General features: G+C 39.5%; 1 protein-coding gene across 1 annotated transcript; it reads right to left on the bottom strand.

Annotated features, from left to right (window-relative positions):
- Positions 1-31,136: 31,136 nt before the first annotated feature.
- On the bottom strand, positions 31,137-46,587 carry TNMD (tenomodulin). The gene is made up of 7 exons (XM_010379073.2): positions 46,354-46,587; positions 46,058-46,189; positions 37,125-37,265; positions 36,797-36,898; positions 33,363-33,516; positions 31,835-32,001; positions 31,137-31,514 (listed from the first exon to the last, which is right to left on the bottom strand). Exons 1-7 carry the CDS (start codon positions 46,399-46,401, stop codon positions 31,305-31,307), a joined length of 954 nt encoding a protein of 317 aa, XP_010377375.1. The 5' UTR covers positions 46,402-46,587; the 3' UTR covers positions 31,137-31,304.
- Positions 46,588-72,089: the final 25,502 nt, after the last annotated feature.

The raw sequence follows: 72,089 nt of genomic DNA, 5'->3' as shown, positions 1-72,089 counted from the left end.
TTGGGTTTATGTTGTAAGCATCAAACTTTTGTGGAAATAAATACCTAATACAAGGTATAAATACCATTTCTGGTTTTCCTCAGAGCTCACAAAAGAATCTTTGAGACTTGATGTTTTCAACCTCCTGTCAGAATCCAAGTTGGTGATGCACCCAAGCAAACCTGTTAAAATATGAGATACAGGGCCAGGCGCGGTGGCTCACGCCTGTAATCCCAGCACGTTGGGAGGCCAAGGCGGGTGGATCACGAGGTCAGGAGATCGAGACCATCCTGGTTAATACGGTGAAACGCCGTCTCTACTAAAAGTACAAAAAATTAGCCAGACATGGTGGCAAGTGCCTGTAGTCCCAGCTACTCGGGAGGCTGAGGCAGGAGGATGGCGTGAACCCGGGAGTCGGAGTTTGCAGTGAGCAGAGATCGCGTGTCTTTAATAGTTTGCTAATTAGACTAGCTGGTTAGAAAAGGGAATCACGGCGGAGCAAGATGGCCGAATAGGAACAGCTCCAGTCTCCAACTCCCAGTGCAAGCGACACAGAAGACCGGTGATTTCTGCATTTTCAACTGAGGTACTGGGGTCATCTCACTAGGGAGTGCTGGACAATCGGTGCTGGTCAGCTGCTGCAGCCTGACCAGCGAGAGCTGAAGCAGGGCAAGGCATCACCTCACCTGGGAAGTGCAAGGGGGAAGGGAATCCCTTTTCCTAGCCAGGGGAACTGAGACACACAACACCTGGAAAATCAGGTAACTCCCACCCCAATACTGCGCTTTAAGCAAATGGGCACACCAGGAGAATATATCCCTCACCTGGCCGGGAGGGTCCCACGCCCACGGAGCCTCCCTCATTGCTAACACAGCAGTCTGCGATCTAACCCCAAGGCAGCAGCGAGGCTGGGGGAGGGGCGCCTGCCATTGCTGAGGCTTAAGTAGGTAAACAAAGCTGCTGGGAAGCTCGAACTGGGTGGAGCTCACAGCAGCTCAAGGAAACCTGCCTGTCTCTGTAGACTCCACCTCTGGGGACAGGGCACAGCTAAAAAACAACAACAAAAAAGCAGCAGAACCTCTGCAGATGCAAACGACTCTGTCTGACAGCTTTGAAGAGAGCAGTGGATCTCCCAACACGGAGGTTGAGATCTGAGAAGAGACAGACTGCCTGCTCAAGTGGGTCCCTGACCCCTGAGTAGCCTAACTGGGGGACATCCCCCACTAGGGGCAGTCTGACACCCCACACTTCACAGGGTGGAGTACACCCCTGAGAGGAAGCTTCCAAAGTAAGAATCAGACAGGTACACTCACTGTTCAGCAATATTCTATCTTCTGCAACCTCTGCTGCTGATACCCAGGCAAACAGGGTCTGGAGTGGACCTCAAGCAATCTCCAACAGACCTACAGCTGAGGGTCCTGACTGTCAGAAGGAAAATCTATCAAACAGGAAGGACACCTATACCAAAACCCCATCAGTATGTCACCATCATCAAAGACCAGAGACAGATAAAACCACAAAGATGGGGAAAAAGCAGGGCAGAAAAGCTGGAAATTCAAAAAATAAGAGTGCATCTCCCCCTGCAAAGGAGCGCAGCCCATCACCAGCAATGGATCAAAGCTGGTCAGAGAACGACTTTGACGAGATGAGAGAAGGCTTCAGTCCATCAAACTTCTCAGAGCTAAAGGAGGAATTACGTACCCAGCGCAAAGAAACTAAAAATCTTGAAAAAAGAGTGGAAGAATTGACAGCTAGACTAATTAATGCAGAGAAGGTCATAAATGAAATGACAGAGATGAAAACCATGACACGAGAAATACGTGACAAATCCACAAGCTTCAGTAACCGACTTGATCAACTGGAAGAAAGAGTATCAGCGACTGAGGATCAAATGAATGAAATGAAGCGAGAAGAGAAACCAAAAGAAAAAAGAAGAAAAAGGAATGAACAAAGCCTGCAAGAAGTATGGGATTATGTAAAAAGACCAAATCTACATCTGATTGGGGTGCCTGAAAGTGAGGGGGAAAATGGAACCAAGTTGGAAAACACTCTTCAGGATATCATCCAGGAGAATTTCCCCAACCTAGCAGGGCAGGCCAACATTCAAATTCAGGAAATACAGAGAACGCCACAAAGATACTCCTCCAGAAGAGCAACTCCAAGACACATAATTGCCAGATTCACCAAAGTTGAAATGAAGGAAAAAATCTTAAGGGCAGCCAGAGAGAAAGGTCGGGTTACCCACAAAGGGAAGCCCATCAGACTAACAGCAGATCTCTCGGCAGAAACTCTCTAAGCCAGAAGAGAGTGGGGGCCAATATTCAACATTCTTAAAGAAAAGAATTTTCAACCCAGAATTTCATATCCAGCCAAACTAAGTTTCATCAGTGAAGGAGAAATAAAATCCTTTACAGATAAGCAAATGCTTAGAGATTTTGTCACCACCAGGCCTGCCTTACAAGAGACCCTGAAGGAAGCCCTAAACATGGAAAGGAACAACCGGTACCAGCCATTGCAAAAACATGCCAAAATGTAAAGACCATCGAGGCTAGGAAGAAACTGCATCAACTAACGAGCAAAATAACCAGTTAATATCATAATGGCAGGATCAAGTTCACACATAACAATATTAACCTTAAATGTTAATGGACTAAATGCTCCAATTAAAAGACACAGACTGGCAAACTGGATAAAGAGTCAAGACCCATCAGTCTGCTGTATTCAGGAGACCCATCTCACATGCAGAGACATACATAGGCTCAAAATAAAGGGATGGAGGAAGATCTACCAAGCAAATGGAGAACAAAAAAAAGCAGGGGTTGCAATCCTAGTCTCTGATAAAACAGACTTTAAACCATCAAAGATCAAAAGAGACAAAGAAGGCCATTACATAATGGTAAAGGGATCAATTCAACAGGAAGAGCTAACTCTCCTAAATATATATGCACCCAATACAGGAGCACCCAGATTCATAAAGCAAGTCCTTAGAGACTTACAAAGAGACTTAGACTCCCATACAATAATAATGGGAGACTTCAACACTCCGCTGTCAACATTAGACAGATCAACGAGACAGAAAGTTAACAAGGATATCCAGGAATTGAACTCATCTCTGCACCAAGCGGACCTAATAGACATCTATAGAACTCTCCACCCCAAATCAACAGAATATACATTCTTCTCAGCACCACATCGCACTTATTCCAAAATTGACCACATAATTGGAAGTAAAGCACTCCTCAGCAAATGTAAAAGAACAGAAATTATAACAAACTGTCTCTCAGACCACAGTGCAATCAAACTAGAACTCAGGACTAAGAAACTCAATCAAAACCGCTCAACTACATGGAAACTGAACAACCTGCTCCTGAATGACTACTGGGTACATAACGAAATGAAAGCAGAAATAAAGATGTTCTTTGAAACCAATGAGAACAAAGATACAACATACCACAATCTCTGGGACACATTTAAAGCAGTGTGTAGAGGGAAATTTATAGCACTAAATGCCCACAAGAGAAAGCAGGAAAGATCTAAAATTGACACTCTAACATCACAATTAAAAGAACTAGAGAGGCAAGAGCAAACACATTCAAAAGCTAGCAGAAGGCAAGAAATAACTAAGATCAGAGCCGAACTGAAGGAGATCGAGACACAAAAAACCCTCCAAAAAATCAATGAATCCAGGAGTTGGTTTTTTGAAAAGATCAACAAAATTGACAGACCGCTAGCAAGACTAATAAAGAAGAAAAGAGAGAGGAATCAAATAGATGCAATAAAATATGATAAAGGGGATATCACCACCGACCCCACAGAAATACAAACTACCATCAGAGAATACTATAAACACCTCTACGCAAATCAACTAGAAAATCTAGAAGAAATGGATAATTTCCTGGACACTTACACTCTCCCAAGACTAAACCAGGAAGAAGTTGAATCCCTGAATAGACCAATAGCAGGCTCTGAAATTGAGGCAATAATTAATAGCCTACCCACCAAAAAAAGTCCAGGACCAGATGGATTCACAGCTGAATTCTACCAGAGGTACAAGGAGGAGCTGGTACCATTCCTTCTGAAACTATTCCAATCAATTGAAAAAGAGGGAATCCTCCCTAACTCATTTTATGAGGCCAACATCATCCTGATACCAAAGCCTGGCAGAGACACAACAAAAAAAGAGAATTTTAGACCAATATCCCTGATGAACATCGATGCAAAAATCCTCAATAAAATACTGGCAAACCAGATTCAGCAGCACATCAAAAAGCTTATCCACCATGATCAAGTGGGCTTCATCCCTGGGATGCAAGGCTGGTTCAACATTCGCAAATCAATAAACGTAATCCAGCATATAAACAGAACCAAAGACAAGAACCACATGATTATCTCAATAGATGCAGAAAAGGCTTTTGACAAAACTCAACAGCCCTTCATGCTAAAAACACTCAATAAATTCGGTATTGATGGAACGTACCTCAAAATAATAAGAGCTATTTATGACAAACCCACAGCTAATATCATACTGAATGGGCAAAAACTGGAAAAATTCCCTTTGAAAACTGGCACAAGACAGGGATGCCCTCTCTCACCACTCCTATTCAACATAGTGTTGGAAGTTCTGGCTAGGGCAATCAGGCAAGAGAAAGAAATCAAGGGTATTCAGTTAGGAAAAGAAGAAGTCAAATTGTCCCTGTTTGCAGATGACATGATTGTATATTTAGAAAACCCCATCGTCTCAGCCCAAAATCTCCTTAAGCTGATAAGCAACTTCAGCAAAGTCTCAGGATACAAAATGAATGTGCAAAAATCACAAGCATTCTTATACACCAGTAACAGACAAACAGAGAGCCAAATCAGGAATGAACTTCCATTCACAATTGCTTCAAAGAGAATCAAATACCTAGGAATCCAACTTACAAGGGATGTCAAGGACCTCTTCAAGGAGAACTACAAACCACTGCTCAGTGAAATCAAAGAGGACACAAACAAATGGAAGAACATACCATGCTCATGGATAGGAAGAATCAATATCGTGAAAATGGCCATACTCCCCAAGGTTATTTATAGATTCAATGCCATCCCCATCAAGCTACCAATGAGTTTCTTCACAGAATTGGAAAAAACTGCTTTAAAGTTCATATGGAACCAAAAAAGAGCCTGCATTGCCAAGACAATCCTAAGTCAAAAGGACAAAGCTGGAGGCGTCATGCTACCTGACTTCAAACTATACTACAAGGCTACAGTAACCAAAACAGCATGGTACTGGTACCAAAACAGAGCTATAGACCAATGGAACAGAACAGAGTCCTCAGAAATCATACCACACATCTACAGCCATCTGATCTTTGACAAACCTGAGAGAAACAAGAAATGGGGAAAGGATTCCCTATTTAATAAATGGTGCTGGGAAAATTGGCTAGCCATAAGTAGAAAGCTGAAACTGGATCCTTTCCTTACTCCTTATACGAAGATTAATTCAAGATGGATTAGAGACTTAAATGTTAGACCTAATACCATAAAAACCCTAGAAGAAAACCTAGGTAGTACCATTCAGGACATAGGCATGGGCAAGGACTTCATGTCTAAAACAGCAAAAGCAACGGCAGCAAAAGCCAAAATTGACAAATGGGATCTCATTAAACTAAAGAGCTTCTGCACAGCAAAAGAAACTACCATCAGAGTGAACAGGCAACATACAGAATGGGAGAAAATTTTTGCAATCTACTCATCTGACAAAGGGCTAATATCCAGAATCTACAAAGAACTCAAACAAATATACAAGAAAAAAACAAACAACCCCATCAAAAAGTGGGCAAAGGATATGAACAGACATTTCTCAAAAGAAGACATCCATACAGCCAACAGACACATGAAAAAATGCTCATCATCACTCGCCATCAGAGAAATGCAAATCAAAACCACAATTGAGATACCATCTCACACCAGTTAGAATGGCAATCATTAAAAAGTCAGGAAACAACAGGTGTTGGAGAGGATGTGGAGAAATAGGAACACTTTTACACTGTTGGTGGGATTGTAAACTAGTTCAACCATTATGGAAAACAGTATGGCAATTCCTCAAGGATCTAGAACTAGATGTACCATATGACCCAGCCATCCCATTACTGGGTATATACCCAAAGGATTATAAATTATTCTACTACAAAGACACATGCACACGTATGTTTATTGCGGCACTATTCACAATAGCAAAGACTTGGAATCAACCCAAATGTCCATCTGTGACAGACTGGATTAAGAAAATGTGGCACATATACACCATGGAATACTATGCAGCCATAAAAAAGGATGAGTTTGCGTCCTTATAGGGACATGGATGCAGCTGGAAACCATCATTCTTAGCAAACTATCACAAGAATAGAAAACCAAACATCGCATGTTCTCACTCATAGGTGGGAACTGAACAATGAGATCACTTGGACTCGGGAAGGGGAACATCACACACTGGGGCCTATCATGGGGAAGGGGGAGGGGGGAGGGATTGCATTGGGAGTTATACTTGATATAAATGATGAATTGATGGGTGCTGACGAGTTGATGGGTGCAGCACACCAACATGGCACAAGTATACATATGTAACAAACCTGCACGTTATGCACATGTACCCTAGAACTTAAAGTATAATAAAAAATAAATAAATAGATAAATAAATAAATAAATAAATAAATAAATAAATAAATAAAAAGAAAAGGGAATCACTAGATGGGAGGGATCACTAGATGGGTACTCCAGCCTGGAGACAGAGCAAGACTCTGTCTCAAAAAAATATATAATAAATAAAAAGAGACACAAAGCATATATGCATTTTCTCGTGAAACAGTAAACTTTGGTTCCTTTGAACTATTCTGTGAGGGTTTTTGTGTTTGCAGAAAAAAAAATTAACCTAAGATATTAATGCCGTTTCTGCTTTTCCTCATAGCATATATAAGAGACTTTGAGATTTGACTTTTTTTAAGTTTGCTACTTTTCTAGGTTCACACTTTATGATGTGGCAAACCAAACCTTACTAATTTAAAAAGGAAAACAAAAAGCTAATATGTCAGAAATGAATATATAAACTGAAACAGCTATAGGGAAATAAGACTTTCATTTTTAAGTCGTTGCTTTAAAACTTCACCCAGATTGCTTGTGAGAGAGAAGCCATTATGATTTAATTATGGTTTTTCTATTAGGTACCCTGACCCCATGGAGCTTAGTGGCATCAGGCACTTGTAAGAGCACAGTAAATGCTAATGGAATAAATGAATGAATGAGTGAGTCTAATTATAATGGCCCTTTAATGTTCTGTGTGAAATATGATGATCTTAACATCTCATTCTATGTAAGCCACCATTTATATAATAGAAACCACCTGCCCAGTCAGAACCCACTTAACCTCAGAAACCACTGCTAACTTCCTCCTGGTCAAATCGCTTTTTGCTGCTTCTCTTTCTTGAAGTCTTTGTTGCATTTGGTACCACTAAAAATATTTTTCTTTTTTTTTGTTTTGACTGTGTAACATCCTGATTTTCTTCCCTTTTACTGCTCTTTCTAGTTTACTTTGTTGTTTGAATTTCCTCCTCCTTTTCAAGTGTGGCTGACCCCAAGGGCTTATATTTAGCTTTTTGCTCTTAGATTATGCTGACCTTACCTTGAGGAAGTAAATGTACATGATCATCAGGCCTAACCTCTTATTCTTGGGACGTGCACTTTAGTTGTGTGTTGGTCATAGCAGCTTGCTTATATTCCTACCCCTCTCCAATACCTAAAAGTTTAGTAGCATTCCAAACACTTAAAATTTTTTAAATATTCCTGCTGTAAACATCTAACACATGAACAGTAAGTACTTATTTGACATTGACCTACCTGGCTCTTTCACCAGGGATGACACGGCTTATGGAAACTGGGGAAAATGGGTCACCTGTTCTAACCACAAGCATTTATCAAGTGCACATCAGTTCTTTGGGATTGTCATGCTTCATCTGATGGTGTTCTCATTACCATATCCTCAAAATTTTCATTAAAAAAATGAAGTGGTGAGTTGGTAAGGCTCTCGTTTCTTCCAGTCGAAATTTCTCACCACTTTTTTTCTGGGAAAACACAAACCTATTAGCAACATCCACAAAGCAAATCAAAGTGACATGGCACTTGCCTGGATATAGACAATTCACCAATGGCTATATACAGCATATATAGGAGGGTACACAACTACTCAGAATCATGACTAGAAAGGTAAAGTATGTACACAGGGCAACATTATGTACACAGGGCAACCTAGGGTACAGCGTAAGAGATTCTGCACACATTTTCCTGTCCAGAAAGGCCATGCACTTCCTCAGCGGGAAAGTGGCAGATAAGGGCGGGCGCGGTGGCTCACGCCTGTAATCCTAGCACTTTGGGAGGCCAAGGCAGGCGGATCACCTGAGGTCAGGAGTTTGAGACCAGCCTGACCAACATGGAGAAACTCCGTCTCTACTAAAAATACAAAATAAGCGGGGTGTGGTAGTGTGTGCCTGTAGTCCCAGTTACTTGAGAGGCTGAGGCAGGAGAATCACTTGAACCCGGGAGGTGGAGGTTGCAGTGAGCTGAGATCGTGCCATTGCACTCTAGCCTGGGCAACAAGAGCAAAACACAGTCTAAAAACAACAACAACAACAACAAAAAAGAAAGTGGCATATAAGAGAAGGTAGGCCATTTGAAAAGACCCTTTTTCCCCTGTGTGTGTGTGTGTGTGTGTGAGTGTATGACAGAGTCTCTCTCCATCACCCAGGCTGGAGTGCAGCGGTGCAATCTTGGCTCACTGCAACCTCCACCTCCCAGGTTCAAGCAATTATCCCTGCCTCAGCCTCCTGAGTAGCTGGGATTACAGGCTCCCGCCACCACGCCCAGCTAATTTTTGTATTTTTAGTAGTGACGGGGTTTCGCCATGTTGGCCAGGCTGATCTTGAACTCCTGACCTCAGGTGATCCGCCCGCCTCGGCCTTCCAAAGTGCTGGGATTATATGTGTGAGCCACCGCGCCCAGCCCCCTCTTCGGTTTCTTCTCCTATAGTGGGGAAATAAGATAACTAATGTGTATTGAGCATTTACTAATTGCTTCAGTAGACTACCTTGTGTGGGGAGGTAGTGTTATCCTCATTTTCCCTAAAAACAGAAAAGTTGAGAATTAGGTTAAATAACTTGCCCAAAGTCACGTAGCTATTGAGTGGCAGATCTGGAATTTTAACTGAAATCTGACTCTGAAGCCTATGCTTCTTTTATTGGATTTTGGTGCATCTTAATAGCAAAGGGGATTGTGTGACACTGGCCCATAGTCAGAGAATGGAAGGAAGAAACAAAAAGATTATCTTCTCTAAATATCTTTTTTTTTTTTTTTTTTTTTTTTAATTATTAAGCCAGAGTCTCAATCTGTTGTCCAGGCTGGAGTGCAGTGGCAAAATCTCGGCTCACTGCAACCTCCGCCTCCCAGGTTCAAGCAAGTCTCCTGCCTCAGCCTCTCAAGTAGCTGGGATTACAGGCACCCGCCACCACGCCCAGCTAATTTTTTGTATTTTTAGTAGAGACGGGGTCTTGCCATGTTGATCAGGCTGGTCTCGAACTCCTGACCACCTCAGCCTCTCAAAGTGCTGGTATTACAGGTGTGAACCACCGTGCCCGACCTCTCCAAATATCTTTTAATCAGTCTTTATTGAATGTGAAATCTTTAAAGAGAACACCTTAGTGAAAGAATATCCTATTCTCTCACAATATGCCCTTTGTAGGGTGTTAGTGTACAATAATTACATATTAAAAATAAACCAACCAACCTTGTTATTACTCCTCAGCTCCACAACTTTATCGAACCAAGGGAATGATTACAAAGAGTTAATCGCAGTCTAAACATCAACTCTTTCCATTTTCTTTTAAGCATCTTGATAGTCTAATGCTTCCTAAAGTTTATAAACTAATATTTCCTATGTTAGGAAAGATACTCCACAACACTTAGTTGCTTTCATAACATATTCCCATTTGAGTATCTTTAAATATTAAGTGAAACAAACAAGAAAAAAAACACCTATGCTACACACTCACACATGGGGGCAGAATCACTCCTACCCTTTAGGTACAAGTCCAAACTCCCGCTTTCATTAAATGGGTTTGTTTGCACATGTGCACATGCATGCAGATAATCTATTCCCCTACAGAACAGAAGCAATTTCTGAAGCAGCTAGCCCCACCTTAGAGTGCGCCAGGGAATCCAGGGAGTTCAGAGCTGCACACTACAGCTCAGGACAGCCTTGCATCCAGCCCAATCACAGTCTTGCCCAAGCAGAGCAAGCAATACAGGCCCTTCTTTCATGAAGTTTTCCTTAGCCTCCTACCCGACCCTTCTTGGCCTGAGCCCCATCTTGGGACTCTGACACTGTCTTAGACAAAATGTAGCAGAAAACATGTCATGGTAATTATTAGAGAACTTGGCCCGAAGACACACATATCCCAAGGAACATGGAAAATGTAAAAATGTTCAGGGAAATTAAAAGTGTATAATGTAACAAATCAAAGATAACCAATGTTTTGATTTAAAAACAAAAGTTTCTTATCTACAAAATGAGTACATGAATTATTAGAAAAATCTATAAAAATTTCAGAGTTCAAAGAAGTATAAAGTAATAAGTGAAAGTCTTGTTTTGCTGCCCACCCTCATTATTCCCACTTCCCAGAGAGGATCACTGATTAAAGTGCCTTATGATTCCTTCCACACATTGCCATATACATGTGTATTTGTACAGTTTTTTCTTCCCACAAATGGAAGCCATGGTTAAGATCACAGACTCTAGAGCCAGACTGACTAGGTTTGAGTTCCATCTTTACCAGTTACTGGTTGTGAGTTCTTTGGCAAGTCACCTAATCTATCTGTGCCTCAGTTTCCTCATTTATGAAAAGATAAACAATATTACTTGCTTCATAGGGCTGTTATAAGGATTAAATGAGTTGCTTATATGCCAGACACTTAAGACAGTGTTATATAAGTGTCAGTCTAATGTTTAAAGGGTCTTTATTGAGATATATTTTGCATATCATAAAATTCAGCTTTTTTTTTGAGACAGAGTCTTACTCTGTCACCCAGGCTGGAGTGCAGTGGCGTGATCACGGCTCACTGCAGCCTCGACCTCCAAGGCTCAGGTGATCCTCCCACCTCACCCCTCCAGTAGCTGGGACTACAGGCACGCGCCACCATGGCCGGCTAATATTTTGTATTTTTTGTAGACACGGGGTTTCTGCCATGTTGCCCAGGCTGGTCTCAAACTCCTGGGTTCAAGGGATCTGCCCGCCTCGGGTCTCTCAAAGTGCAGGGATTACAGGTATGAGCCACTGCGTCCAGCCGAATTAACCCCTTTTAAGTGTGCAATTCAATGATTTTTAGTAACATTACTGAGTGGTACAATCATCATAAATGAGTTTTACAACATTTTCACTCTCCTAATAAGGATCCCTCCTGCTCATTTACAGTTAATCTCTGTTCCCACCCCCAACCCTAGGCAAGCATTAGTCTACTTTCCATTTCCACATATTTGTCTTTTACAGAAATTTCATGTAAATGGAATCATACAATATGTGGTTTCTTTTGCCTGGATTCTTTCACTTCACAAAATGTTTGTGAGGTTCATCCGTGACACAGCATGTGTTAGTAGTCTGTGATTTTTATGCTGAGTAGTATTCTATTATGCCACACTTTGTCCATTTGCCAGTTGATAGACATTTAGATTGTTTCCGGTGTATGGCTACTACAAATAATGTTCCTGTGAACATTTCCATGCAAGTCTTTGTGTAGTCATATGTTTTAATTTTCTTGGATAGATATCTAGGAATGAAATTGCTGGGTTGTATGGAAGTTATATGTTTAACATTTTGAGGAACTGCCAAACTGCTTTCAAAGTGGCTGTACCATTTTACAGTCCTATCAGCATTTCATGAGGGTTTGCATTCTTGCACATTCTCACTAACATTTGTTCATTTGTTGTTGTTTGTTTTACTTTTCATTCTCGTTCTGCCGGGTACAAAATGGTATTAATAGTGGTTTTAATTTGTATTTTCCTAATGACTGATGTTGAGCATCTTGTCATGTGCATATTAAAAGATGATTTGTAGATCATCTTTGATGAAAAGTATGCTCATAGCTTTTGTACATTTTAAAATTAGGTTATCTGCTTAATAACTTGCAAGAGTTCTTTCTGTATTCTGAATAGAAATCCTTTATTGCATATGTATTTTGCAAATATTTTCTTCCAGTCTGTTGCTTGTCTTTTTGTTCTCTTAATAGTGTCATTTCGAAGTGCAAAAGTTTTGAATTTTCCTAAGGCTCAATTTATCAATTTTTTTCTTTGATGGACTGTGCTTTTCGTGTCATATCTAAGAACCCAAGGTCTTACAGATTTTATCCTATGTTTACTTCTAAACATCTTACTGTTTTTAGCTCTTACATTTAAGTCTATGAAAAATTTAGAATAAATTTTCCTGTATGGTGTGAGATGAGGCTCTAATATAATCTTTTTCATGCACTGATCATATATCCTGTGGCCTTGGTGTACTTCTAATAGTTTTTGTTTTGTGGATTCCTTAGGATTTTCAATATACAAGATTATGTCATATGCAAATAGAGTTATTGTACTTCTACCTTTTCAGTCTGGACGATTTATATTTCTTTTTCTGGCTTAATTCTCCCGATAGAACCTCCAGTACAATGTTCAATAAAAATGGTGAGCGCAGATATTCTTGTTTTGCTTTTGATTTTAGGGGAAAGTTTTCAGTCTTTTACATTTAAGTCTGATTTTAGCTGTGGGTTTTTTTTTGTAAATACCTTTTATCAGGTTTAGGAAGTTCCCTTTTATTCCTAGTTCGTTGAATATTTTTTATCATAAAAAGGTATTGTACGTTGTCAAAAGCTTTTTCTGTGTCTACTGAAATGACGATGTGGTTTTTGTCTTTTAAAATATTTTAATTGATCATTTTAGGTATAGTATGTTGATTGATTTTCATATGTTGACCTAACCTTGGATTCCCAGAATAAATCCCAACTGGTTATGATGTATACATTTTTCTTTATATTGCTGGGTTTGGCTTGCTTATATTTTGTTGAGGGTTTTTGTGCATATATTTATAAGGGATATTGGTCTGTAGCTTTCTCGTTATGTCTTTGTTTTAATTTGGCATCAGGGTAATATTTGCCTCATAGAATGAGTTGTGAAGTGTTTTCTCCCATTCCAATTTCGGAAGAGTTTATGAAGGATTTGTATTAATTCTTCTTTAAACTTTTAATAGCATTAACCAGTGAAGCCATCTGAGCCTGTGTTTTTCTTTGTGGGAAGTTTATTGATTCCCAATTCACTCACTTGTCATAAAGCTACACAGATTTTCTATTTCTTTCTGAATTAGTTTTGGTAGTTTGTGTGTTATTCTAGTAATTTGTTCATTTCATGTAGATTATCTAATTCGATTCCATGCAATTGTCCATAGTATTCCTTTATAATGTTTTTATTTCTCTAAAGTTGATAGTGATGCCTACTCTTTCATTTATAATTTTAGCAAATTGAATCTTTGTTTCTTGGTCAGTCTAGCTAAAGGTTTATTAATTTTGTTAATGTTTTCAGAAAGTCAACTTGAATTTTGTTGATTTCTATTGTTTTTCTGTTTCCTAGGGTAATTAGTCCTACACTATTTTTTAAATCAGTATATTTATTAAAAGTGGTTACTTATTCATTTTTCCTCATGTACCCTTTTTACATTATACATGTTACATGTTCTGTTTGACATTCATCTGAAAAATATAATTTATATTTGATATATTGGATGATTTCATAATTGACAATAAAATGCTTTCTTTTTTTCCCCCTCAAATTTATTTTAAGTTCTGAGGTACCTGTGCAGGATGTGCAGATTTGTTACATAGGCAAACAGGTGATTTTGCTGCACAGATCATCCCATCACCTAGGTATTAAGCCCAGCATCCATTAACTATTCTTCCTGATGTTCTTCCTCCCTCCCCTAACCCCCTGACAAGTCCCAGTGTGTGTTGTTTCCCACAATGTGTCAATGTGCTCTCATTGTTTAGCTCTCACTTGTAAGTGAGAACATGCAGTGTTTTTTTTTCTGTTCCCGCGTTAGTTTGCTGAGGATAATGGCTTCCAGCTCCATCCATGTCCCTGCAAAGGACATGATCTTATTATTATTATTATTATTATTATTATTATTTTGAGACGAAGTCTCACTCTGTTGCCGGACTGGCCAGCATGGTAAAACCCCATCTCTACTAGAAATACAAAAATTAGCTGGGCGTGGTGGTGGGCGCCTGTAATCCCAGCTACTCGGGAAGCTGAGGCAGAGAGAATCGCTTGAACCTGGGAGGTGGAGGTTGCAGTGAGCCGAGATCGCGCCACTGCACTCCAGCCTGGCAACAGAGCAGAACTCTGTCTCAAAAGCAACAACAACAACACCAACAACAAACCAATCTAGCAATCTAGTTGAGATTAATAGAAATGTAATTTTAATAGTATACGAAATCATTTTCCAATATGCTCCATTCCCACTCTGTTTTTTTGTGCCGTTATTGTCATAGAAATTATATATTTTACATTATTAGTCTATCAACACAATTTTATAATTATTTCTTTATGCAATTATATTTTAAATAAGGTAAGAGAAGACAAAGGTTACAAAAATACGTTTACGTTATCTTTTATGTTTACCTACATAGATACCTTTACTGGTACTATTTATTTATTTGTGTGGATTTGAATTACTGTATAGTTCTTTCATTTTAGACTGAAGGACTTCTTTTAGTATTTCTTGTAGGTCAGATCTGCTAGTGAAAAATTCTTTCAGTTTTTGTTCATCTGGAAATGTGTTAATTCTCTTTCAGTTTTGAAGGATAGTTTTGCCAAATACAGAATTTTTAGTTGACAATTTTTTCCTTTCAGCACTTTGAGGATGCCATCCCAATGCATTCTGTCCTCCATGAAGGCAAGAAGGCATTCTGTCCTTTTTGATGAGAAGTCCACTGTTAATCTCATTGAGAGTCTCTTATATGTGACGAATTGCTTTTCTCTTGCTGCTTTAAAGAGTCTTTGTCTTTCAACAGTTTGACTATGATGTGACTGGGTGTAGATATCCTTGTGTTGACCCTACTTGAAGTTTGTTGCACTTTTAGCTGTGTAGAGCAAAGTTTTTCATAAAATTGGGGAAATTTTTGGCTATTATTTCTTCAAATATTCTTTCTATTTGTTTACATCTCCCTCTTCTCCTTCTGGGACTTACATTGTATGTCTATTGGTATGCTTGATGGTATACTACAGGTCTCTGAACCTTTTTGCTTTCTATTACTCAGACTGACTTACCTAAATTAACCTATGTTTGAGTTCTCTGGTTCTTTTCTTCGGCCAGCTCAAATCTACTACTGAACAATTTTAGTGAATCTTTCATTGCAATTACTGTACTTTGCAACTCCGTAATTTCTGTTTGCATCTTTTAAAAACCTTTTTTTTTTTTTGAGGCAGAATTTTGCTCTGTCAGCCAGGCTGGAGTGCAGTGGCATGATCTTGGCTCACTGCAACCTCTGCCTCCTGGGTTCAAACGATTTTCCTGCCTCAGCCTCCCAAGTAGCTGGGATTACAGGCATGCACCACCACACCTGGCTAATTTTTGTATTTTCAGTAGAGACGGGGTTTCGCCATGTTGGCCAGGACGGTCTCAGGCTCTTTAAAGTCCACTACAAACACTGCATTCCTTAGATCTTTCTTTTAAGTTTTTGGACAGGCCCTGGCTCGCCCAAACTGGTATAATCACCTCAGGCAGTTGTGATGTTAAACAATTGCAACTGATTACTTTTGATAAATGCACTAAAGATAGGGCTTTTCTTGTCGAGCAAGCTCAGAGTCAGGTCACATATGAAAGCACTGTATAAACGGGGCTTTCCCAGAGCGATATGAGACAAACAGTAACAATGCTGTGGGATAGCTTTTTGAGGAGCTCCAAACCCAGTCTGCCCCCTCTAGTGGCTGTAAAGCTGTTGCTTTTTTTGTTTTTGATTTTTTTGTTTGTTTTGTTTTTACAGCTCCTCAGGCTGTGAGTTGGCTGGTTTTCAAGGAAACCGTGGAGCTGGGGAGAGAAACATGGGAGTAGGCCAAGTTAAAAATGTAAAGTTTTCTTACATAGGTGCTGTGGTTTTTCTTGACTAAATGCTCCTCAGATTGCTTTAGACCTTTGGTTAATTTCCAGATTTGTAAAAAAAAAAAAAAAAAAAAAAAAAAAAAAAAAAAAAAAATTGATTTTTATAATTTTGCCAGTATTTTCATTGATTTTATGGAGGAGTGGATTTACAGAGATCCTTACTCTGTCATTCCAGAAGTCTCACCTGGTTAGCTATTATTTTTATTATACAAGCTGTTCCTTGCCTTGCTTTTTCCTCATTTTAAAATGCCTCTTACATTTTTTTTAATATCAGGTCATGCAGATCTTCTGTAGTGTTCCAGAGTAGGGACACAACATAATTTATTTAACCATGCCCTATCATTAGACCGAGATTTTTTTTCTACTATAATCAATGCAGTTTAGGTTTTTTCTAATTTTTTTCATTTGACAATCAATGCAATGAATACCTTTGAATTATATTTTTTTATATATTGAAAGTATATATATTTAGATTAGATTCCCAATTGAAGAACAGCTGGTCAAAGAGTACATGCAGTTCTAATTTTGACTGATATTGCCAAATTGCCCTCAAGATAGCTATACTAATTACACTCTTCTTACTGCTATATCAAAGTGTCTTTCTTCACATACATTTATGAACACTGAAAATCTTAATTTTTGCTAATTCAATAGTTCATAAAATAGTGCCTTATTCCATTAATTCACTTATTTACCTTAGGATAAGGATATCTATTTACCTTACACATGGTTTGAAAACTGCTTTGAATTGAGGCTCTGCTACAGCAAGAGGAGAGAAAAAAAATGGTTTTAGATGTGGGGACCATCACAGAGCATACCCTGTAACCAACATGGTTTTTGTCCAGTGGTTTGTAAAAACCAGTCTGGGGATAAAGCTATCAATCAATCCCTTTTATTACCATTGTTTCGTGAATTTGGGTTATTTCACACTCTCAAGACTCATGGCAATTGATGGAAGGATGAAGTTCTACATCTTGGAATTTGGCATGATGACTCAGGACATAAATGCAGCCCCCTCTTGCAAATTGTTCTGGGGCATTGATAAACCCTGGCTGGAACTTACAGTTGCTCACAAACATTTTAGCTAGCTACTGCTAACCTTTTTCTTTCATAGTTGCAACTAGAAAGAACTGCACATGCTTTGGGCTCATGAATTGTTTGTAGAGGGCAGGAGAAGGATACTATTGTGTCCAAGTTGCTTTAAAAGTATTTTATGAGGGAGGTATAGAGAAGAAAATAGTGATATTTAATGTGAGGTTTAAAAAGACAGGGAAGAAATTAAAGGTCTGCACTTGAAGGCCTAATATACCTAAATGCCAAGTAAAGTTCAGAGAGAGATTTATTATGACAACCATAAAGAGAACACCTCTTTTGTCTAGGCTGACGTCTTCAATTACATTGTTTGTCTTTTGGGCACTAGCATGGTTTCCAAAAGCCAGAACAAGTTTGCTTAATACACAGCTTGTTCTTTTATATCTTCCATATATGGCCATTCCTAGGCTATGGATATTACGCTACTTAAATCAAGCCAGTATGTAAAGGGATTGAGTGGTGAGCATGCAAGGATTGGGTGGGGAGGGCCAACATGGAGGATGAGTAGAGGTCTTACTACACTGCTGTAGGGTTGAAGAGGGAATGCCATCTGAAGGGTCACAGAAAATGAACTGATAAAAGACAGATTAATGGGAGAAAAGGGCATGTAGAATTTCTTTAACATGCACGAGAGGGTGGGGAATTCACCAAAACGTGATTACCCAATAACCTATGAGGCCCAGAGGCATAGATACCCTTCTTCATAAGGGAGGAGGAGATAGGGAACACAGGCAATTCTTTTGAGGGGTAGTAAATAATTATTAGGGAGAATAAATGAGCCTGGGAGACAGAAATTAACTTGTAAATGACTCTTGGGAGTTTGAATGAGCCTGAGAAACAGACATTTTGTGAAAAAGTCTGTCCAGGTGTGGCTGTATTCCTCAGTCTTCTTTTCTGGGATAGATAATGAAACTTCAGGGAAGAAATGGAAGGCAATTGTGTTCTTTTTTGCGGGTCCTGTCTTAATTCAGATGAAGGAATAAAACCTCTTCCAGCATCTACTGACCTTCAAGGGCCTTTAATTTAAAATAATCAACATACCAGGGTGACATATTTTGAAGTGAAATTCCCTGGGCTCTTTCATTGCTGCCATCAACTCCTTGGTGATTTCAGAAAAGTTGCTTAATGTGTCAGTTTCCAAATCTAAGTGAGGCAATGAATTTGTAGGGAACACAAAAAGCATTACAAAAGCGTTGTAGCTGTTACCAGAAAGGGGTCCTGATCCAGACCCCAAGAGAGGGTTTTTGGAGCTTACACAAGAAAGAATTTGGGGCGAGTCCACAGAGTAAAGTGAAAGCAAGTTTATTAGAGAAGTAAAGAAACAAAAGAATGGCTACTCCATAAACAGAGCAATAGCACGAACTGCTTGACTGACTATACTTACTGTTATTTCTTGATTATATGCTAAACAAGGGGTGGATTATTCATGAATTGTCCAGGGAAAGGGCAAGCAATTTTCTGAACTGAGTCCTCCCCGTTTTAGACTATATAGAGTAACTTCTGAACGTTGCCATGGCATTTGTAAATAGTCATGGTGCTGCTGGAAATGTCTCTTAGCATGCTAATGAATTATAATTAATGTATAATGAGCAATGAGGACGACGAGAGGTCACTTTTGTTGCCATCTTGGTTTTGCTGGGTTTTGGCTGGCTTCTTCACTGCATCCTGTTTTATCAGCAGGATACCAGTCCAGCCGACCTCCTATCTCATCTTGTGACAAAGACTACCTAACCTCCTGAGAATGCAGCCCTGTAGGTCTCAGTCTTATTTTACTCATCCCCTATTCAAGATGGAGTTATTCTGGTTTAAACGCCTCTGACATAGTGGATATTGCTGTGATCACACACTATTCAGGCAAACTGAACTTGATCAAGTAAGCCACTGATAAAGGACTACATTTTAAAACCTTTTTTCTACTCAATAATTTTGTACCTTAGTGGGTAAAGTCAAAATATAATCACAAAGAAAAGAAGGCTCGTATTTTCCCTTTGAAATGTATATAGTTAGTATAGAGAATGGTTAGGTACGTGAGCTCTGGAGCAGACCTGCTTGCCTTCATATCCTGGCTCTGCCACCTAACAGGGTGTATAATCTTGGGCAATGTCTCCGTTTCTTTATTTGTAAAATAGGAATAATAATAGTTCTACTTCATTCATAGGATTGCTATGAGGATTAAATTAACATAAGAAAAGCAGTTAGTACTGGGCAAATAGTAAGCATTCAGTAAGTGTTAGCTTTTATTATCACTATTAATTAAAAATACTTTCCTTGGCTTAAACACCAAACAGGAGTCAGTAAGACAGGTGGAGGCAGAGAGCTGGCACCTATGAAAGCAAGGAAACCAAAGGCTTTCCTCCAGTCCCACCAGAGAGATCATAGTTCTGAAGATGGTGTTGCTGACATACTAGTTTGTAATTATTCTGACCACACTATTAGGGTGTTACTGGAAGGCAGGGTTCCTGATCTAGACCCCAAGAGAGTTCTTGGATCTCGCACAATAAATAATTTGAGATGAATCTGTCAGAGGCATGTGAACCAGAGCAACTCCATCTTGAATAGGAACTGGATAAAATGAGGCTGAAACCTACTGGGCTTGCATTCCCAGGCGGTTAAAGCATTCTAAGTCACAGGATGAGATAGAAGGTCAACAGAAAATACAGGTCATAAAGACCTTGTTGATAAAACAGGTTGCAGTAAAGGAGCCGACCAAAACCCACCAAAACCAAAATGACGACAAGAGTGACCTCTGGTCGTCCTTACTGCTACGCTACCACCAGCACCACGACAGTTTATGAATGCCATGGCAACGTCAGGAATTTATTCTATATGGTCTAATAAGGGGAGGCATGAATAATCCACCCCTTGTTTAACATATCATCAAGAAATAACCATAAAAATGGGCAACCAGCCACCCTTGGGGCTGCTCTGTCCATGGAGTAGCCATTCTTTTATTCCTTTACTTTCTTAATAAACTTGCTTTCACTTTGCACTGCAGACTCGCCCTGGATTCTTTCTTGCACAAGATCCAATAATCTTCTCTTGGGGTCTGGATTGGGACCCATTTCCTGTAACAAATTCATAAAGTGAAAGCAAGTTTAAAAAAGTAAAGGAATAAAGAATGGCTACTCCATAGGCAGAGCAGCCTCAAGGGCTGCTGGTAGCCCATTTTTATGGTTATTTCATGATTATGTGCTAAACAAGAGGTGGATTATTCATGCCTCCCCTTTTAGGCCATATGGGGTAATTTCCTGACGTTGCCATGACATTCGTAAACTGTCATGGCACTGGTGGGAGTGTAGCAGTGAGGAAGACCAGAGTTCACTCTTGTCGCCATCTTGGTGTTGGTGGGTTTTGGCCGGCTTCTTTACTGCAACCTGTTTTATCAGCAAGATCTTCACGACCTGTATCTTGTGCCGACCACCTCTCTCATCCTGTGACTAAGAATGCCTTAACTTATCGGGAATGCCACCCAGCAGGTCTTAGCCTTATTTTACACAGTCCCTATTCAAGATGGAGTTCCTGTGGTTCAAACACATCTGACAAGGGTGTTTTGCAAAATTTATCAATGTTATTCAAAATGTATTCCTTGGGCCACTTGCACCGGAATCGTCAGGGGAGGGAGGAATTGATAACATGCAAATTCCAGAACTTCATCCCAAAGCTGCAGAATCAGAATTTCTGTATCTCAGATCTAAGTCTGTGTATTTTTCACAGGCAACCCAGGAGCTTCTGATACAGGCTAAAGTTTGAGAACCACTGGACCATTGTGTTTGGTCAGAACACATTAAGCAACTAATAACACATTGACAATGATATCAAATGGTACCAGTATATGAATCTGTATTCACCTTGATCCTGGAGCTGCTCTGACTACACTTGCCTCTACTCTCAGGCTAAAGAATAATCTTTTCATGTAATTTTTGAACTCAATTGGCAAGATATCCTATTTCTGGGCACAGTAAACAATTTTTGAATTCCTAGTTCCACAAGGCTTTCATAAAGTAAATTTTTGATGCTGGTTGTAGCTCTTGATTTTACCAGTAGAGAGCACAGTCAGTCTATTGATGTTAAGCTTTGTATAACAAAGAGTCTGTGATGATCTTTTTTCTCTTTAGTATGGAAATCTTATCCTTCTGGTTGGATAATTAGAGACAAGGGCCACTTCTGTGTGGGGTAGGAATGTGACCCTTGGGGTGGGATTACTCATTTTTCAAAGATGACATAGAATGAAACCTATCTAAAACTTTTATAACTGAAAAATATGGTCTCCTGGACATGTCACTCCATGAAATGAAATAGAGCACTTCTTTCATGAGTAACCTGCACTCCAATTGAACACTTTGGAATAGGGTATGAAATGTACAGAAATGTGTAAGAAAAATTGTGAGATGTTGAATTACTCTATTTTTGAAAACAACGTGCTTTGGAACGTGGAATTAGACATCTGGAGGGAAATACTTGCATGCCTGATAAAACATAGATTTGAATTTTCTGCAGTTTGAGGTGTTTTTTCTCAGCTCCAGCAGACTGCTTAGTTATCATCTAAAAGGAAACTGGATGGGCAATAGTTTGGAGGCTTTGGGGAAAGCTAAAACATGGATTAGCTTTCCCTTACCTTCCCTCAAGTCCCCAAAGTCAAAATATCTGTGACCATGATAATAATAACCTCAAATGAAAGAAAACTTTTCTTAGTGTTTTCTGTACAACTTCTCATAAGCTTAAAGTGAAGGACCAGTTGATTAATAAAATGTAGACACTGGGTAAAGAAGGTTTAGCATAAAAATAATTTGATTGAATATCAAGACAAATAAAATTTCTGTGAAGCAATGTCAGTACTTAAAGTGGGCTTCATTCTTAAGATGCCTAAATGTAACACTGGGTCAAAACACTGGGGAATGTTGGTTAATATTTACTGAGTGCTCAGAATGAATGTGTTGTAGGCAATCAGTTTGTGTTCTTTGGCCTGAAAACTGTGAACAAGTTTCAAACTAATATTTTTTTCTCTAGTGGCCTAAATTGTCATTGTAGTTTCTCTGAATATAAAAGTTTATGCTCTTGGGATTGGTCTATAAATTGGTTACAGCCTTTTATTATCTCCAAAGCCATATTCATTGCCATGGCTGATGGGATCCACTGATGGTGCAAAAAAATCAAGATTTAGAAAAATAAGTATGGATTATTGGCTACTTGAAAGAAAAGAGAAATTTCCCTGGGTGACAGTAAAATAGAACTTGTTCTCACATCTGCTCTGTGTATGATGTGTCATGAAATTTACTCTGCTCTGCTAGAGACATTTTGATTCTCCATAATGTAGAACTTGAACTTTCTCTAGTCAATTTAAGTTTGTCAAATCAAAATCCCTTTGATGAATAATATTCATTTTGTAAAGGTCTTACTCCAAAAACTAACGAGGATTTTTGAAAAGAAAATCCTGTTCTCATACTTTTCTTCAAAATGGTGCTCTATTTTGATTCAAGAGCAAGAGCTATAGTTATTAGAAAGATTTTTTTCTTTCCTTTTTCCAACCAGTCCTACATCTCCTAGTACCACTTTTCCCTCTTGGTTGGTAAAAATGAAAAACAAACAAAAATCTTGCAAAAGATAATAAATGGAATTGTTTGCCTTGTGATATACTATCTTTGGGTATTATCTGCAGACTGTAGCAATTCCATACCATTATATCCACCCATAAGTGTGGGGTCTGTTTGCAGCAAAATTGTGATGTAAGCAAAATTGGTTTTGGCTCTCTCCCCACCCTCAGTCTTTTGACCTGTAGTGTCTTGACTTTACAGAGTCCTCTAGATGCTTTCCTTTAACCTATCCTTTATTTATTTTTCAAGTAGGGTTTTTAGTTCTCTTTATTTATGCTCTCATTCTTCAGAGAAAAAGTTCACCTCATCGACTGGTTTGTGATCATATGAGAATGGGCCTTAATTCGTTAATGTTTTATCACTTTCGGAGTAATATATTTAAATTTAACAGAGAATTTGAGAGACAGCAACTTAATACAAAAGGGATAACTTTTTAATAGTAGGGATCCTAGATCCTGTGATAAGTTACTAGATGTTGCCAAGATTGTCAGTTACCTCCTCCAGGATGTCTTCTCGCCTTCTTCCTCAGTGACAGAATATTGATTTCATTTGAAGTGATAATGCACCCAGAACAAAGAATGCTACCAGTCTCCCTTGAAGCTATGTTTGGCCATATGACTAAGTTCAGGCTTATGACGTATAAGTGGAAGTCTCCCTAAAAGTTAGGGGGTGTGCTTTTGTGGTGTCCAGCTTCTTTCTGAAGCCAATCTAGAATGTAGACATGATGGCTAGAACTAGAGTTATCCTTGACGGTGAGGCAACCTTGAGGATGAAAACTACATACTGAGGATAGAAGAACAGAAAGATAGGTACATGGGTCAGTTGACTGGACAACCGAGACTATCTACTTCTACTTTGTTTAAGTTACATCATTTTAGGATTTCCTTTCATATGCAGCTGAACTTGATTTTAACAGTAAGACAAATATCTTTGGGAAATCAGGGCTTTGCAGATCTCTGAGTGGATATAACTGATAGGCTGATTCTGAGAAAACCAGCACTGTTGGTTTTTGAGGGACAGAAGTTCTTGGTCTCTGAGAGCATACGAAGAATTCTTGTTCTCCTGAATCCTTCTGAAAAGAATTCTGTCTTACACTTTCTTAATTGTTTAAAAAGTACAGTTTTTATTATGCCAAGTATTTTGTAAATGACTAGACAACAAAGAGGATAACCTATTTTCTATCTGCCATGCCACAGTTTCTAGCAGGTTTCTGGGTTATTCATATCTTGTTGATCATATTAGTTTACCAGTTACCCTATACTGACATGCCCTGGTAACAAGAAACTCTCAAAAAGAGAAGTAGTTTGGAGGAACAGGAAATATAAAAGGTCAACCACAAACCATTCTGATTTCAGCATGATATGATTTAGCATAACCCAAACATCAAAAGCTATTATTGGAAACATGGAAGATTTACATCATGGTGGCTCACCAGATACACAAGGCTGGAGCAATATTGCTGTGTAGAGACAACCCTTATCTTTAAAGAGCAAATTTCAGTGGACACAGTGAATTTGTGAGTTGATAGGCAACATGGATCCTTTGCAAACTAAACAAGCTCAAATCCTTGTGTTTTATTTCTAAATAGTCACACTGCTGCTTTTTTACTCTCTACTTCAGCAGCTCAGCTATGGCTGGGGCCTGTACCTTAAATCCCTTGCCCTTGGCAGGTGTCTTGCTTTTGGCTCACTGGTGACTGATATGGGTGTGAGCCTGAATTGTGTTTTAGAAAGCAACATCTCCGTAAGACCAGTAGAAATACTGCTGTCAGTGGAAAATTCAGAATGGCAAATGATAGCATCAGCAGAGAAGGATAAATATAAACAATATATTAATATCACTGTCAGGCAGAGATCATCTCAGGACTATGGAGAGGCTGGGTTTTTTTGTTGTTGTTAGTTTGTTTTGCTTGAGGAATTTATTGTGGATTGCTCTATTTCCTTTGGTTCATTCTGCCTCTCTCTTTCTGACCCCCTTTTAGCAAGGACAATAGGCCTGAGTGTGAAGTTAAGAGAATGGAAGAGAAGATAGACAATGTAACACAAATTTCAAAGCAGTAAGTAGACAAGTGACTATCCAGTCACTGGGTTACAAATGCCAGAACTGAATATTGATCTAAATAAATGATCAATGCAGTCATTGGGTAAGGAGCTTTCATGCAAATTGATTAGAGATTAGAGATAGTAGAGGAGACTTAGGAGCAGGACTTTGGAATGCCAGGGACAGTATTTTTTGTGTATACATTTATACCTGGTTTTTAATACGGAACTACTTTTCTTTCTTGTTAGGGAACAGCATTCTGTCAGCAAAATTAAGCCCCAGAATTAAACTTCTTCAAAGAAGGAAAGCCAAAATGAAATCATTTTTAAGGGTATAAATAAAATAGATCCACGCATTTCCTGACAGCCTGAATGAGAAGGTCCATATTTATCTCAGTAAGCTTTCAGCGTTAGACTCTAGGAGCCAAAGTGACAGTTTTGGACTCAGCCAGACAGTGAGACTTATATATAAAGACTCAAAATAGATTTCCCTTGCCCCTAGTCCTGCCAAAGAGCCATTTTAGGTGTGCAGGAAGGTGCTGAGCACACTAATGCATAGTGTCCTTATGCTGAGTGGGAGCAATGAATGGCTTTGCCTCACCTGACTTTTCTTGATTGGAATTTAGATCCCCAAAGAATCTGAAAGGTAATATGGTATTTCTTATGATTTCATGGCAGATGTGCTTTTTGGCATTTTTTCTTTTTTATGCATAGAATCATTGAAAATTGAGATGAAAATGCCAAATGTCTGCATTCATATAATGGAAATAATCGAGCTGTGGGCAATCATCTATGCTTTTGATCATTCTGGGATTAGAGGAATTCCTTACACTTATGGAATTCAACTGTGTCAAAAGATGAAGAATAAAAAAATGAATTTAAGTAAAATGAGAACTTGTATCCTAAATTTGAACAGAACTCAAGGCCAACTTTTTGTAATAATATTCTGACTGGGCTTTGTAACTGTGCTCTTTTACAGCCTCTTCTTTTTCTTCTATCTTCTTCCCCGTCTTCTTTCTCATTGGACTCAATTAAAAACACACACGCAGAACATCTAAAGGCCACGTATAGGCTTTAGATATGGTGCCAGGTTCTAGACAGAGCAAAATGGGAGAGGATATGGGCCCTTTTCTTTTTGAACTTACACATTAAAATCATATATAAGGAGTATGTGCATTGAATGATATACAGTCAGCTCTCCATATTCGTGGATAAAAAGCATGTGGAAAAACCACAGCAAAAAATAATACAACAATAAGAAATAATAAAAATAAAAAACAATACAATATAACAACTATTTGCATAGCATTTACATTGTGTTAGGTATTATAAATAGTAATCTAGAGATGACTTAAAGTATAAGGAAGGATGTGTGTAGGTTATATACAAATACTACTTCATATTATATCAGGGACTTGAGCATTCGAGGACTTTGGTATCCATGGAGGTCTTGGAGCCAATCCCCCACAGATACTAAGGAACGACAGTATTAATTCATACAGGCATAGAATGAAGTAGAGAGAATTTAGATTCCATGTTTGGGGAAGAGGAAAATGTGATTTGAAAATTCTCTTCAAATAGTGAGAGACAAGTCTGTAAAGGAGATGGGATGACTGGACAAACAGAGAATGAAATTAAAATGCCTGAGAAAAGCAAGAGTGGTAGGTAGGGTAGTGGGAGGAGAAAAGAGCTACAAGGTGGTAGTTTAGGGTTGTTTGAATCAGGATGTTTTGAATGTGAGGTAGGCCTGATCCTTAATGTAGTAAGTAAGTAGCTATTGTAGACTCTCAGGAAAGGAAATGGCATTAATGAATCTATGAGTGAAAAACAAACTTTGTGTGTAAGCATTTTACTTTACTTTGCATCTCCAACCTGGGAACTTCAGCAGGGAGGAAGTTGTAACAAATGATCTAAGAAATAATCCAGTGGGGAAGGTTTAGAAGAGAAAACATTTGGCAACAAAAGAGCTGGAGTGGGTGACAGGGATACATTATCATTACTGCAAGGTCTCTCTGGCTTGGGAGGTCAGAGTTACTTTGATGTTGCTCTTTGAAGAGGCTGGGTTTAGGGAAGGGTGTAAGGAAGAGAGGCAGCTCTAGCTTAAGTGGGTTGAATGTGAGGAAGTCTAAGGCACGAAATAAGGAATCTCTACACAGGATTCACATGAGGGGTAAAAATTTGTGATGAGCGAGGTATTTATACTTTTTCCTTTCCAACCTAGCCTGGGCCTAAATTGACATGACAGATGAGTGTGTTTAGATTTGTTTGTTTGCTGTGCTGTTCCCCTCCCCCTGCAACTCCCCGCTTCTAAGCATGTGATAATTTGAATGCCTCTTCCTCTTCTTCCTCTTCCTCTTCCTCTTCTTCTTCTTCTTTTTTCTCTGTTGCCTGGGCTGGAATGCAGTGGTGCCATCTCGGCTCACTGCAACCTCCACCTCCCAGGTTCAAGCAACTCTCCTGCCTCAGCCTCCTGAGTAACTGGGATTACGGGCATGTACCACCACTCCCGGCTAATTTTTTTTTTTTTTTTTTTTTTAATATTTTCAGTAGAGACAGGGTTTCACCGTATTGGCCAGGCTGGTCTTGAACTCCTGACCTTGTGATCCCCCTGCTTTGGCCCCACAAAGTGCTGGGATTACAAGTGTGAGCTATGGTGCCCAGGATTGAATGCTTCTTTCAGCATGCCCTTGTATTTTTTTTGAACTCATTCTGGCTCATTAAGATGATCACAATTTCCCACTGTGAAATTATTTGGAGGTTGAGGTATCTCATTTGAGCAAGAAATGCTTCCTGAATGTGAGTAGGAACTCTGAGTCCTAAAATGTGATATGGAATCATCTATACCTCTTAGAGTGTGTGTGTGTGTGTGTGTGTGCACATGCACACAGCATATACAACTGTAGTTAGTTGTGTATAAGTTCCTACCTTAGGGCTTATGTATTTTGGGTGTCTCATCTTTCTTTGAAAATAGGGAGTATATTTTCTACTTCATTTATGTCCCTTATAGAGCATGGTATATATAGTATACTGTAGACTGCATAAATTTGAGTGTCTCAGGAATTTAAAATTATTGGCTGATCTACAGGGAAATGCAAATCAAAACCACAATGCGATACTACCTTACTCCTGCAAGTATGGTAGCAATCAAAACATCAAAAAACAGTACATGTTGGCATGGATGTGGAGATCAGGGAATACTTCTACACTGCTGGTGGGAAAGTAAACTAGTACAGCCACTATGGAAAACAGTGTGGAAATTCCTTAAAGAGCTAAAAGTAGAACTATCATTTGATCCAGCAATCCCACTACTGGGTATCTACCCAGAGGAAAAGAAGTCATTATACGAAAAAGATACTTGCACACGCATATTTATAGCAGCACACTTCACAATTGCAAAATCGTGGAACCAACCCAAATGCCCATCAATCAACCAGTGGATAAAGAAACTTAAATATATAATATATATATATGCATGTATATATATGCACATATATAGACACACAAATGTATACACACATATATACACACATATACATATATATCCATATATACACAGATATACGTATATACATATATACACATATATATGCATATATATACACACACACATATATATGATGGACTACTACTCAGTCATATAAAGGAATGAATTAACGGCATTTGCAGTGACATGGGTGAGCTCGGAGACTATTCTTCTTCTTTTTTTTTTTTTTGAGATGGAGTCTTGCTCTGTCGTCCAGGCTGGAGTGCAGTGGCGCTATCTTGGCTCACTGCAAGCCCCACCTCCCGGGTTTACGCCATTCTCCTGCCTCAGCCTCCCAAGTAGCTGGGACTACAGGCGCCCACCACCATGCCCGGCTAATTTATTTTTTTTTTTGTATTTTTAGTAGAGACAGGGTTTCACTGTGTTAGCCAGGATGGTCCCGACCTCCTGACCTTATGATCTGCCCACCTTGGCCTCCCAAAGTGCTGGGATTACAGGCTTGAGCCACCACGTCCGGCCAGAGACTATTATTCTAAGTGAAGTAACTCGAGAATGGAAAACCAAACATTGCATGTTCTCACAGATATGTGGGAGCTAAGCTATGAGGACACAAAGGCATAAGAATGATACAATGGGCTGGGCGCGGTGGCTCACGCCTGTAATCCCAGCACTTTGGGAGGCCAAGGCGGGCGGATCACCTGAGGTCAGGAGATGGAGACCATCCTGGCTAAGACAGTGAAACCCTGTCTCTACTAAAAATACAAAAAATTAGCCGGGCGTGAGGGCGGGCGCCTGTAGTCCCAGCTACTAGGGAGGCTGAGGCAGGAGGATGGCGTGAACCCGGGAGGCAGAGCTTGCAGTGAGCCCAGATCGTGCCACCGCACTCCAGCCTGGGTGACAGAGCCAGACTCCATCTCAAGAAAAAAAAAAAAAAAAAAAAAAAAAAGAATGATATAAAGGACTTTGGCGACTTGGGAGAAAGGGTCGGGGTGGGAGGGTGGCGAGGGATAAAAGACCACAAATAGAGTGCAGTGTATACTGCTTGGTTGATGGGTGCACCAAAATCTCACAAATCACCACTAAAGAACTTACTCATGTAATCAAATACTTCCTGTACTCCAATAACCTATGGAAAAATAAATAAAAAATAGAAAAAATAAATAAAATTATTGGCTGATCTAAAAAAGCAACGTTAAAAATGAGTAGTCTTATTAAAAAACAATGACAGAAACATCATAAAGTTCATATAACCTCAAAGTAATTTCATATCTTTTACGTTTTTCTATTTCAACTATAAATTAATGCTTGTTATGATAATCGAAGTACTCTGAAACAATCAGATGTCTTCTAAATCATCAATTAAAAATATTTTCAGTAATGTGCATTGTTAGATATATTTTATTGTGCTCTCATTCTGTGAAAATTGGTAATCCAAGTATGGCATATATGCTAATTACCAATTAATGACTGACTAATCGCAACTCAACCTTGGGCAAAGCTATTTTCTATGGATTTCCTCAACTATTAACTGGGAGAAAATGACTCCTGCCCACAGGCATCTTGGTGAAGAATTTATTTGAAAATACTTTTCTGATAGAATGTTCCAGACAGACATTTTCATGACACAATAACTTTGAAGTTGAGCAATGAAGTATGCTACCTTCAAATGAAACTAGAAGGGGTGACAGATTGGTAGAGCACGAATTTTGAAACTGAAACTGGCTGGGACATCAAGGTTAACGTTACCCTTTAACCTCTTTCTTTCCCCTTTGCCCCCTTTTCCTTTCCCAAGCAAAGTATGGAGTGATTGGGAAGTAGGCCCTTACCTTTTCTTTAAGAAAGTGGTATACTGCTAGTTCCCTGTGATTTGGGAGGGAAAATCTCATTTGATTCCTCACCTCAATAATTTCCTATGATGCCTGTTTCTGCGAAAGGTATTTATGAGTTCTTGTTTTTTAGACGGTTGCCTTGGAAATGTATCTAATCAAATACTGATATAAAGAGGAGCCAGATGGGAAGGCTATGGAATGTTGAATTCGTCCTAAGTTGAGTTCCTGTTTATAGGAAGAGAGCCTGAGTCCCTTTTTGCTAGTTTAGCTTTCTCCTTTGCTGAGTCTGCACATTTGAAATATTTTAGTGTTAGCCTGCTGTGACTCACTGCCTGTCCAGCAGCTTAATTGATACTTAAGCCAGTTCACAATATGTCCTTCATATAATTAAACACTGGGGCTATGCACAAAAGGATGTGTTTTTAATGCATCAGTTATGGAGACATTTTATCATCAGCCCCTTATTTCCACTGCCTTAATACAGCAGAGTAAAATATGATATTTAGGTATCATTATGCTTTGCCCTTTTTTACTTCCAAAGCTGTTGGATCCTCTCTGGAAAGGGAGTCTTATGACCTACAGTCAAACAAGCTAGGTCAGATAATTTCCTTATGGCCAGCTTTTACCCAGAAAAGCAGAGGAAAAATCAGAGTGATATAAGGGGTTCTGATTTCTATGACACGCCTTGAGGAAGAGGGATTCTAGTTTTTATGGCTATCCTCAGGGGAGAATGGGACTGAGAGACTGGCAGTTAGGGGAAGGTCAGATAAAAACTTTTGCTTCTGAGGCCTTCATTTTGGGGCATTGTTTTCTGAGCCTCAGCATAGTCATCTATGTTTGACAGGTCTGCTCCATTTCAGCTGCTGGGAATATTCTCAGCAAACACTTACCCAGTGTGTTCAGCAGCAATCAGGCTGTTGGTGATAATGTAGAAGTTTATTAGAACATGAAGAGAGGAATTACCTACAAGTAATTCTGGAGAGCTGGCTACCAGGAGCCAAATGCCTCATAGGCAGAAATTCATTGAATAGCATGCATTTATTATATGTTGCCAGCAGTTTAAGCATTTGAGCTCAAACCTCCTATTAGACCCTCCCCAGCATGCGGGCCACCCACCAGTTACAAGGCATGATGACACGACAGATGACCCGTCCTCCTTGGTAGCAGTAGGGATATGGGTAGTAACCTAGTAAAGGTTCACAGACGCGGCGGCAGTAGCGGTTGCCTCGACGGCAGTAAATACAACAATAACCTCTCTCATCCAGCATGGGATCAAATTCTATTCCATTTTCAGTCTGAAAGAAGAAGAAGCCAGTGTTGGGGGTGGGAGAGGAAGGTTCACTAGCAAGAGTTCTCACCAAGCAGGGGAGAACTAGAAGACTGTGTGAATTGGGGGCTTGTGAGAAATTAAGCTCCTTAGCCTGATCATGGAGATATATCTACAGAGATTGAGATTGACTTTGAATGAGCCTCCCGGAGATTCCAAGTTGCTTAAACATTTTTTTTGTTAAAGCCATGATCATTCTCCTTCCAATGATTGTGATCTGAGGGGTAGTAAGTTTTGTGAGGGCTCTTTTTTTCTCCTCTATCAAGAGTTTACATAAACATAACTCACATAGTCATTTATTGGAAGTTCTTCTTCACTTGCTTGTCTGGCGTGACGGGTCTTCTCTACCTTCACTTGAGGGACCACCCACTGTTCATTTTGTTCAATCCCTTTTTTTTCGTTGGCAGGAAAGTGAAGATCTTCTCCATCCTCCTCAAAGTCTTGTAACTCGGAAACTAAGATAATAAATGCAAAGTTGTGATGCAACTGCTTTGCAAATGTTCCTGAAAGAAGTGTTTGGGGGAATAGCAGCTGGGGATAGAGATTTTCATTGTGTCTTCAAACTGGCATCATTTAGGCATGGACCACTTTTCCAAGCTCCTTCAGCTGATATTTTAGAGTAGTTTCCAAAACAAGCCTGATCATTTCTACATACACAAACTTCTTTGCTTCTTTGGCATCAAACATTTACTGCTTTGCCTTACCAGCATCTAAATTAAAAACTGAGAACAAGGGACTTCTGTATCTCCTACAGTGATGATTTTACCCGTGGTAGATGCTCAATAAATATTTCTTGGTTGCCTGAATTGATTTGACATCCTCTGTCCTCCCACTTTCCTTATGCTTCTTGTCTTAAAATTTTTTTAAAAAACTTTCTGTTTAGAAGTAATCTTAGATTATGGAAGAGTTGCAGAAATAGTACAGAGTTCACATATTCTTCACCCAGTTTCTCCTAATGTTATCTTACATAACCATGGTACAATGATAAAAAATCAGAAGTTAGCATTGGCGCAATGTTATTAACTAAACTACAGACTTTATTCAGATTTCATTAGTATTTTTACTAATGTTCTTTTTCTGTTCCAGCATCCAGTCTAGGATACCACACTGCATTTAGTCACCTTTTTTATATCTCTAAAGAGTACCCACAGATGCTTACATTGGTGAGAATAACCTCTCTTGGGTAATAGAGTAATCTATGCTGTGCAGAATGAGGGAGGCCAAATTGCATGTTAGCTAAACAGACTAAGACATCCAGGGGCCTTTACCTTTTCTATGGGCTGACTGGAAGTTGAGGGCTGGACTCTTCTACTCTGGACATCTAGCCCTCAACTACTTTTACAGTAATTCCTAAAAGAGTGACAAAGAAATTTGTATTGCAGTGATTGTCTTATTTTCTAAGGAAAATGCCACCATTTGACATAGGGAATCCTTCTTGACAGTAGAGTATTGTTTTTGCCCTTCTCTCCTCTATTCTTGGGTTGGACCCACAGTGGTTTGAGCAATAGTCTGGTATAACGACTGCAATGAACATAGATGTGCAAAGAAAGAAAGATTAGTTTTTTGCTATCACTAGTCACATTAGGGTGGTGTTACCTTTGCTGGGATATTTAAAAGCCTGTCAACATTAATTTATCTGATTTATAACTTGACTGTGAAAAATTCCCTCCTCACTGGCAGTCAGCATATATAGACTCATCCAAGAAGATATAAACCAATCATTTGTTTTCCTAGAAACGTAGCCTCTAAATGCTGGGAATGTTAACCTGTTACTGTCTTAGAAAATAGGAGGAGGATGAAGGTAAGGATGTCATACCTGATATTAGAGTGGGATTGATCCAATACATGGTCACGTTGTCACAAATCTCCAGAATTTTGGAATTTTTAAGAAAATCTCGGTTTTCAATAGGCTTTTCTGCTGGGACCCAAATCACTGACTGTTCAAAAAAAGTTGTGGTAATTTCTTCATTCTGAAAGAAGAAAGTAGCTTAGGGTGGGGATTGGCAGAGAAATTAATAGAACAAGTGAGACATTATGGGATGCTGGAAAACAACATATTTTGAGTGTGAGTAACAATTTTAATCCTAGGGCTGCTGATGAACTAGCTCTGTGTCTTGCATTCAGTGGGTGTTGGGGGAGTTAACAACTGATCCTTCCTCCCTCCTGGGTCTAACAGCAAGGCTGCTTACTAAACTACGAGCCTTCTCTGTTACCATTTCACTCAAAGTCAGAAAGGCGCTTCATTATTTTCAGCATGTCCTGGGTCTGTGTATGTTTTAACTTGAGCTTCTGGAACCCTGAGTGATTTACATTTGTTTTCTTTTTTATAAATACATTTTGTTAGCCTGCCTTATTCAGGCTTGCATCTTGGGTGGCAAGCAGGATTTGATCTGAAGCTGAAAAAACTCCTATAATCCAAACTCGTGAGATCAATTCAACAACAATGGGATCTGATATTTTGGTTTTACAAGATTTGCCTGTTGATGGTAGCCAGTTATAGTACAAAAGATGTCTTTTTATGTTTTAAAGTGAAGTCTCCAGTTTTTGACTTCACTGGCCTTCCTACTATTGCATTCCTTTCATTGTAGATGCTTAGAGTTTATCTCACAGAGTGTTTTTGCTTTAAGCAGCTTTTTGTGTACTGTGAAGGATGCCACTTTCTCTTCAGTTTCTAGTATTGAGGTAATTGTGTTGTACACCTAGTTCTTACCAATTTCTCTCGGAATCATTTACAATTCTAAAGTCTTAGCACCTTTGTCCTTGAGTCTGTAACGACCTTGAGATACATTGAAAGGAATTGTATAAAATGAGGTTGGTATGCTGACTAGCTTTGTTAGCAAAATCAGGGCTATTTATATACCTGCTCTGCGTGTTTAAAATACATATGCCATGGATACAGTGTGGAGGGAAGTACAGAAGAGGGTTTTGTCATTCAGGACCACAAATTTGTCTCATTAAAAAAAAATCTGCTGTGTGTATATAAAAAATAAGATTTACTTGAAGGTACAATATTCTTACTATCATGAAATGAGTATTTGTGTTATTTAAAATATTTGGTGAAATTAACTGAAGACTAAATTAGGGCCAAAATGAGACATTATGAGCCTTTTCCTTTATTTTTTATTTGTTTATTTATTTTTTGACACTGAGTCCCGCTCTGTCGCCCAGGCTGGAGTGCAGTGGCGCGAACTCGGCTTACTGAAACCTCCACCTCCTGGGTTCAAGCGATCCTCCCACCTCATCCTCTTCAGTAGCTGGGATTATAGGCACACGCCATCATGCCTGGCTAATTTTGTTTTGTTTTAGTAGAGATGGGTTTTCACCATGTTGATCAGAGTGGTCTCGAACTCCTGACCTCAAATAATCCTCCTCTTCAGCCTCCCAAAGTGCTGGGATTATAGGCGTGAGCCACCGTGCCCGGCCCCCTTTGCCTTAATCTTTCAGAAAAATAAATCCTGTTATATCACTTCAGGTTCTCATTGCTGGCTGGCCTACTCAAATGCTTACATTATTTTCTGAATGTAATTAGCATATGTTATTGTGTATAGTAGCTTTTTAATCCTATTGATTTTCCTTTTATCTTACCTTTGCCTACTGTAGTCATTCCTAATGTCCTGAACGTTGATCTATTCCTCAGATGCATCTAACTCATGCTTACTTTAAAAAAATAAAAGTCTCCAAACTCTGTCACTACCATAGACCTTGGGAGCAGAGCATCATCTTTGGGAGAACGTTCTTTGTTTTCTTGGAAATTCTAGTAACAAGGGTCTGTAACTTCTCTGGCCCTGAGGAGACCAGTAACATGAAAGAGTAAAGTGGGAGCCAATGACAGCTCTAAGACTTGGGTAAGGGAAGGAAAAATAGTCCACCCCACCCACCACCCCCAAATAAAGAAAAAATAAAGGAAAAGAAATGGGTTGGTGAGAATCAAGATGGAGGGAGCTGGGTGGGAGAAAAGTGAAAAAGAAGAGAGAGAGAGAGAAGAAAGAAAGAGGTTTTTATAGTTTGTAGAAAGATCACTCTGCCATGGCCGGGTGTGGTGGATCACGCCTGTAATCCCAGCCCTTTGGGAGGCCTAGGCAGGCGGATCATGAGGTCAGGAGATTGAGACCATCCTGGCTATGGTGAAACTCCGTCTCTACTAAAATACAAAAAAAAAAAAAAAAAAAAAAAAAATGGCGGTCACCTGTAGTCCCACCTACTCGGGAGGCTGAGGCAGGAGAATGGCATGAACCCAGGAGGCGGAGCTTGCTGTGAGCTGAGATCGCCCCACTGCACTCCAGCCTGGGTGACAGTGTGAGACTCTGTCTCAAAAAATAAAAAAAATAAAAATAAACAAATAAATAAAGAAGAAGAAGGATCACTCTGACATTGCCATAATTCCACTTTAGATTTGCCAGCTAAGCAGTAAACCAAACCAATGCTTGCTTTTTCTTGCTATAGTGGGGATAGGTTGTCACAATATGACCTTAACTGAGGTCCCCCTTCTCCCACTAATAAAACCATACTGTAATTATAGACAAAATATCAGGAAACAATAAAGAGCCTCAGGGACCTTACAGATAGTTGTATTATAGGCGATAACATCCATCTCCCATTAGGTTTTCAGGGGCCATTCAGTGATTGCACCAGCACCCTAGGTTGCCTTACTTTGGCCTAGCAGGGTGTTTTCAGAGAGTTTGTATCACATTTCAGTGTTCACCTTCTTTGCTTTTGCCTTTCCTAGTGAGGTTAAATGTGAATTATTCCATTAGCAGCCCAGCATAAAATGGTAAGGTGAATGAACCACAATCTTTAAAATAGGTGAATACTGAAGTGTGACAAAAGTGGCAAGAACCCCAGGTGGCTTTGGAACTTTCTTTTTTTAAAATGCTTTATCTGAGGCAAGATTTTGTTTCTCTGGCTCATCCCTCTTACTAGAAATCTTTGGCTTCAGAGAAAATCAACATAATGTTAATGGGTGCCCGGGTATAAAAGTATAGCATTGCACCTAAAATTATGCACTTCAGTTTTTTGAAAGGCCTAAGTTCAAGACCCCAATCTGCTACTCACTAGCTGTGTGACCTTGAGCAAGTCACTTTTTGGCTCTGAGTTCGAGTTTCCTGATCTGAAAATGATGATAATAATAGTACCTATCTATAAGGTTGTCAGAGAATCAAAGAAAAGTGAAGCATTTAGTACAATGTTTGGCACATAGGTAGCATCCAATAAATGATGTCTTTTGCCACTGCAATTATTCTTCTTACATACCTCATCTATTTCCTCTTCTGGTTCAGAAAATTCAGGAATCACTTTAATCTGAGTTTTGATAAAACATTTTTGAAGACCCACGAAGTAGATGCCAGTGTATCCCTATGAAACAGACAAAACAACAATAAAGCTTCCCAAAAGAGCTACTATTAGTAAGTTCCATGATCTGTTGGGGTACCAGACTAGCAAAATTTGAATTCATAATGGAATGCTAGCCTCCTCTAGGTTTCCATTTGAATTCAAATTTTAGATGGAGGCTATTTTTAACTTGACTCAACTGCTCTAATATTTTAAGTGGAAAGCCTTAGGAGGAAAACATCCAACTTACGTTTTTAAAGTCGTGTACTTCCAATGTTTCATCAGTGCCATTTCCACTTCTGAATATTTCAGTTCTGGTCACAGGATCAATTTCCATGTAAATCTTCTTCTTCTCTCCATTGCTGTAGAAAGTGTGCTCCATGTCATAGGTCTGGGAGAACAGAGGAAAACAATCTCTAAGATATTCAGTGTGGGTCAGGAGATGGAGATCATCCTGGCTAACATGGTGAAACCCCGTCTCTACTAAAAATACAAAAAATTTAGTCAGGCGTGGTGGCGGGCGCCTGTAGTCCCAGCTAATCGGGAGGCTGAAGCAGGAGAATGGCGTGAACCCGGGAGGTGGAGCTTGCAGTGAGCCGAGATCTTGCCACTGCACTCCAGCCTGGGCGACTGAGCAAGACTCCATCACAAAAAAAAAAAAAAAAAAAAAAAAAAAAAAAAAAGGATACTCCGTGTGTCCCTAAAGTGAGGTGCTTTTTGGCGCTGCAGCTGATATGGAGATCACTTCAGAGCTGGTATTTTGAATTCAAGCCAAGCTGCTGAGCTAATTACTAAGAATTCCAACAGTTTTCTTGGCAGCCTTGGCTAAATAGCAAATGATAGTTTGCAAACCAGCCTATAAAGTATTTTCCCCTTGTGTTAAGCTGAGGGATCACCTAAAACCTATGCTGCTTCTTTAAGCTACCACTTCCCTTTCCAAGTGCTAAGTAATCACGCCCCCCAACCCCCCCGCACTGCCCCGTCCCTCGCCCATGAAATTCATTAGGTCTGAGAAAGAGATTTGAATACACTTAAAATGGTTACGTATTGTTTGTCTCCTTATCTATCCAGGGCTTTAATATTGCCACAACAGCCTTGAGTCTATCCTTTTAGAATCTGAAGACTTTCTCCTTGTCAATATTAGAGTCCTACCCTGCTCTGTTTGCTTCCTTTTGCACCTTAAACTCCAGGAAACATTTATACCTTTCCTTAGTCTTCTCTTTATAGGGCAACCAACCCCACCCAATTTATTCCTGGGTTCTGTTTCCCAAGCCATATTCAGTTGTTTTCAAGTTTTGCAGATTCTTTTGTGTATATGGAATTAAGCCAACTGAGCCAAGTGTCCTGCATTAAGTAACGTGGAGCCTCCCAAGAAGAAAGGCTGCTCATCAGGTCTTTCTTGAGTGGCTAAAACAAAACCCCAGATTTTCTCCTGTGCTCTAAAAGAGGCAATTGTATTTCTAAAGACCAAGAGGACCAGTCCCATATGGTACTGCAGTTTAGGAGTGAGCCCATATCTTATAGTTTTAGGGCATATTTATAGGTAGAAGCAAATAAGCATAAAGGAATTTGTTATCTGTCACAAACCAGGCCAGACCTGATGATGCCTTTTGGAAGTCTATCTTATCTCTGTCATTAGGAGACCTTTGTTTATCAAGTTTCTTCATATTCATTTTTCCTTATGAAAAAAATTTGGAAAACTAAAAGCCTTAAAAAGCAAGTCTTCAGAGCCCACATTGCTTTCTAATGATACGGTTCCCAGTGGCAGCCTTGTAGAGAACTTACACCAGGTTGGGTCGTTTTTTAGTGTCTGCTGATGCCATTGACTGAATGTTAGTTTAACCTGGTCAAATATTCACCAACTCAACTAGAGAAAAACAAATTGGAACCATTTGTAGAAGCAAGTATTACTTCAAGTGTGGCAAGTCTAATGTAGCTGCTGAAGAGAAAATCAAGAGTCAATGTCATTTACCCCTTGGTAGCTCTACAGTGCCTTGGACATGGTTGGAACCTAAGTATTTGTTGAATAAGTTTTCCCCACCAATGGCACATCCTTATCTTCCTAAAGAGAGATTTTTGAGTATTGGCAAGGTCTTTTAAAAAAACCATTTTAAAAGTGAAAGAAAAACAATACTTAGAACTCTCCAGCAACTGCAGAGTTAACTTAGGAAGTCTGGCCTGGTTTGTGATAGTTAGCAAATTCCTTTAGGTTTGTTATTTGCTTCTAGCAATAAATATGTCCTTAGTTCCAGTTCTGCAGCCAGCTTGAGAAGAGATACGTCTACCTATGGCAACAAATTGAGCTCTCAGTCTGTCTGACTTAAGTAGAGGAGACAGGCATCCACTTCAGATCCAGTCTTGTCAGCTCTCCCAACGGGGGAATTTTGTTAGAAATACTATCCATTTTTGAGACAAATGTTGATGCCACTAGCCATTGGGGGCTGGGGTGGGGTGTTTATTTCATCAGTAGCACCACTGATGGATTATTGTATGGAAAAATGAGGTTAGAGACTAGGGGATGCTGGAACACTGCCTACCTGGGCGAAAGAAAAAATACAGGCTGTATTTTCAATCACTGGTAGAAGACTATGGAACCTACTGGTGACATTTAGAATTTCAGTGTGTTTCTGTGGAATGAGTTTTCCTGCACTGTTGGCAATGCACTTTACTTGGACACCTTGCTAGATGAAAACTATTGGAAACTGCCAAGCTCAGCAGATCTTGATTATTTTCAACATTCCTGCAAAGAGTTTTTTTTTGGTAGGGGAGAGGGGGTCCATTCTGATTGTGCTCATTAACCAACTTGTTGACTTTATGTTAGTAATGATAAGTTACTAAATAGAGTGGGAACAGAATGACTTCGTTTATGTGTGAATCCTTGGTAGGGGGTAGGAGTGGGAAGCTATATATTCACCCAGACAGAATTTCACTATCAAGGTGTCCTTTTGGAACAGACCATTCTTCGTCCAGGAAGATGATGCTGGTGGCCCACTTTGGACTGTTTGGAGATGGGTATGAGCAAATCCAGACACACTGTCTCGCCTGGGTCCCTGTGGAGCACATTGCTTGGGTAATGGCTATGCAAGCTTCACTGGCCCATATGAAGACTGAGCTCATGCCTTTGGCATCACAAGTACTTTGCTCTCTACTAAACTTCCTGGCTCAGGGGTTGAAGGTCTTTCTGGAGATGAAAGAATAAATGGCTTTGTCCTCTCCAGGAGCAAGCTAAAGCAGAGACAGGATGACTGGCCTGAAGAGAGGTGTGAGTGGGCTACAAGTAGCTCATCTCAGCTGCCTCCAACTCAGCTTTATTTCAGGAAGGATAAGGCAAGGACAGAATATGATGAGAAGTACACCCCTGCCCCACTGGCACATAGAGTTAATTTTTGGTGCTTCTAGCTTTCCTTTTCTGTTCTATTTTCATATTCATTCTATACCCTCATAGCCCTTCCCCCTTCTCTTCCCATCTCTGTCTGTCCCTTTGTCCCCTGTCTAGGCATCTAGGAATCTCGTGGTGCTTCAGGTACCTTATGACAAAGAAGAAATCAATCTGACCCATGATTTCACACTTAGATATTAGTGATGAATGTTTGTCTGTTTAAAAATTTGAGTGCAACACTTCACTCAGAGGAATGAAGTACTAATGGTCGATTTTATTACTTTATTACTTTGCCATTACTTTCAATGGCAAAAACCACAATTACTTTTGCACCAATCTAATAGGCACAGTGGCACGAGGAATGGGAGATATTTGGGGGCAAGGGCATCTTTCCAGCACCACTCAAATGGGCTCTTACTCCACCCACACATAAGGCTGGCCTTAACTATAAGAACCAGAACATTGGAATGGAACAAGGAAGCCAATGGAGTGGAATAGGAATCAGAAGTGAAATGAGACAGATATGTGATTAAGTCCAGGCAGTGAGAGGTGTAAGAAGACCACACTGACAAAACATGTAGAGGACACAACCCATTTTTCTTCCCTGCCCAGGAATTCTGTCTTCAGTCCAGTTAAATCCTCCATTCAGGCAGCAAATGAGCCCTAACGTCCCTCTTTCACGGTTTTCCCTGTTTTCTTGCCTCTGTGGCAGTCCCTGAGATCAGAAAAGAAAGCTTTTTATAAAAAGTAAAGCTATCTCAAACCTCAGTGTGATGGATCTGTTTTGGGGGCAAGAAGCTTTAGCCTGTCCTGACAGGGATTTGAGGGCATTTGGCTTAGGTTTGTTTTGTGAAGCCTGTGATTAATCTAGCTGCTCTTCACTCCATCTTCATCCCTTACTGTCTGTTTATGAGGTACACTCTCCAAAGGTGAAATACATGCTCAGAATAGCTGGCTAGCAGGTGTTAGGCTGGAAGGAAGGGAAGAGAATGCACTGTACCATATTATTATTAACCTAACTTGGGGGAATTAAAGGGCCTCTGGGTATTTCTTTACCAACACAGAGCAGACAGATTGTTCCTTGTGCAAAGTTAGAGTTCTGCATCTTCAATCACCATTTGGCAATATGCAAAATATTGGCATAAGCAGTACAGACATTCTTTTTCAACAAGAAAAAGCTGCTTCTTTTATCTACAGACTTGAGCTGGCCAGTAAGTTTTTCCCCTACCCATTATCCCCATCCCCGATTCTTAAATGCAGCTGAAGAATAGTGGAAAGAATCTTCAGACTACCCTCTAGTTCTAACCTTAACCCCACCACTTACAAGCTGTGTGATTTTGGGCAAGTCACTCTGAGTGTCTCTAGGGACTCAGTTCCTATTTTAATCCTTCACTCCTTTTCATCTGTAATGTTAGATAGTTAGCAAAGTCTGCCGAGATTTGCTCAGATCAACCTGTCAGGTTGATCATTGGACTACTCCTACTGCTACTATCTGTTGATCATCCAGGCTACTTCCTCTACAGCCCCAATTCCACTCTCAACCACTCCAGAACAGCTGTCTTTGAAGGCCTAGGCTCTTCATCCTGGTGTCATATAAGTTGTTCAGCAAATGCTGCCTTAGGAAAATGAAGAGACTGACTAAGAAGAACATGCCATCACAGCCACAGCCTGGCTCCACATAATTGCTGGGAGCTGCCCTTGAGTAGCCCAGAGTAAGAGCTGGCCCAGTGAGAGTTGTACAAGGGTGGCCCTGGGTCTCACAATGCATTAGGAGGAAAATGAAGGGAAGTCTTTTTTTTTTTTTTTTTAAGAATGCCAACATGGCACCATCTGGTAAAGCTCAGTCTCCCTGTCAAAAATATTCCAGTTACGTCTTCAACTTTTTCCTTGAGGGTATATTAATATTTCTCTAGACCCACATTTCACCCACCAGACTGTGGTGTAGGAAAGCCCAGGGGACCTGGGGAGGAAAGTTGTTTTCCTTGTGTGCCTAGAGAGGAGTGAAAAAAGTTAATATTGGGCTAATGCCCAATTGTGCGTGCCAAGAAATAGGCACGCACAAAAAGTTGCAATCAGACTCATCAAGAAAGTGCTTCTTCTGAGCAAAGGATTTTCAGCCTAGAATGACAGTGGGCTCACAACACTGTGGGAGACTGTTTTAATGATCACCTGCAAATGAGGTGTGGCAGGAGGGCAGAAAAATGCCCGCTTATCCCTACCACTCCTCATTGCTCTGGTAATATGTAGAAGTTGAAGGAACATCCTCACAAATCTGTTGATTGCTGTGTGGTCCTGATGGCTTTCAAACAACCCTAAAGTCACCAGGCAGCTCCTATGTAAGGCAATAAGGACCATCTTTTATTTATTAAATGTATGATTCTTCTGCCTCACTCCACAAAGGATTGGCAGGGATGGGCTACAAGGTCTGTGCTGTGTTTCTAAACTGTTGGTTTAAAGGCTAGGATTTTTCTGATTTGTTTTCTTCATGTTGGATTAATTAGCTGAGGAGTTGGCTTCTGACTGTTTCCAGGAAAATGTGTAATACAGGGGCTTTAAGCAAGATAAATGTGTAATACAGGGGGCTTTAAGCAAGAATGTTTCTTTGGCGATTCTGCTTCAATGATCCCAGGGTAATCACTGCCTGGAAGGGGAGCCTCATTATGATGCTTTCTCAAAATTGCTGGGACTGAATAGGTCTCTTCTGCTTGTTTAAGAAAGCTGAATAGAGAGCTGGATGGACCTGGCTTTCATTTAGCTCAGGTGGCTCCTATATGTGGCTGTGGGTCAGGGGCCTGGGACCTGTAAGAAAATGCAGCAGCTCACCCAGAGTTAGTCATCCTTGTTTCACTTTATTTTGATTTCTTTCTCTCTCTGGTGTGTGTGTGTGTGTGTCAGTGCGTGTGCACACCTGAGGTGTGTGAGGGGAGGAGGTCAAGCATGGCTTTTTCTCAATTTGGATACAGGAATCTGGATCTTTTGTACACACCAAAGCGGGAGTGAAGAGAAGGACTTACTGGCATGGAAATGTCAACACCAGATGTGGGATGTTAAATAAATACTGTTTATTATACACAGATGTTGAAAGGCAAAATAAAACGGAGGCGTGGTGGAGGCTAGGAGAGCAAACACTAAGAGCTTGGAGGAATTCCCAGGACAGCAAACAAATCACTGCCACCAATAAGTGCAGTTGCATACACAGCTCTCTCTAACAAGGGCCACAGAGTCCCCACAAGTCTCACAGACTTGTTAAGGAAAGCCCAAAGAGCCTGGATTTTAATCTGCTAACTGTTGTTTCTTGCTAGGCCATACCATTAAGGGGAGAGTCTTTAATTTGTGTAAGATGCCTGGATCCTTTTCCTGTGCAGCTCTTCCAAGACTAACCTGACTGCTAGTCTCTTCCCAGAATTCTTAAGTCTGCTCTAAGGCAGGCTTATTGACAGTCTCAGCCATTGGAAACATAGACGGTCTCCTGAGCTCTTTGTCTGGGACTTGAAGGTAGTAGTGGACTAAGTAAAACATCCACATTTCCAGCTGATTTCTTAGTTTTCAATGAACCAAACCTGGTCTTGTGAAGGCCAGGACTTAAATATCAAAGACAATAAATCATAACTCCCCACTGGAATGGAAAACCAACAGCATTTGTTCATGGTAGAGAAACTTGCCCTAGGGGACACCTGTTGTCTTTATCTGGATTACTTCATAATAGCTTTGTTCATTTCTGAGAGTCTCTTTGCTGAAAGTGACATCCCAAAATGGATTACTTCAAAAGAGGTTTGATTGTTGATAAACTTTATTCAGCAGCGTATCCTACCTCTTCTGTGCATGCACTGACCAAGTTTTACTTTTGGTTTGAGGTATCATAGGATTGCTCCTTATAATCATTAAAAACAGAACTAGAATGAGATGTAAAGGTGACATAATAGGGAAACAGAGGAGACCATGGACCTGCTAGTGAGTCTGACACTTTGCAATATAAATGCAAGGTCTCCACCTAGTCGTTTATAGCTGCACTGAGGCAAATAGCACTGTAAGTTTATAAAAACACATATACTCTTTTGGAATAGCATTTGCACTACCAACGACAACAATAAAACAAGAAAGGCCATCTGGCCCCTTATTTAGGCAAGCCTCTAAGGGTGGTCAAAAGGACTAGCTATCCACCATGCCCAGTTAAGTACACTGTGGCTATGGAGAACAAAAGGATTTATGGTCCTTTAACTCGTGTATAATTTTCAAGAGGATCCAAGATTCAACTTGTAGGGTGACATATCACCTTGGGAATTAGCTAAGTGGTACCAGAATTGTATTGGAATGCATTTTGGCACTCTTATTAATTTGCTGTTTCCTTCCTGATCTCTATTGCTTTACCCACCCTGCCGGCCTGAACACAGGTGGCTTCTCTAGAAAGACATTTGAACGGTAAGTAGTTCAGAAGCAAGGAGCAGTAAGGGGAGGAGGAGGGGATAGGGCTAACTATAGGCATTGGGTGATGCCTGAAATCCTTTCTGGAACAAAGTATAAATAAAAAGGCAAACAAAGTAGGCTGGCTTGCTCTCCCTCCTACTTAAACCTGATAAGATATCCTTTGGGACTAAATGAAAGTGGGTATGAGAGCAGAGGTGGAGAATCCAAGGGTGGTTATGCCTTATATCTCTGTTTTCTTTCAGACACTTAGCCAGCTTATTTTCTACTTTTCCCCCTCTGCCTCTCTCTCCCCACTGACCCATATCTTTTTCTTTCTGCTCCTATTGCTCCTTTGGCTCCTAATGGTCCACGCCAACCCATTTTCTTGTATCATCCCCTTTACCGGATTTGTGCTTTTTCCTCCCTACATCTGTTGCCAAATAGAAATGAGCATCTTATGACAACAAATTAACAACAGTAATAACAATAATTTCAGCAGCAATCCACATGCCAACAGAAAAACATGGCAAAGCCAGAAAACTATCTTCACAACTTGTAGTTTGTATATTTGTTAATTATCTTTCAAATGGAAATTGTGAGCATGAAGGGACTATGGTTTTATTTGGGACTATGGTTTTATTTATTTTATATCTAAACTTGCCCATTGCATATGAGCCCAGGAGTAACAATAACACTAAGGTGCAGAAATACAAACTACAGTGGCTAGCCAAGCTTCACCAAATGACCCCAGTATCAGAAGCTTTCTGAGTTATCTGTGATTAATGACTTGGGGTCGCATGCTTCTACCTTGTGGCATTACCATCTCCATGGGACAGTGATGATTGCAGCTGGCAAGGAGCTGAAAAGTTGTGGTTTTTTTTTTTAAGTCATAAATAAATGTGAAGTCAGGTATGAGAATTGCTCCTCCTGAAAAGCAGCTTGCTGCCTGTTCTCACTGCAGATGCATTAAGTCAGAAACATAATCCCTGAAAATCCTTTGCTGCCACTTTGGGTGGTTTCTCCTTATGTGGTGGTCTAATTACTTTTCCATCAGTTTCTGCCCAGATAATTGAAAGAAAGATGGAAAGTATTTTTTTCTTAAAGTAAAAACTTTGCTCCTAGGAGGAGTCTTAACTCCTCAAATACAAGCATTATAGAAGAATGGGTAATTCCACACCCTATCATTACTAACCAAAATACAGAAAACAAGTTTTTTTCCCTTACCAAAATAATTAGGCAAATGAAGGAGAGAAAAATCTTGATTCAGCTTTTCATACCACCAGAAAATAAACACACAAGAGACTTAACGATTTTCATTTTCAGAGTAATTTATATGCCTACTAATTAAATTCAATCAAACTCAGAACAGAAGCATCAGATTATGATGTGTATTTACTTACTTTTTTGGGTACCTCCGGCCAGAAGTGCTTGCTCCCCCAAAACAGGACAATTAGAGTTAGGGCCAGGATACCAAACACCAGTCCACAAATCTTAAGTGATTTACATATTTTCTTGGATTTAAAAGCTTCTGCCTAACCAAAGAACAGAGAGAATAAAACAATACATAATAAACCTCAATAAGCAAGCCATAATTCAAAGTCACCTCTGATTCCACTTTCTAATGTTCACTTTGCAATATGATAAATCTGTGAAACCATGCTTCTGCTCAAAAGGGAGAAAATATGAATCAACTTACATTTAGAATGTGACAGTCTTCACAATTCTCTGGAGGATTCTTTGCCATGGTCTCTCAGCACACAGTACTCTTTCCCTGCTTTGAGAGGACTGAGAGACCACTGCTGAGGTGGAGTTGCAAGTGAGTCGGCTAACAGATGCCAGAGGAGAAGCTGAATTTATATGGCTCAAATATGTCATACCAGAGCCTGAGGGAGCCCAGGGGACTCCTGTGCTGCGATTTGTTACATAGATATACCCATATATGTATATAACTTCTGTGCACAGAATTCCATCCAGAATGGCAAAGACAGAAGGTTATAATGAAAACTATTGTCCTGGGGGTTGGGTTGGAAGGGGACCAAGCCTAGGACACATTGAAATGATTTTTCACTATGAACTTAAAATATCAGTGGCAATACATGCTGCACACTCCAGAAATAAGCAAACAAACCAAAGAAGGGAACGAAGTCCTAATTTCGATTCCATTTGATTCAACAAATATTTATTGCAGGGATATTAAATGTCAGGCACTGTGCTTGGTGTTTGAGATTCAGAAATGAAAAGATATTGCCTCCTTCACTAAGTTAAAGCTCTTTAAATGTTGCTATCAATATGTACTTAACTAATTATAATGAAAACAGGATAAAATAAAGACTAATTCTAAGCTCTCTCTCTTCATATTCTGTCTCTGATTTTTCTCCTTTCTTGAGTCCTCTTCTTCAGTCTGCTTTTTAATGTTTACATGCCTTATGGTTCTTTTCTTGATGATCATTCTCACTTTACACAGACTTCTTAGATGATATCATTCATTCCTACAGCTGAAAATATCACCTACATATCAATGATTTCCACATCTGTACCTGTAACCCAGTTCTATCTTTTAATTTCAAGGCCATTTGAACATCTCCACCTGGATATACCTCAGGAATCTCAAGCTCAACATGTTCTATATCAAAGTCTTCTTTCAACACCTTCTCCTAACCTACTTTTCCCCTCATATTCCCTATCTTAGTTGGTGGCTATATTAGTTTGCTAGGGCTGCCATAACACAATACCACAGACTGAGTAGCTTAAATGGCAGAAATTTATATTCTTACTGCTCTGGAGGCTAGAAGTCCAAGATCAAGGTGTTATCAGGGTTGGCTTCTTCTGAGACCTCTCTCCTTGGCTTGTAGATGACCATCTCCATATTCACATGACATTCTCCCTCTATGTATGCCTGTATCCTAATCTCCTTTTATTATAAGAACATCAGTTACATTGGATAAGGGCCCAGCCATATGACCTCATTTAACCTTAATTACCTCATTAAAAACCCTATCACCAAATACAGTCAAATATGGAAATACTGGGGGCTAGGGTGTCAACATATGAATTTTGAGGGGACATAACTCAGCTTATAACGGTGGAATTGTCACGCACCCAGTCTTTCAAACCAAAAATCTGAGGTTTTGTCTCTTTTTCACATTCCCTTTATCCAATGAATCACTAGATCCTATCTATTCCAATCAATCACTAGATCCTATCTATTCTAAATTTTTATGTCTCTGAAAGCTGTTCTTTCCTCCCTGTGCTCACTGCTAACACCCCAGTTTAGTTTGTCATCTTTCTGACAAGTCTCACATCCATACCTTTTACCCAGGCTGGCTGTTCTCTTGGAGCTCCACACCCGTATGTCCATCTAACCTGCTAGACATCTCCAATACCCAACAGACACCTCAAATTCCATATGTCCCAAACTGAATTAATTATCTCTCCTTTCAAACATACTCTTTTTTTTTTTTTTTTTTAGGTATTACCTCTCTCACTAAATGACACAATAATCAGTCTCTAGAATAGAAACCTCCAAATGATCCTTGATTTCTTCCTGTCTTGTTCATCCCCACGGCTAATCAACTATTAAGTCCAGTTAATTCTGCCTCGGAATTAGCTCTGCAATCCTATTCTCTCCATTGTCAATCACCACTGTTTAAGTTGGGGTTCTCAGTTACTTTTACTATTGCAATAGAATTCTGTTTTCCTTGTCTCTCATACATTGTCTTCAAGATGATCTTTCTAAGACTCAAATCTGGGATAATCTCTTCCTTGCTTAAAATCCTTTAGTATCTATTCATTGTCTGTAAAATCCAAGCCACTTATTGTGACATAGTAGGCATTTAATGATCTGGACTCTGTCCAACTCTCTAGCCTTAATTTTGGACAATTTTTTTCTACAGCGATGGAGCCAACTGGGAGGTCGCAGCTGGGCAGGAAAATGGGGCATGTACATATGACTACCTCCACATCCTAATGTCTCAAGGAAAATAATTTTCTAATTGTTGGAGACATGATTGTGCGTTAAATTGATTACATAAATTATGAAATATGTCACGATTCTATATGTTCTACAATTCTTTGGTCAAGCTTAAAGAGAGAAAAAAGAAAAGCCACAAGAACAGTTTCATGGAGAAGCTTATGTTTATTGGGTCAGATGGTTCCCCTCAGTGATGTTCTTCACTCTATGCCTCTGACGCCTGCCTCACACTGTACACCCTATTAATGAACACGCCCTACTTCTTCACACTGTAGGACATTTGCCCATGCTATATTCATTGCCTGGAGTTTTCTGCCTTCCCTTGTTTACCTGGAAAATTCCCATTTGGCTTTCAAAATGCTGCCTAGATGTTATCACCCCCTGAAAGCCTTTCCTGGTCTCATCTCTTCCACTTTGTTAAGTTAATTACCCTTTCCCTTGCTCTACTTTTGTATCTTGCTCATACTTCAACCGTTATACTTTGTATGCTGTATTATAATTCTTTTTTATGTGTTCCTCTCCTGAATAGACTTTGAGATCTTTTAAAACATGCCTTTCTTGCTAAAAGGATTGAATTAAACCAAGAGTCAAAGCAACATTCCATGGAAATATAGAGGGAAGAGTGATTAATTCTGATTCAGAAGAGCAGGAAAAATGGCACAAAGGACATGGCATTTCAATAGACCGTTCATTGATTAGCACATATTTATTCAGTGTCCCCTATGTGGCAGGCATTGTTATAGAAGCTAGATATATATTCATTAGTAGACAAGCAAACACAGTTCCTCCTTTATAGAGCTCAGAGTCTAGTTGGGTAGACAGACATTAAACTAAAGGGGAAAAATATCCTGTAAATAAAAGTACATAAATGATGATATATGCTAAGAAGGAGAAGTGCAGGTGCTATAAAGCACCTAATTTGGATTGGGTGGGGTGGGTGAGGGAAATCCATGCTGAGGAGTTGTCACTTAAGCTAAGACCTGAATACTGAGTAGAAGTTAGCTGGTAAAGAGTGGGGAAAAGATTATTCCAGGCCAAAGGAACAGCACATGGAAATATCCTGAAGCAAAAAAGGGGTTGAAGTATTTAGAGAATAAAAGGAAAGTCAGTGTAACTGTAATGTAGTGAATGAGGAGGAGAGTTACTTGAGATAAGGCTGAAGAGGTAGGCAGGAGACAGATTCAAAGTTGTTTCTGCTAGGACTGTTTTTGGCTGTATGTAATAGAAACCAAGTTATGGCAGTTTAACCAAATAAAGGGTTTATTTTTCTTACATAATGGGAGTCACAAAGTCAGCAGTCCAGGGCTGGTTCAAGTACAAGGACCCAAGCTTCCATCTTTCTGTTCTGTGATCTTTTGAGCATGGCCCCCATCATCATGCTTCCGAGACGGCTGCTCCACCTCTAGGCAGGATAAAGGGGAGATAGCAAAGGGCAAAAGAACATGTGGCAGTTAAATCTGTCCCTTTCCATTAAGAACGTAATAGTGTTCCTGGAAGCCCTGTTCTGTAGATTTTTGCTTATCTTATTGGCCAGAACTGGGTTGGATGACTATTTGTACTTACAGTGGGTTCTGGGGAGGTTTTATTTTCAACTGAGCCTGTTACTACTCTTAATAATATCTTGTTTCTTTTTTTTAGTAGAAGGGGGAAACATATTGAATAGGCAGCTTATAATTTCTGCAACAAAGTCATGGTAAGTGTTTGAAGTTTATTTATTTATTTAAAATTAGAAATGGGGTCTTGCTATTTTGCCCAGGCCAGAGTCGGCCTAGACTCAAGTGATCCTCCTAATTCAGCCTATCAAGTTGCTGGCATTATAGGCATGTGCCTCTGTACTCGACTGAAGTTATTCTACGAACAATGGGAATTAATTGAAAAGTTCTGTGTAGAATTCCTTTTATGTTTATCAAAATCTCTCTGGCTGCTGTGAGAAGAATGAATTGTAAGGGGGCAAGAGTTTTAAAAGGTAACCAGTTAGGAGGTAACTGAAGGAGATTATAGTGGCTTGGACTAGGAAGTAGTAGCAGAGATGGAAATTAGTAAACAGATTTGGGACATATTTTAGGTAAAGCATATACTTGGTGATAGATTGAATATATAAATAATGAGAGAAAGGGAAGAACAAAAAATGACATAGATTCTGGTTTGTGCCTTTGGGTGGAGAGTGGCACCATTCACTGGGATTAGGAAGCACTAAGGAGGACCAGTCTGGGGTAAGTGATGAGCATAGTTTTGGGAATGTTGAATTTGAATGGTCTATGAAGTATCCGACAGGAGTTGTCTAGTTGGCAGCTGGGCAAACGTGTCTGGAGCTTGGAAAACAGGTGCTTGAATGGAAATATAGATATGGGAGCCATTTGCCTTTGGATGGTATTCAAACCTATGGGAGTCTATAATATGGTCTAGGAAGAGAGTTCAGGACAAAAGGAGAAAAGAGCTCAAGACTGAGCCCCAGGGAATCGTCACATTATTTATTTTGGGACATACTCTCAGAATGGCTTTCATTTTATAAAAAAGATACACATTCATTATAAAAATAATTGAGAAACATAAAAATACAAAAAGAGAAAAAAATCCCTCCAAATCTGCACCAACCAAGAATAGCCATTATTGTGCCTCAATTTTCTTATCTGAAAAACAGGAGGATACAAACAGTACCTATACATAATGTTGTTGTGATAACTTAATGAGGTAATCCATTTAAAGTGCATATTTTTCCAGGCATGGAGTCTTATGCCTGTAATTCCAACACTTTGGAAGGCTGAGGTGGGAGGATTGCTTGAACCTAGGAGTTCGAGGCCAGCCTGCATAACATAGGGGGACCTCTGTCTCTACAAAAAATGTTAAAATTAGCTGGGCATGGTGGCATGTGCCTGTGGTCCCAGCTACTTGGGAGGCTGAGTTGGGACAATCACTTGAGCCCAGGAGGTTGAAGCTTCAGTGGGCCATGATCACGCCAGTGGACTCTAACCTGGGTGACAAAGTGAGACTCTGTCTCAAATAAACAAATAAAATACAAATACATAAATAAATAAATAAAGTGCTTACTTTGATAGTGAACACCTAATAACCAGTAGTTGTTTTAAGATTAATGAGCATTATTCTGGAAATCACTTCTATTATACAGGATTAACAAATGGATAGGCAAATTTTAACCCATTATTTATGTTTTAAGAATCACCAAATTGAACAAAGAAAACTAAATCAAAGTGTAAGTCAAGGAATTGGTAAACTTCTTTCCCCTCAAGGAATAGTAGTTTCTGAAAGACTATTTTAAAGTTAAGATCAAAGATTTAAAAAATATAAAGAGGTTGAAATCTTCATATTTTTATCTATGCGTCTAAATTTTTGATAGTGTTGACTGATTTTCTATGTAGTTGTTTATGGGCATGTGCTCTGGAGATAGCCTGCCTGAGTTCAAGTCAGTTCTGCCACTTACTAGCTATGTGAAGGTGGGAAAATTATTTAATCTCCATGTGCTTCGATTTGCTCTCTGGAAGGGAATTAAAATGTACCTACTTTAAAAAAAAGTACCTACTGCATTGGATTGTTGTGAGGAATGAATGAGTTAACACTTGTAAAATACTTGGCACACTGCCTGGCACATAGTAAACTGTATTAATAAATATGAGGAAATGTACCCCCTGCACTTCCCCTCTCATCTCCTGATTTCTATTAGCTATATTATTATTTGTTCCTTCTCGTAGTTTATAACATTTACATTCTGTTCTCCACTTAAAATTCTCTAAGTTGTTTGCTATTGTGCCTAAATTAATTCAATACTTACCGCTAGTCCTTCTATCAAAGCTTCTTTATTCCTGAACTCTTTTTTGGTACATATTTTGATTGTCTAGATTTTATCATCTACTAGTATTTTTAAAAAGAAGCACTCACATGTGTTGTATTTCTTGACATTTTGCATGCTTGAACATACCTGTCTGTTGAAGGGCAAAATGACAGGATGTAAAATTGTTGGGTCACACTTTTGTTCCCTCAGGACTTGGTTGATATTGCTTCATTGTCTTTTGGCATCACGGGCTACACTGGTCCTTTAACCTTGCCTTTCCCATTCATCCTTTGGCTGGCTGTATTGTATTGTAGAAATTCTAGAATTAGAAGTCAGGTGACAGAGAAAGAGGAACTGGCCAGCTGGCCAGGGAAATGGAGTTCATTTGACAAAGAAGGCAGTGGTGAACTGTTGTCAAAGGCTTCTGCATGGTCAAAATCCTGTGAAAAGTAGGATTTGGGTGGAGGAAAACATGAAAGAGCATTCTGGGCTGCAAGAATAACATGAGCAAAGTCATACAGGTGTATAAGTATGTATTTGGGGTAGGAGAGTGAGTAGTCTGGTGTGAGTGGCATATTGATCTCATGAGAGAGATGAAGATATGACAGCCTGTGTAACTCAGGTGACTTTCTTTTTCTCCAGATTGCCTTGTTTCTTCCTTCTGCCTCTCCATCTAGCTTTTCATTTGGGTCTAATAAAATCTCTGAATTATCTTTCTTTTCTCCCTTCTTTACTGTCTTCCATATTTCTCCACTTTTTCCCCTTCGGAATAAAAGGAATCGGATTTTCAGTAATATTCTGTCTATAAATCAATTAACAAATTCAATACATATTGAATATTGACTGGGAATACTGCAGTGCATAAGACAGTGTAGTGGGGAAGACATGTAAACCAACAATCACAACCTAGTGTGTGGTAAGTGCTATCTTACGGCAATACAGAGTGCTAGAGGACACAGAAGAGGGCACCTAACTCAGTCGCAAGGTTATAGGGAGAAGAAGGGTACTCAGGGAAGGCTTCTGAAAGAAAGTGATAAAGAAACCAAGACTTACAAGATGAGTAGCCAGGTGAAGGTGTCAGAGAGACAGTGTTCCAGTTAGAAAGAAAATCATTAACAAAACCTTGAAATGTGAAAGAGAATGAAATGTTTGAGCAACTGAAATAATTTTAGTTTGGTAGCATTGTTTAAATTTTTTCCATTACTAAAGAAGAATACCTTCACTGATAAATAATCTGTCAAAAGTAGAAAGTAAAAAAAATCAGCATTGTTCCCCACCCCTCCAAGTTTCCGCTATTAACCACTATTAACAGTTTAATGAGTATTATTTCATATCTTTTACTATTCTTATGAAAATACACACACACACACACACATATATATATTTGATTGTCTAGATTTTATCATCTACTAGTATTTTTTTAAAACAGCACTCACCTGTGTTTTATTTCTTGACCTTCTGCATGCTTGAACATATCTGTCTGTTGAAGGGCAAAATGACAGGATGTAAAATTGGGAAACAGAAATTCTAGGCCTAGGGGACAAAGAAAAGAGGGAGCCAAAGAGATTTCCTCTGACGTTTCCCCAGATAGTCCTTTGGGAGAATGCTGCAGATTTGGAGGGATACCCTCAAACCAGGGACAAGGAAAAGCAAAAGATAATAATGTATCGCTGTTTCATCTGGCCCAAAGACCCCATTCATAAGCCTTCCGTCTTTCGGCCTAAGTTTGGCTCAGATGAGGATTGAATGTGCCAAGCTTTAATTCTCTATGTAAATGATAAAACCCTATAATCACAAGAAGAGATAGGTTACACTCTCTGCTGGATCAAGGAATTAGCCCCCATGTTTCCCCTCAAAGAAGAAAAAGAGCCTAGTAAAAAGCTCTTGCCCCACCATCTCCACCAAAAATACAAAAAATTAGCTGGGCGTGGTGGCGGGCGCCTGTAGTCCCAGCTACTTGGGAGGCTGAGGCAGGAGAATGGCGTGAACCCGGGAGGCGGAGCTTGCAGTGAGCCGAGATTGTGCCACTGCACTCCAGCCTGGGTGACAAAGCGAGACTCTATCTCAAAAAAAAAAAAAAGAAAAAAGAAAAAGAAAAAAAGTCCTTGCCCAGTGAAAAGCTCTGGGACCCCCTATTATGCTTGCCCCCTCCAGGCGTCTCACAAAATGGGGGACAGGAAGATCAATGGGCAGCAGGAGGGTTAAAGGAAGAAAGACCTGGAGACCATGAAGGAGGCGAACTAACTGCTCCTTTAAATCCTTATCCAAATGAAAAAAAAAAAAAAAGAATTAGAACAGTGTAAGAGGGATATTGAGAACTTCCCTATCCCTTTCAGACAGTGGGCATCTAGCATGTTCCCTCTTAGGGAAGTTCCCATGGGACAGGGACCAGCTGAACCAGTTCCTAGGTTCTTTCTTTCTTTCTTCCTTTTTTTTTTTTTTTTTTGAGACTGAGTCTTGCTGGAGTGCAGTGGTGTGATCTCGGCTCACTGCAACCTTTGCCTCCTGGGTTCAAGTGATTCTCCTGCCTCAGCCTCCTGAGTAGCTGGGACTACAGGTGCCTGCCACCACGCCCAGCTAATTTTTTTTTTTTTTCATATTTTTAGTAAAGATGGGGTTTCACCATGTTGGCCAGGCTGCTCTTGAACTCCTGACCTCAAATTATTCACCCACCTCGGCCTCCCAAAGTGCTAGGATTATAGGCGTGAGCCACTGTGCCTGGCCTGGGACCCAGCTTTTATACCTGGGCCGAAATGATGTCTATCATAAATATTATGTTCAAAGGAGAAGAAAGGAGAATGATTAGGAGAGTGGCCATGACCATCTGGAAGAAGCAACACCCTCCGGGCAAGAAGTCTTGCCAGCCAAACAAAAATTTCCAAATGTTGATCCCAAATGGGATAATAATGATCCCAGGGACAAGGCCCAAATGCAAGACTTCAAGGAACTAATAATTAAAGGGATCAAAGAGTCCACTTCTAGGATACAAAATGTCTTAAAGGCACTCAAGATTCAACAAGAAAGAGGAAACTCCCTCTGCATTCCTGCAGAGGCTCAGCGATCATATGAACAAATACTCCAGATTAGATTCAGAGGACCCAGTAGGGCAAGGCCTTTTGAAAGTTAACTTTGTAAAAAGAGCTGGTCTAACAGTACCAAAAAAACTACAAAAGATTAATGGATGGACTAAGAAACTGAAGAATTACTGAGGGAAGCTCAGAATGTCTTCGCAAGGAGAGAGGAAGAGAAACAGAAACAAGAAATGAAAATCATGGTTTCCACTGTGGAAGATGTAGTCAAAAAAAGTTGCCTAACCCCTACACCGTCCTTAGTAAAATACACTATGAACATAAGTGGTTCAGTGTGGTGGATCTAAAAGATGCATTCTGAGTGTGTACCCTAGACTTTACGAGTAGGGTAGGGACCTCTTTGCCTTTAAATGGGAAAATCTGCCACAAGGTTTCATGGAAGCCCCAAACTTATTTGGTCAAATCTTAGAAAAAGTCATGGAGGAATTCCAACCTTCCAGGGGAACCCAGTTGTTGCAATATGTAGATGATCTTTTAATTTCTGGAGAGGTATCAAAAGCCACCATAAACTTGCTTTAATTTCCTAGGAGAAAGGGGATTGTGAGTCTCTAAGAACACATTGAAGTTTATAGAAAAAGAAGTTAAATATTTAGGACACCTGATTAGTGAAGGGAAACAAAGAATAAAGCCAGAGAAAATATCGGGAATAGTAGGTCTGCCTTTGCCTAAAACAAAGAGAGAACTCCAAAAATTTTTGGGTTTAACTAGCTACTGTAGGTTATGGATTAACTCATATGCTCAAAAGACAAAGATTCTGTATCTCAAGTTACTAGAAGAACCCAATCCCTTGCAATGGTCCCCAAAGGAAATTCAGGCAGTGAAAGAGCTAAAGCAGGCCTTCATTACAGTCCCCATCCCGGCCCTCTCATCTTTAGAGAAACCATTCCATCTGTTTGTAACAGTAGACCAGGGCATGGCCCTTGGGGTGCTCACTCAAACCTGGGGAGGGAAGAGGCAACCTGTTGCTTTTTTCTCCAAGCTTCTCAGTCCTGTCTCTCGGGGTGGCCAGAATGTGTGCAAGCAGTAGCTGCCACAGTCCTGCTGGTACAAGAGAGCCAAATGCCACATGTTCTCACTCATAAGTGAGAGCTGAACAATGAGAACACATGGACACAGGGAGGGTAACATCATACACTGGGGCCTGTTGAGGGGTTGGGGGCTAGGGGAGGGATAACATTAGGAGAAATACCTAATGTAGGTGACAGGTTGATGGGTGCAGCAAACCACCATGGTACACGTATACCTATGTAACAAAACTGCACGTTCTGCACATGTAACCCAGAACTTGAAGTATAATAAAAAAGAAGAGAGTTGAAAGCTAACCTTTGGTGGGGCCCTAATAGTAAGCACCCCACACCAGGTCAGGAATATATTAAATCAAAAAGCCAGTAAATGGCTAACAGATTCCCAAATTCTAAAATATGAAGACATATTACTAGAAAAAAATAATTTGGTCATAACAATACTTACCTGAATCCACCCAATTTCCTATGGAAAAGAAAGGAGAACAAAGAAACATCAGATAATAACTGCTTAAACATCATAAAATACCAAAACAGAGTTAAATCAGTCCTTAGGGAAGCTCCACTACACGATGGGATAAGGCTATTTGTAAAGGGGTCATCCCGAGTGATAAATGGCAAAAGACATAATTGTTACGCTGTCATTAAGGGAAATAAGCACTTCTTATGTGAGAAAGGTAGACTACCTAATGGCTGGTTGGCCCAAACCTGTAAATTATATGCTCTTAACCAGGACCTGAAGCTCCTTAAAGACCAAGAAGGTACTATATATATACTAATTCTAAATATGCCTATGGAGTGGTACACACTTTTAGAAAAATTTGGACAGAGTGGGACCTAATAAATAGCAGGGGAAAATAATTGGTACAAGGGGAACTGGTCAAACAGGTTTTAGAAAGCCTCCTCCTTCCAGCAGAGCTAGCCACGGTTCATGTAAATGGTCATCAGAAGGGGAACACTATAGAAGCTGTAGGAAACAGGTTTGCAGATAAAGCTGTTAAGCAAGCCTCCCTGGAGAAAGAAATTAAACCATTTAGTCTGATCCCAGACATCCCTAAGGTAGTATTAAGGCCCCAGTTTACCAGAGAGGAGAAGGAAGAATTAGACAAGATAAAGGTCACTCAAACTAAAGATGGGAAATGGGTGCTTCTTGATGGAAGAGAAATAATAAGTAAACTCTTGATGACAGAACTAACGTCTACATTACACAAAGGGAGTCATTGGGGGCCCCAGGCTCTGTGTAATGCAATACTTAGGAATTACGGGTGCTAAAGATTTATACCCTCACTAAACAAGTATGTGGAAGTTATGTAACTTGTCAAAGAATAGACAAAAAGGTGATTAGAAAACAGGCCATGGAAGGAAGACCTCCTGGACTAAGACCATTTCAAAGCATTCAAGTAGATTTCACAGAAATGTCCAAAGTAAAAAGACTGAAAAATTTATTGGTGATCATAGATCACCTTTCTGGCTGGGTGAAAGCCTTTCCCTTTCAACAGTCACCCCTGGGAATGTGGTCAAAAAATATTAAAACAGATTGTACCTAGATTTAACCTGGCAAAAAATATTAATTTAAATAATGGGAGCCACTTTACCTCAAGGGTGTTAAGGTGAATTATGGAAGGTTTACAAATTAAATGGAATTATCACACACCTTGGCATTCCCCTTCCTCTGGAAAGGTAGAAAGAATAAATCAAACTCTCAAAAAGCATATCACCAAATTAATCTTAGAAACTAAAATGCCTTGGACAAAATGTCTCCCAGTAGCGTTCCTTAGGATTAGGAGAGCCCCAAGAAAAGACTTGGGATTGTCCCCCTATGGGTTATTGTATGGACTCCCATATTTAGGCAGAGCTACAGATCTCCCTACTATGGAAATCAAGGATTAATATTTTTTATTATTTTTTAATTTTTATTATTATTATTTTTTTAGATGGAGTCTCACTCTGTCACCCAGGCTGGAGTGCAGTGGTGTGATCTTGGCTCACTGCAAGCTCCACCTCCTGGGTTCACACCATTCTCCTGCCTCAGTCTCCCGAGTAGCTGGAACTACAGGCACCTGCCACTACACCCGGCTAATTTTGCTTTTGTATTTTTAGTAGAGACGGGGTTTTACCATGTTAGCCAGGATGATCTCAATCTCCTGACCTCGTGATCTGCCCGCCTTGGCCTCCCAAAGTGCTGGGACTGCAGGCATGAGCCACTGCACCCAGCAAACGAAGGATTATTTCTTAAGAAATTATATACTGGCCATATCCTCCACCCTGTCATCCCTTAGGTTAAAAGAACTCCTGACTCAAACTCCGCCTGTTGAGTTCATGGTTCACCACTTCTGGCCTGATGACTTGGTGCTAATTAAAACTTGAAAAGAAGGCAAGCTCCACCCAAGCCGGGAAGGTCCCTATCAAGTGCTCCTGACCACTAAGACAGTTGTGTGAACAGCTGAATGGGAGTGGACTCACTATATTCCAGTCAAGGGACTGGTAAAAGAGACCCCAGAAGGGAGTGAAAAAGACCAGTGGAAAGTGCACGGGTCACCTGAGAAACCCTTAAAGTTAATGCTGAGAAAAATCTAAAAGCAAAAAACAAAACAAAACAAAAACATGGGCTGGCCCCATTTTTGGAAGTTAATATGTTTGGGATGGGCTACTATACAAAGAGCAGAAGGTCAAAATGGAAACTGGCAGGGGACTCCTCCCTACCCAGTGAGGTGGTAATTAATGTAACCAAGATGGTAGCATCCCAAACTATAAAATTTAATGCCTGCTAGATCTTACCTTGTGGAAATTTGGAAAATCAAAGACAGCTCTCACAGTTGGATAAATATCTTTGCCCTAAACCAGATACAGGTTACAGTTGGGCACCATCCTTCGCCAGCTGGGATGATGTATGGTGGACTACCCAATTTCAGGGTTGGACGGTAAACATGGGGTGGGTAACTCCAAGCTGAAGACCCTTAAAGAATAAACTACATCTGTCCAAGGGCTCCCCGCCAAATAACTGCCAGAATTTAAAATGCAATCCTATACTCGTCACCATTAACAAATCCAGCCCTTCTAAACCAAAAACCAAAAGTAGTATCTTGGGCATACAGGTTAGGGGCAAACATCACAGAGAAGGACCCCCTAGGGTGATTTGTTCTCAAACTAACCAATAACTCAATCTGCCATTTGCCTAGGTCTACTCCAATCCCAAACCCTAATAAACACTTTAGTCCACCAAATAATGACCCTGAAAGAGTAAAAATAATTGAGGTAAAGGATTTAAGGCAACCCTTAGAAATTGAGATAGGGCACTCTGAGAATGTAAATGCCTGGGTCAAATTTTCAGTACAAGTCCTCAACAAGAGTAACTGCTACACATGTGCTGTGGGATGACCTTAGGCACAGGTGGTTCTTTTTCCCCTAGGTTGGGATACCAAACCTACAGGAATGCATTGCATGTTGGCTCTATACCAAGATAAAAATACATGGGGAAATGAGACTTGTAAGAGTCTGTCATTGCTCTTTCCCGCAAGCAATCCCCTCACTCTCTATAGGGAATATGAACCACTCCTCTTGCCTCTCTAGGCAGGGGGCAGAGTTCAATAAGCCCATAAGAGAATTCTCGACTTGTACCCACATCCTAAATGTCACTGGTGAGTCAGGCAGTGCCAATTACTTAGCTCTCCATATACTCCGCGCTAATGTCTGGTAGTACTGTGGGAAAAGGAACCTCTGTAACTTGTTACCATCCGATTGGACCGGGACTTATGCTTTAGTCCAATTTGCCATTCCCTTCACCCTGGCATTCTATAAGACACTTGAAAATACATATGGCCACCGAAATTGGAGAGATTTGACAAATTCTTTTAATCCCAATACATATGTTAACTCAATAGGAGTCCCTGGGGGTGGGGGAGTGCCTAATGAATTTAAGGCCTGAAACCAAATAGCTGCTGGGTTTGAGTCAGCACTCTTCTGGTGGTCAACTATTAATAAAAATGTGAATTAGATTAACTGCATCTATTATAATCAACAGAGATTCATCAGTTATACTTGAGATGCCCTCAAAGGGGTGACTAAACAGTTAAATGCCACCAGCCAAATGGCTTGGGAAAACAGGCTTGCACTGAACATAATATTAGCAGGAAAATGTGGCATATGTGTTATGCTCGGTGGGAAACGTTGCACTTTCCCAAAAATACTGCCCCAAAAGCTTTAAAAGGGCTGACAGCTCTAGCCAATGAACTGACAGAAAATGCTGGAATTAATGACTCGTTTATGGGTTGGCTACAAGGTTGGTTTAAAAAATAAAAAGGCATGGTAGCCTCAATCCTTACATCTCTCATAATTGTAGCAGGAGTCTTAACAGCAGTGGGATGTTATATTATCCCTTGTATGAGGGGACTAGCACAGAAATTAATTAAAACAGCTATTAATAAACAAATGCCCGTAACTTACCAGCAAAATAACCTGCTACTATTAGAAACCAAATTAAACTCACTTTCCTATGAGGAAGAAAGTAAACAACTTCTAAAGTGATTCAAGAACAACATGGGTTTAGATGAAAATGAGACCAAACGAAGTAAATAGAAAAGAGGAGGGAATTTGTGAGAAAACATTTTAAACGGTCCATTTTCAAGGTGGAATAAATCTAAGTACTGGCAGCCAGCCTGTGAATGTAACAAACTGTATGGCTCATGCACCTAGAAAGTCAGGATAAGTGAACAGAATGTAGAGGAGGGGTCAGCCCATAAAAGGGAAGAAATTTTTGTTATTGGGAAATTGAAACTAAAGTGGGGAAGGGGATGGGGTATAACCTTATAAGGGGGTAATGAAACTTAGGGGACATCAGGGAAGATTGTAACCCCATAGTACTTGACCAATGAGGAACTGGGGGAGGGGCTTGCATGCTAGGAGATAAATTACCTGCTGTAACTGCCGCAGTGTGCCTGCCTACGAGATATCCAATCTTGCAAGACCACCATTAAAAGTCTCACTTCTGCTGTTCTTCATGTCTCTGAGTCCATTTTTTGGGTTTGGACAGGTGAATGTGTGTTTCTCACAGATGAGAAATAAATTTCTATTGTTTATAAGCCGCTCAGTCTATGGTATTTTGTTATAGCAGCCAGAATGGACTAAGACACATTCATATGTGTGTCTGCTACTTGCTCTTTTCATTTAGAAATATAGCACAGGCTGGGCGTGGTGGCTCATGCCTGTAATCCCAGCACTTTGGGAGGCTGAGGTGGGCAGATCACGAGGTCAGGAGATTGAGACCATCCTGGCTAACACGGTGAAACCCCATCTCTACTAAAAATACAAAAAATTAGCTGGGTGTGGTGGCGGGCGATTGTAGTCCCACCTACACGGGAGGCTGAGACAGGAGAATTGCCTGAACCAGGGAGTCAGAGGTTGCAGTGAGCCGAGATCGCACCACTGCACTCCAGCCTGGGTGACAGAGTAAGATCACGTCTCAAAAAAAAAAAAAAAAAAGAAAGAAAGAAATATAGCACAGAAGTCCTTCCTTGTTAGTATGATAACTCATTTTTAGTAGCTGAATAATGGTCCATATACAATGGAATGTACTATAACTTATTTAGCCAGTTACCTATTGATGAACATTTAGGTTATGTCTAGTTTTTTGAAATTATAAATTATACAGGTTGCTGCAATGAGCCCACTAGTACATTGTAAATATCTTTGTCCGCTTCCACAAGCATTTCCGCAAGATAGATTCTTAGTAGGATGTTTTAAACCTACTAAGAATCTATCTTAAATTACCAAAACTTGATGACTTAAAACAACAGAAATTTATTATCTCCCAGTTCTCGAGGCTAGAAGTCCTAAATCAAGATGTTGACAAGGCTGTGACCCTTTTGAAGGCTCTTGAAAAGAATCCTTCCTTACCTGTTCATAGCTCTTGTGGATCCTAGCAATCCTTGCATTTTTGGTGTATACCTGCATCACTCCAGTCTTCATATGGCCTTCCTCTCTGTGTGTGAATCTGTGTATATCCAAATCTTCCTCTATTGATAAGGACACCAGTCATTGGATTTAGGATTCACCCTAATCCAGCATGGGCTCATGTAAACTTAATAACATATGCGAAGACACTGTTTCCAGGTAAGGTCCCATTCACAGGTCCTGGTGGGAGGATAGGACTTCCACATATATTTCGGGGGAACACATTTCAAATCTTCACATAAGGAAATTTTGAGCTATTAAGTGTGCATATTTGAAACTTTAATAAATATCATTATATTGCCCTCCAAGAGGTTATACCAATGCACACCTATTTCAACAGTGTATGACAACACCTATTTTGCTCTATTTCTTTCAGTTGGGTTAACAATCTTTATTATTTATTTTTAACATTTTTGATAATCTGAGAGGCCAAAAAAAATTACATCTCATTTAAATTGCAACCCTATTCATATTTCTTCTTTGAATTTCCTGTTAATACCATTTGCCCAATTCTATTTTTTTTTCTATTTTTTTTTTTTTTGAGACGGGGTCTTACTCTGTCACCCAGGCTGGAATGTGCAGTGGTGTGATCTTGGCTCATTGCAACCTCTGCCTCCCTGGTTCAAGTGATTCTTTTTCCTCAGCCTCCCGAGCCCAAGTAACTGGGACTATAGATGCATGCTGCCATGCCCAGCTAATTTTTATATTTTTTGTAGAGATGGTGTTTCACCATGTTGGCCAGGCTGGTCTTGAACTCCTGACCTCAGGTGATCCACCCACCTCAGCCTCCCAATATGCTGGGATTACAGGTGTGAGTCACTGTGCCCAGCCCAATTCTATTGTTCTTTTAATTTACTTTTTATTGCTATATAATTTGCATACCATTAAATTCACCATTTAAACATGTGTGATTCAGTTTTCCATTTTCCCAGTCCCTGACAACCACCAATCTACTTTTTGTCTTTATGAATTAGCCTATTCTGGACATTTCATAGAAATGGTATCATATGGTATGTGACATTCTGTGTTTGGCTTGTTTCACTTAGCATAATGTTTCCAAGATTCATCCATATTGTATCATGTATAAGCATTTCATTCTTCTTTATTGCCAAACAATATCCCATTGTATGGATATACATACTATATTTTGTTTAACCATTCATTAGTAGCTAGACATTGGCTTGCTTCCACTCTGCTTATTAAGACTAATGCTGCTATGAACATTTGAGTGCTATGAACATTTGTGTGCAAGTTTTTGTGTGAACATATGTTTTTAAATTCTCTTGGGTATATCCCTAGGAGCGGAATTGCTGGGACATATGATAACTCTATGTTCAACTTTTAGAAGAGCCACCAAACTGTTTTTTTACAGTGGCTGCTCCATTTTACATTTCCACCAGCAATGTACAAGCATTCCAATTTCTCCACGTTCTTTCCAACACATTATTATTATTATTATTATTATTATTATTATTATTATTGAGACAGAGTCTCACTTTGTCGCCCAGGGTGTAGTATAGTGGCATAATCTCAGCTCACTGCAACCTCCACTTCCTGGGTTCAAGCGATTCTTGTGCCTCAGCCTCCTGATAGCTGGGACTACAGGCGCACACCACCACACAAAGCTATTTTTTTTTTTTTGTATTTTTAGTAGAGATGGGGTTTCACCATGTTGGCCAGACTTGTCATGAACCTCTGACCTCAGGTGATCCGCCTGCCTCAGCCTCCCAAAGTGCTGGGATTATGGATGTGAGCCACTGTGCCCAGCTTTTTCTCTTTTTAAAGAGAAAAAGAGAAGTTAAATATATATACACATATACGTATACATATATAGTAGCCATACTAGTGGGTGTGAAGTAGTATTTCATTGTGGATTTTATTTTTGTTTCCCTAATCACTAATGATGTTGAGCATTTTTCATGTGCTTATTAGGCATTTGTGTATCTTCTTAATGTCTATTCAAATCTCTTGACTATTTTTAAATTGGGTTATTTGTATTTTTATTATTGAGTTGTAAGAGGTTTTCTTATGTGTTCTGGATAAAGTCCCTCGTCATGCATATAATTTGTTTATATTTTCTTCCATTTTATAGGTGACCTTTTCACTTTTTTGATAACTTTTTTGATCTGTAAAAGTTTGGATTTTCATGAATTCCACATTACACATTCTTTTTTAATTTTGTTGCTTGTACTTTTGGTGTCATATCTAAGACTTCATTGCCAAATCCAAGGTCATAAATGTTTACCTCTGTGTTTTCTTCTAAGAGTTTTATGGTTTGGATTTTACATTTAGATCTTTAATCCATTTTGAGTTAGTTTTTGTATATGGTGTGTGAGGTAGGGATCCAAATTCATTCATCTGGTTTTCACAGCACCATTTCTTGAAAAGACTGTCCTTTCTCCACTAAACGATCTTGGTACCCTTCTCAAAAATTATTGGACCATATATGCAAAGGTTTATTTCTGGGCTTTCTATTCTATTCAATTGGTCTATATGCCTGTATTATTCCATTGCAATACTGTCTTGATTACTGTAGCGTTTTAAAATCAGAAAGAATGAGTCATCCAACTTGGTTTTTCTTTTTCAAGATTGTTTTATCTATTATAGGTTTCTTGCCTTTTCATCTTAATTTTAGGATCAGCCTGTCAATTTCTGCAAATGAGTCCGTTACAATTTTGATATGATAGCTCTGAATTTGTAGATCAATTTTGGGAATGTTGCCTTTTTAACAAGTCTCCTAATCTATGAACCCAGGATGTCTTTGGTCTGATCCATTCATTGATAGTGTATAGAAATATGAGTGGGTTTCATATATTGATTTTTTATCCTGAAACTTTGCTAAACTTGTTTATTGGCTTCACTTTTTTTTTCTATTTTTAGTGGAATTTTAAGGATTTTTCACTATAAGGTAATGTCATTTGCAAATAAATATATTTTAAATTCTTCCTTTCCAACCTGATGCCTTTTATTATTTCTCCTCCTACTCCTCTTCTCTTCTTCTTCTTTCTCTTCCCGTTCCGCTTGTTCTTCCCCTTCCTCCTTCCCCTCCCCTTCTGCCTTTCCTTCTCGCTCTCCTTATTTTCTCCCTCTTCCCCCTTCCTCCACTGTCCCTCTCCCCCATCCACCTCCCCCTCTCTCCTCCCTCTCCCTCCCCTGCTCCTCCTCCTCCTTCTTCTTTCTTCCATACTTGTCCTGGATAGATCCTATGGTAGATCTCCTGGATTTTGCAAATTCAGTTTGAAACATCTTGATTTAGAGGTGCTTGGGCATCATTCAAGTGGGAAAGTCAAGTAGATGGTTGACTAGGTCAGAAGAACAATCTGGGATGGAGATTCAGATTTAGTGGATGTTAACATAGAGATGGTAATTTAAAAACCTTGAAATAATGACTTTGCCCCCAAAAGGTGTTTAGACTAAGAAGAGGACCTAGAACAGAGTTCTGAAAATCAATATCCAATAAGGAATGGGGATAGGAAGAAAAGTTCACAAAGGAAACTGATATGTCACTGCCAGAATAGTAGACATTAAATATTGGGAGCATGGTGTCATGGAAGCCAGGGGAAGAAAGGGTTTCAAGAAAGTGGAAATATTCAGTAGTCTGAGGGCAATGAAATGCTGTAAATGCCACCGGGCGCAGTGGCTCATGCCTGTAATCCCAGCACTTTGGGAGGCCGAGGGGGGTGGATCACCTGAGGTCAGGATTTCGAGACCAGACTCGCCAACATGGTGAAACCCTGTCTCTACTAAAAATACAAAACTTAGCTGGATGTGGTGGCAGGTGCCTGTAATCCCAGCTACTGGGGAGGCTGAGGCAGGAGAATCATTTGAACCTGGGAGGTGGAGGTTGCAGTGAGCTGAGATCACGCCATTGCACTCCAGCCTGGGTGACAGGGTGAGACTCTATCTCAAAAAAAAAAAAAAAAGAAACACTATAAATGCTTCTGAGAATTTTATTAAAATAATGTCTGAGGTAGATTAGCGTGCTAAAACACTCACGGGACAAAACCAGTAAAGGTGATGGTAAGATGTTAGAGGCAGAGGAGATAATCAGTAGCCTATATATATATTTTTTCAGTGACCAAATACATAATAGCTTTAGATTTGGATTATATATGAATTTTCTATGTATTGCTTATGCCTTTTGATGTGGTGAAAAATTCACTATGGGGAACTCTTTTGCTTGAAAGAAGTTCTTCTAATGGGCCATATAAGAGCAGGTTCCAGGTAGAAGAGGCCTGATCTATTCTCTCTACCTCAGTGTTTTTACAAAGTATGCTTTGACTTGCATTAGAATGCACCAGAGGTGCTTTTAAAGATACAGATTGGTGGTCATAATTTCAGACCTACTGAATTATAATCCTAGGAATGGTACCCTGGAATCTGTATTTTAACAACTTCCCACAGATAATTGCTATGCATACCTAATTTGAGAAACATGGTTCTGGAAGAATTATCATCTAAAAGTTACTTAAGCTCACTCATTTACCCTAATGTAATAGAGAACAGACCTACCTAAAAGGAACACTGACCATGAGTTTATTTGGCTACATTTCTGTACCTGGGTGCACAGCCACATAGAATGTTTGCCAAATTTCCCTTATGTTGCCAATGATGTCTCCTGTGTCTGGCTGAAACAATGGTGTTCTCTCTCTGTAGGTTACTGAATGGTGCTAATGCCTTTCATTGGTCAGATTCCATCCTTCCATACAATCTCATCTTTCAAGGTCAAGACTCCTTACTTTCATCCTGTCTGCTGTAGACTGAATATTCATGTCTTCCCAAAATTCATATGTTGGAATTCTAATTCCCAATGTGATGGTGTTTGGAGGTCGGGCCTATGAGAGGTGATTAGGTCATGAGGGCAGAGCCCTCGTAAATGTGATGAAAGCTCTTATAAAAGAAACCCCAGAGAGCTCCGTCACCCCTTCTGCATGAGAAGACAACTGTCTATAAATCCCAAAGTGGGCCCTCACCAGACACCATATCTGCCAGCACTTTGATCTAAGACTTCCTGGCCTCCAGAACTGTGAGAAATAAATGTTTGTTGTTTAATCCACCCCATCTATGGTATTCTGTTATAGCAACCCAAACTAAGACACCATCCTATAGCCCTTTGGACTGACAACTACATCAACCTATAAAAGAAAAGACAGCTTGGAGGTGGAAAATGACCATCTAACCCAAGGCTTCAAGTTCTCTGTAAAATGGATGACATAGCAAACAGTATCTAAATCCCTTCCTAAATTGCTAACACCATCTTATACTTTTCAGCTTCATGCATGTTTGGATTTGTGAGTGTGTGTGTGTGTGTGTGTGTGTGTGAACATGTGCATTGCCTTTTGCCCTGACCAATTAGTCTCTTCTTACTTCACTATTTACTTCATGTGTGCATTCACAGTGTGTATTTTCTTTTATTGATCATAACATCAAGGAAAGTTGGGACTAAAACGACCTTAGAAACTTTCTCCTCCAACTCTCTTACTTTTACAGATAGAAAAATTGAAGGCCAGAGTCATGAAACAACTTGCCCAAAGTAACACAGCTAATTAGTGGCTCAGCTAGGACAAGTGCCTGGGTCTCATGGCTCCTTTTCCAGGGCTCTTCCTACTTATGGTAGGGATAGTTATTCCCAGAGGAGATGAACTAATAATTTTTTTATACATTCTTGAAGTGGGACCAAGTTTGGGGTGCAAAAGGAAGGAATTGGAGGAAAACAGTGAGCTTTAAAAAAAAAAAAACTTAGTCTGTTAAAGAGATTTAGCTTTCAACCACTATATTACTTTTCATTTTTTCCTCCCTTCTCTGCCAGAAACAGTAAAATGACCACTGTGGCACTGAGACCAAGGCAAGGTATTATACTTAAATCTGAGTTTAAATGATTTACAATTGAGTGGGAAGATTGTCTGGTGTACTGAGTTTACCAGGCTATTTCTTAATGTCACAGACCAGCCATGTGACCCTCATCAAATCGTGGAGAAGCTTTTTCCCTCAGGTTTTCATTTTACAGGGATGACTCTACTCAGACTGCTTAAGCAGAGACCAATGAGAAAGCAGTGGATTTAAAAAAAAAAAAAAAAGAAGTTACTTATTCAAAAGGTATAAGCTCTGGGAAACTTAGTGACTGCCTTTTATAAAAGATAAGATTGCGTCAGAGAGGTGAATGGATTCCTTCAATGCCTCACATTGTGACTTGATTAATATTCACTTCTGAAAACTTAAAAAAAAATTCTACAAGATGAATAGAATATCGTATTTTAAAATGGGGAAAAATCTGGAGTGAGAGAAGATGTTTTTCTTCCTGCTGATCTTCTTTCTTTCTAAATAAGCACCTTGGATATTATCAAAAGAGTCATTAGAATGTGAGTATGAAAGAGAGAGAGAGAGATAAGAAAAGAAATAGATCATGCAAAGAGAATTTGGCATAACAGCAGTAACTGCAGGGAGAAAAAAACTTTAGTGAGACGTGGTAAAGTCAAGCAATTTGGGTGAAAAGAACATGTGGCGCTGTGCAGTAGTAGGTGCCAAGGAGGATAGGTGGAAAATAGCATGTGCCTGGCCAAAGAACTTTTCAATTTTTAAAAAAACTGAGAACAGGAGGAGATAAACGGACAGTCTCCAAGGTGTTCTGGAAAATCAATCACAAACATCATCTAGAAGCAGCTGACTTAATTCATTCTATTCCTATTACAATAAATCTGACTGGCATATAAAATTTGCTTGCCTGGAAATATTGGCCTGAAAAATTACTTTTGGGCTTTTGCTTGAATTTTTATGTGAATAAAGATGACTAGGAAACCACTAAAAACACAGAAAACCCAATCATTTCCTTTTCCAGAGAATGTTTCAAAACCTAGATCCAGCCTAGGGTGTGGGTAGTAACCCACTATATAAAATAATTTATGCACATTTTGGTTATCTAAAATGAGGAGGCTGCTTTGCATATATGAAGATACAGAACTTCCACTAGGCCAGGTACTTGTAGTGTTTTCTCTTATACTGGGGATGGTTTTGTGTTAACCCATCTGTACTTTCTTATCCAGCCTCTTTCATGTTCAATGCTAAGAGGCTAGCCAAGAAACAGAATAAATCGAATGGCCTACACAACTCAGCCAAGTAATTCTAATGAAAACTCCACTGAAGTGACTTTGATGTATTCCTAAGCCTTAAATTAGGGCTACTGAAAAAGAACGTGATATTTCATAACATAACCTTGCTGCAGATCAGCTCTCATTGATAATACTCAAATCACTTCAGAATGATGAGTCTTTTATTCTGTGCATTTTGCTGAGTGCATGGTAGGCCCGTTCAATCTGTGGACTTGCATCTTTCAGTTCCAGGAAATTTTCTTACATTATTTATTTGATAATTTCATCCCCTACATTTTTTTCTCTTTGTAAACTAGGTGGATATTATATCCCTGGATTGATCCTCACATTTTATTATCTTTTTTCTTCCATTTTCAATATCTTTATCTTTTTGCTTTTGCTATCTTATTAAGATAGACTTTATTTTTTACAGAAGTTTTAGGTTCATGGCAAAATAGATAGGGACGTAAAGGGATTACCCATATGCCCCCTGCCTCTACGTACACACAGCCTTCCCCACTGTCAAAATCCCACACCACAATGGCACATTTGTTACAATTGATGAACCTCTATTGACACATCATTATCACCCAAAGTCCATAGTTTATATTAGGGTTTACTCTTGGTGTGGTACATTCTATGGGTTTTAACTAATGCCTAATGACACATATCCACCATAATAGTACCAAACATAGTACTTTCACTGCCCTAAAAATCTTCTGTGCTCCACTTATTCATCCTTCCCCCCTCCCTAACCCCTGACAACCACTGATCCTTTTACCATATTCATAGTTTTGCTTTATCTAGAATGACATATAGTTGGAATCATACAGCATGTATCCCTTTCAGAGTGGCTTCTTTCACTTAGCAATATGCATTTAAGATTCTTTTATGTCCTCTTGTGGCTTGATAGCTCATTTATTTCCTGCTGAATAATATTCCATTGTCTGAATGTATCACAATTTATTCATCCATTTATCCATTCATCTACTGAAAGACATCTTGACTGCTTCTAATTTCTGACAATTATGAATAAAGAGTCTATAAATATCTGGGTGCAGAGTTTGTGTGTCCATAAGTTTTCAACTCATTTGGGTATATACCAAGGACCATAATTGCTGGATCTCATAGTAAGAGTATGTTTAGTTTTGTAAGAAATTGCCAAACTGTCTTCCAAAGTGACTCTACTATTTTTTATTCCCACCAACAATGAATGAGTTTCAGCTGTTCCACATCATTGTCCGCACTTGGCGTTATTAGTGCTTTGGATCTGGGCTGTTCTAACAGATGTACAGTGGTTTCTCATTGTTCTTTTTTTAAAAAATTACTTTTTAATTTTTCTTTTCTTTCAAAAAAAATTATTTAATATTTGTGAGTACACAGTATGTATATATATTTATGGGCTACATGAGATATTTTGATACAAGCATGCAATGTGTGAAAATCTCATGTAAAATGGGGTATCCATCCCCTCAAGCATTTATTCTTTGTGTTAAAAACAATCAAATTATACGCTTTTAGTTATTTTGAAATGTACAATTAAATTATTATTGACTATAGTCACCATGCGCTATCAAATACTAGGTCTTATTCATTCTTTCTATTTTTTGTGTACCTATTATCCATCCCCATCTCCTACCCACCTCCTACTACCCTTCCCAGCCTCTGGTAACTATCCTTCTATTCTCTATCTCCATGAGTTGAATAGTTTTGATTTTTAGATCCCATAAATAAGTGAGAACATTTGATGTTTGTCTTTCCGTGCCTGGTTTGTTTCGTTTAGCATAATGATTTCCAGTTCCATCTACGTTGTTGCAAATCATTGGATATTACTGTTTTTTAAGGTTGAATAGTACTCCATTGTGTATATGTGCCACATTTTGTTTATCTTTTCATCTGTTAATGGAACTTAGGTTGCTTCCAGATTCTGGCTATTGTCAACAGTACTGCAACAAACATAGGACTGCAGATGTCTCTTCGACATACTGATTTCCTTTCTTTTGAGTATATACTCAGCAATGGGATTGCTGGAATATATGATAGTTCAATTTTTAGTTTTTTGAGGAAGCTTCAAACTGTTCCCCATAGTGGTGGTTCTAATGTACATTCCCACCAACAGTGTGTGAGGGTTCCCTTTTCTCCACATCATCGCCAGCATTTGTTACTGTCTGTCTTTTGGATATAAGCCATTTTAACTGGGGTGGGATGATATCTCATTGTAGTTTTGATTTGCATTTCTCTGATGATCAGTGATATTAAGCACCTTCTCATATGCCTGTTTGCCATTTGTATGTCTTTTTGAGAAATGTTTATTTAAATCTTTTGCCCATTTGAAAATCCGAATATTAGATATTTTCCTATAGAGTTGCTTGAGCTCCTTATACATTCTGATTATTAATCTCTTGTCAGATGGGTAGATTGAAAATATTTTCTCTCATTCTGTGAGTTGTCTCTTCACTTTGTTGATTGTTTCCTTTGCTGTGTAGAAGCTTTTTAACTTCATGTGATCACGTTTGTTCATTTTTGCTTA

This window comes from Rhinopithecus roxellana, chromosome 7, assembly GCF_007565055.1.
Source record: "Rhinopithecus roxellana isolate Shanxi Qingling chromosome 7, ASM756505v1, whole genome shotgun sequence".
Taxonomy (NCBI): domain Eukaryota; kingdom Metazoa; phylum Chordata; class Mammalia; order Primates; family Cercopithecidae; genus Rhinopithecus; species Rhinopithecus roxellana.
This window is presented reverse-complemented; position numbering and strand designations above follow the sequence as displayed.

Excerpts from the sequence above, each read along its gene's own strand:
- TNMD (XM_010379073.2), bottom strand. The coding sequence starts at position 46,401 with ATGGCAAAGAATCCTCCAGAGAATTGTGAAGACTGTCACATTCTAAAT. Across the intron at positions 46,190-46,353 it reads AAGACTGTCACATTCTAAAT|GCAGAAGCTTTTAAATCCAA; the intron begins GTAAGTTGATTC and ends TTCTTTGGTTAG. Across the intron at positions 32,002-33,362 it reads CAATCCCACTCTAATATCAG|TTTCCGAGTTACAAGACTTT; the intron begins GTATGACATCCT and ends TTATTATCTTAG.